At 38.7% G+C, this 72,089-nt stretch overlaps 1 protein-coding gene across 1 annotated transcript; it reads left to right on the top strand.

Moving 5' to 3' along the window:
* The first annotated feature begins 14,803 nt into the window (after positions 1-14,803).
* Positions 14,804-63,530, top strand: LOC140240634 (uncharacterized). Its single transcript, XM_072320388.1, has 46 exons — positions 14,804-14,835; positions 16,988-17,066; positions 17,744-17,911; positions 18,300-18,488; positions 20,054-20,507; positions 21,185-21,391; positions 21,990-22,109; positions 23,432-23,631; positions 24,060-24,144; positions 24,410-24,628; positions 25,361-25,474; positions 25,953-26,204; positions 26,902-27,090; positions 29,271-29,452; positions 29,603-29,783; positions 30,168-30,293; positions 30,946-31,077; positions 32,147-32,269; positions 33,402-33,650; positions 34,510-34,638; positions 39,395-39,511; positions 40,306-40,428; positions 40,812-40,943; positions 41,316-41,435; positions 41,577-41,705; positions 42,299-42,418; positions 43,079-43,195; positions 44,172-44,417; positions 45,474-45,593; positions 46,032-46,160; positions 46,695-46,817; positions 48,189-48,301; positions 49,094-49,310; positions 50,183-50,302; positions 50,481-50,597; positions 51,691-51,810; positions 52,092-52,730; positions 53,649-53,776; positions 57,693-57,903; positions 58,369-58,458; positions 59,114-59,241; positions 59,822-60,032; positions 60,466-60,613; positions 61,551-61,707; positions 61,968-62,054; positions 63,292-63,530. Exons 1-46 carry the CDS (start codon positions 14,804-14,806, stop codon positions 63,352-63,354), a joined length of 7,455 nt encoding a protein of 2,484 aa, XP_072176489.1. The 3' UTR covers positions 63,355-63,530.
* Positions 63,531-72,089: the final 8,559 nt, after the last annotated feature.

Raw genomic sequence — 72,089 nt, 5'->3', positions numbered from 1 at the left:
TTGTCGGCAGTTGATGAATAGCTCTCTGAAGTAGGATGCACTGTGAACACTCAGTTACGATGATTACTTTCGGCCTAGATTTTTTTTTTAATTTGACCTATTGTTAACTTGTCGTCATTCGTGACGTAAATCAAATGAAGAACACGTAGATTTTGATCAGTCGGACACAGGAGTTCTTCTAGACGTGTCCAATAGAGTTCACATTCACCCATTATGTGAGTATTAGACAGTAATTGATCATGTCCAGCGATGTTGGAAGATGTTTCTCCTCGAAAATCTGTTACAAGAAAGCTGTGGGTTTTTTTTTCATCATCACATGGTACGTACAGTGACACAAAAAAGGCATTATAAAAGGAATAAATAAATTATGCAAAAATACTTTCCGCTTTGTGCTCCTGGTCTATTTTTCTTCCTTGTTTTGGATTGACAGACTGACTGTAGTGAGTTGTGGTGTTCGTTTCCGAGCGCACCATTGAGTGCAAGTTTATATGGGACAACAGCAGAAGGGACATCGTGTGGAGACGAAATGGTAAGTAAATCACGTGCTGTTTTGTTTTTGTTTGATTGTCTGTTTGTTTGTTTGTGTGTTGGTTGGTTGGTTGGTTGGTTGGTTGGTTGGTTTGTTTGTTTTTCTCTCTCTCGAGTCCCCAAAATTGACTCTGGCAGATTTTGATAAGCCTCTCCGTGAACAGTATGGCGATAATTATTTGTACTAAATATTTCCACAACGTTAGAATATTTGTACACACCATAAATATAACGAGTATATTCTGACCGTCTATCGTTGATATCATCGCAACGGTCGCATGTGAAGTAATTAAAAGAAAGCATATGCAAGTACATGTAATACTATGTGCATGTGCATGTACAATGATAATGCAGGAACTAAATAAATCAAATCAAATCAAATCAAATCAAGGCCCAAGAGGGATTTCGATATGAGTTAATCCTAACATGTTCTCAACGAAAGTAATAGACTGCAAATTGAGCTTTCTGTGCATATTGCTGTTCATTGAGACACGATCACAGGAAAAGAGAGCCCTAAATGCATGTTTCGTTGTTATGATAGGCCCTATTCTTTGGGGGTTCGTGTTGTCATACTTTATGATAGGCCCTATTGGGGGTTCGTGTTGTCATACTTTAAAATAAAGGTGTATAGGGACAGGACGAGAATATCCCAATACATAAGGAACACGCGCAAAAGGACAGAGACCAGTATGATAGTCCTACTGAACGATTGCTTACTGGTGACCATTTGTCCCCTTATAGGGGAAGGCTAGTAACTGAACAGTGGGAATCAGTGGGAATGCTGGAGGATGATTGTTACAATTCTTGTGGGATTCATTTAAGAGTACATTATATATCTACTGTTGTGAGAAAATTATTTGCTTCAGAATGGTCTCATATTCAAGTAATGTGCAGTTTAATGTTTCCAGGTTAGCGTGCCTGGTCAGTGACGGGGCATTTATCTGCACATTACTTGAATATGAGACCGTTCTGAAGCAAATAATTTTCACACAACAGTAGATATATAATATACTTTTAAATGAATCCCACAAGGATTGGAACAATCATCCCTCAGCATTCCTACTGATTCCCACTGATCGGTTACTAGCCATCCCCTTTAAAGCTAATTCAAATATGACTGTATTTCCCTCATGCTCGTGCATTGTATATAAATGTATAGTGTGTCCGATGAGGAGGGAAACTCATGCATTGATTTATCCTGTCAAGGAACTGTAGTACTTTACCGGGGAGGATTTACATTGTTCAAAATATTATTCGTTTCTGGTACATATGTATGTGACGGAAGAGGAAAATAACAGGTGATCTTCATGATGGAGGGTATGTTTTTTTCTTCAGTCTTGAGAGGCAATGGAGATGTCTCATCTATAAATCGAGTTTCCTTTCTATTGGGTTGCACTGCACATTAAACCTTGCCATTTTTTTTTAGCTTTGTATGTTACCATGTTGTTGTTCATGTATGTACTTGTCGATCTCGGCTGCTGGCCCTGGGATCTGCTTATTCTAGGTACTCCACGCGGTGGTTGGATTTTTTGTTTTAATTACATGTTTACGTGTTGTGGGTCTCTTGCTGGTCAGCTGGGATCGAGATGTCCATTTATAATGGGCCACACTCACAAGCTCTGCTTCTTGGGGACTCATATCCATTTGCTTCATGTTAATTCATGACTGAGACTATGTCTGGTTTTCAATAAATTGAATTGAATTGAATTAAATTGAATTGATTCTATTGCGTTTCTCAGTGGTGTATCGGAGGGGTGTGCGTCAACTCAACGCTGGATGTAGCCCCAGCGGTGGACGGCGGATGGACCGAATTCGGCGACTTCAGCGAATGCTCACGAACCTGTGGTACAGGCGTTAGTGTACGAGTTCGTAATTGCACTAATCCTACGCCACAGTGGGGTGGGGAGCCATGCGTCGGGGGAAGCCACGAATATGAACTGTGCAATCAACAGGTACGTGCACTTACATGAAGCTACAAGACATTTTGTTGTAGCTGTAACCTTATTGTCTCATTTACCGAGGGTAATCGTATTTACCGAGTGTTCCTAGAAGACTCCGCCATTACTACTAGCCCACCTATACAACAAGTAAACGCTGATGCACCTAATTCAATTAAACATCGTCCCCTAATGTTATAATAAATATGTCAATGTGTATTCGAGGCCAAATGCATAAAATCCGCTGTCTAATAAAGTCCACGGCCTTGTTATCATATTTGACCTAGCTTTACCATTATTGATCCCTTTCGTGGGTGCAATTGAACCTCCCCGCTATCTTGGATTTTCCCGCCAGAGTGAATGAGTTGACCTGAAACTTTAAATTGGTTGAATTACACTAAACCTGGAAGAATAAAAAGCAAATGAGTGCCATTACCCATTACCGACAAAAACCCGGAAGGTCTTTGATACAGAAATAACGTGCTCCAATTTCAGTCTTTCATTCTTATGCGACTGGTATACAAAAATCGTTATGATTAACGAGGATATATCAAATAATAGAGATTTTAACTTCATTGGTGAAACAACGGCAGTTGGTGATATCAAACTATGTGATGAATGGTCACGAATGCGATGGTGCATTTGAACATGATTCTGCACGAAGTGAAAGAGTCAACTCTTCATCAGCAGCTGCGGCAAAGCTGAACATATTACTTATCCTACACTCCATAAACCTTACTCTATCGATTGTGAGCGGACGTAATGCAGTCTTGATTATAAAGACGACATCAACGATAGTCCATTACGAGTATAGGATAGCTAGCTTGTTTTATCCCAGTGATTACATGGACTGTTCCTGCCTTACACAAGGAAAACAACACGAAATAGACTCCCTTTCCGTTAAATAAACGCTTCTTTTTAATATGATGATGATGATTATCCACAACATTTGTATAGCGCCATATATCTGTTATAGAAACATTCAAAGGCGCAGACTCCTCCAAGAGAGTTAGCAATGGAATGCCTGGTGAATAATATCACATGTACAAGGAAACCAAGGGCTGTGACTCGCAATTCGTAGCTTCTAAAGCATATCTGTGCAAAATGATGAAGAGGAAGAAAATAAAAAAGAAGAAAGAAAAGCAAAAGCAAAATTTGTAATCACGTCGCTTTACGGGTTTACGTTCTTTAGCCGTGTTCGACGTCACAAGATACCTTCCGTGATGAACAATGCGCTGCTACAAATTCGGTGGCACACAATGGTGTGTTATACACTTGGGAGGATTACACAATACCGTTTACAGGTATGGATGTATGTTGTTCGCTTCTTTGATGTGTTTATGATGGCCAATTATATACTCTGCTCCCCATCCATTGATATACTTCACAAAATCTCAAATAAAGCAACCCGACTAAAACCAAAACCCAAAGAAAAATGTGGATCGATTGAAAGCAGCAACATTTGTAGAACATATCAGTAAAAGTTTGAGGAAAATCGGACAATCGATGCAAAAGTAATGTTTTTTTTTGTGTGTGTGTGTTGGAACCGCAAGATGAGGAGACTGCTAGGAATTTTGTGGAAGTCCACAATTGTTTTTTTCTTCATGAAAACTACACATTCCATCAACTTGATACTGACATATGTTAAGGGTAGCAATCATTCCCCCTGCTTTCTGAAAGCGGTTAGTCAACTGCTCTTTCATTATGCTAGAAAAGTGAATTCTTGTGTAATTCCCTTTACATTTTCTTTACACTACTGTCCACACATGACATCATAACCTCTTGTAGTCTCCTCATCCAGCGGTTCTAACACCAGAACTTCAAAAATTAATAACTTTTACAGCGATTGTCCGATTTTCCTCAAACTTTCACTGATGCGTTCTACTAATGTTGCTGACAGTAATTGTAGATGATATGGGAGCTAAAAGTATATCAAAATTTGCATACAGAAAGCCAAGTCACCATTTGTACATGGTTTTCCTGCCGGAAAGAAAACACGGTCCCACAGTGTGTTCACATAGTCGACTTTATGAACACACTGCGAACACACTGTAGGGTACAGTGTTCAACCTGTATTACACACTGTTTTCTTTCAGGCAGTGGAGGGCCAAGGACTTCAAAGTAAATTCAATTTGTGATATTAATTGATTGCAAGGAGCCTATCTAGCCAATACCACATTGGGGCAAGTGAAACGTACAGATCGTTTGTAAAATTTCCCATGACAAAGTGGTATAATACAATGTACTACTTTATTTTTTAATCAAATTTTATTTATCTATTCATCTACGTATTCTTCTTTTTATGAATGAAACCAACAGGTGATGATCTTTGTGCACTGAACTGCCTTTCCAGCGGGAATTTCTACACCGATCGACCCGGAGATTTCTGCGACGGCACACTCTGCTGGGACGATCGCTTGGCAGACGTACGAACGAATAAATTATGCGTCAGTGGCAGGTGTGAGGTAATGCTAAAATGCTCGTATTGTTATAACACTGATGATTGTTTTGCTGCTTATGATGGTTTTATGAATGACTCCGTTTTCCCTATGACGTGTTACCGTACAAATCTGATTTGATTTGTGTCGAGATTTTGGTTATTGCATATTCATAATACATATTTGTGTACATATCTTTCTTTTCGTTTATCATAATCACGACAAGGACTTCGGCTGTGATGGGAGTGGAAACGCGTCTCTCGTCTACGACGACTGTCGTGTATGCGGGGGAGATAGTTCTTCATGCAATTGTTTTAATGGTGCCATCACAACTGCTCCGAGTGGCGGTAAGTATCGTTTCATCAGACCATTAATACACAGCATTTCCAGATCATTACACATATACGTGCGAATATCCTACTTAATACCTTTATCGGTGTAGTTAGAATACAGGAAACCAAAGGCCCATCCGTGTGGATTGAGTGAAAGTAGCAACAGTAGAGACCAAATCAGTTAAAATTTGATGAAAATCGGCCAATTGATTTGAAATTCAGAAAGTTCACGTCGTCATAGCACACATTTCACGCCTATAATTATTATAACTTATATGAAAAACATAATTATGAATACCAGGAGAACTCAAAAAAATCTCATATTTTTCATGAAAAGCACACATTCCACCGATATGTTAATGACGTAAGTTGAGGATGATATTATTCCCCCGCATTCTGAAAGAGGTAATTCAAGTGTCGTTGCCGTTGTTGTTGTTGTTGCTGGGTTTTTTCCATCACGGAGACCATGGAACACGTATTTAGAGGGAAGGCCAGTGCTAACTCTTAACTCGCAATGGCTTTGGAAAAAAAAAAAGATTCTGCGAAAGGTAATTGATATAATAGGATATTTACAAAGACTAAGCAGATAAATTTACTACATAAATCAGAAAACTATTCAATTTTTTGGTCGATTTCCAGAGAGCGTCATTCTGTCGATACCCGCAGGATCGTCAAATGTTTCTGTGACGGGGTACGACAACTCCTATGTTGGTAAGTTTTTATCGTGCTCCTCTTGACCAGGGAGGTACCTCCCTGTCTTGACTAAAGATTGTTTGCCTATACAGTGAATAAGTACCAATTACATAATGAGAACGAGTCATTGGGCATCCAGCATCATTATCGGCAATCTTTTCTAAATGAAAATATGTGAATTAAAAATACTTCCACTTACATTTCTTTTCATTTCATTTGTTTTCCATCTTACATAAAGTAAATATAGATTTACAAAATATTGACAAAGTTATCAGTAGAAATATATGTATAACGCTATTTTCAGCCATAAGGGGAAATGCGGAATAAATGATAGTTTGGGGGAATTTAGATAAAAAGCATGAAAGCATTCAGAAAAAATGCAAATATTGCCGTTTTTGAAAAAATATTCATTGATATGGGATCAATGTAGAATTGAACTGACACATATGGAAAACTTGCGCGCATTTGCTCCGGAGCGAGAGCACCGGTGCTTATAACACGGGGGGTCGTGAAAAGACGCGTCATATCCCCCTCCTTTGGGACAAAAATAGCTCTGCACAAAAAACATGGCTATGAATTCAAAACCCTCGCCCTCCAAATGAAAGTAGAATGTACCCTCTTTCTACTCCGTGAATTTCCCCAAAAATAGGTTTGGGGAAATTAGGACACTTTTCCCCTGAAATTCTGCTTCAAATCACCAAATCTTGAGTTTGTCTATGGCGGAGTACCCAAAGTAAGCCATAATTTTCGGACATGCCCATATAAATCACAGGCTGTACCACGGAAGCTTAGTGGAATTATTGTTCACCCTCGCACTTCAAAATGAAGTAGAATGTTTGGGCTCTTCAGTGATGTATAACTTGCTTTGATTGGTCAGAGAGAAATTAGGGCACTTTTCTTGTCAAATCAAAGAATGTTTTACAAAACTGCTTGTGACTTTGCTAAAGCGTGCGAGCTTTTGTGCTGTCCATTGTACACAATTCCCCTAATGCTCACGGACAACGGACGAGTGTGCGTAAACAAACAATTGTGTTTGTGCTGTGAAACGAAGGCGGGAGAGTTCAAGTTATTCACAATTTTCGCTGGATATCATGCCTTTTGAATCGTCTTTCGTCCACATTATAACAGATTAGTCTTTATTAATATTCTGACAATCCTGCAGAGTGTATTACCACTTCTTTCAGAGCTAAATATTGCCAAATTCAAGGATCATCATGCGTATTTTGCTCTGCAGAGATGACTTGAGGTTGCAACAAGCCGTGCTTGAACAGACCATGGTTCAGTCCCATTAAATCAACAGGGGTGATATGAGTGAACCCATTATGTAGATACTGTACGCGTTGGTGTGTGTGCTCGTGAATGATCAACTCTTCCTTGCTCATGTATATTTATCAGCAAGAACATTCTACACGCACACGCAAGTAGTTCTTCTCAGTTACATGTTCAACTATTAAACTAGTCCGAAAAACAAATGGTAGTACAGATCTGCTATTGTCCTGAAAGACGTATTCTGTCCCTCCAGTAAGCTCACGCACGGTTCTCCCGATTCCCGTATAATGGACGAGTCCGCTCCTTCCCATATTATGCTCGAGTGCACTCGGCTGTTAGCTCTCGGCGACTACGTGCACTCTGGTCTGTCAATGAGCGAAATCGTGCGAAAGTTTTCCATATGGAGTTCAAAATGTATCTTTATACAACTAAATTCTGTATGTTAATAAGAAAATACAGCTCTTGTTTAGAAAAAGGAGAAATACCTAAATCTCCCCTATTACCAGTTTTCTATGTACATCTAATATATACACCCATTTTAAAAAATATTATATCACCGTCTTTTGTAAAGTGATAAAGGTAGAGTTAAAAAAAAAAAAATCATTATGTGGCAAATCATTGGAATCCTACAGGGTGAAACATATAAGACGCGATATTTTGTTTTTGGCAGACGAAATGGATATGTTTATCCATGGAGGGAGAAGAAAACACATCCTTGGGCAATGCAAATTGAATATCCTTTTCTTAAACATCGAGGAAATCTACAGATTTATCAGACTCTTAAAGAATATGGTTATATTTCTAAAGATAAATTTTCAATGACCTTGTGCATTCCCGCCTCTTAAATAGACACATTTTGTTTATTTCATTGACGATGAAATGGTCATATTTCATCATGATAGAATCTTCAGTAATAGTGTAATACTTTAAAAGGGTCCTCCTAATACATTGAAACCAGAATTTCCAGGCAACCGGTTTCTCAACCTTAGTGGAGAATGACATAAGAGATAAATAATTTGGCCAAGACGTAAACCCCTTTCAGGACTCAAAGCAGTGTTCTTTTCATGACGCAATGCATACATTAAACGAAAGATTACCATAGATATTAGAACCGAGGAGAGCAATATCAACTGCATACAGAACGATTTTGATGGTTATTAAAGGTAAGCTCAATATTTTTAGTATGGACAAAGAAAAGCAAATAGTGCAGTATCAAAAGCACAAATATCGAAAATTCCTCGTTTAATTGATAGATATTATATTAGGTGACAAAATAAAGATGCAATGAACAAATTCGAACGAAACGGAACATACCACCCTACGAAGACTGCCAAATTTGTTGTTGTTTTTTTTTTCCTTTCAGACTCCATACTTGCGATCTCTTAGCTGTAATTTTTGTTTTTCGTTTTGACAGGACTTCAATATAATGGCGATTTTATCTTCGGAGTCGATGTATCGGGGCCTGTGGTTACACAACGTGGTACATACGTTGTCGGCAATATGGCAGTACGCTTCAGCAGCGCCAATTCTGACTATTTTATACACGTCCTGACTGAGCCTACAACGGATGTTCTAGACATTCTGCTCTACAGGCTCTCAAATGTGGATGTAGTGTACAGTTACTGCGAAGTTGCTCCTACTACACTGGCACCACCAACAACAGGTACACTCTCGGACTAAACACGTTTCACACAGATTTACACAAATAAAGGAGAATATTTCTACATATCTTACAAATACAGTATAATACTTAAGATTATTGACGGTCTGTAGAATTATCTTCCATCCCATTATTATATAACTTGGCGAAAGTGTGTCTTCTGTCCAATTCAAAGCGGTTGGAGACCATTTTCATCGTGCTATGAACAGAAGGTTTTTTTAGAATAGCCTTGGGTTGATAACATTTAGCAAAATGCTTGACAAAACAGTTATGATATAGCCGAGCACTGTATGTAGAGAAGTCAATTTTAAGCATGATGTAATGTTCTTGTGCAATTGGATCTAGATATCAGATACGGTTACTTATATAATCGTGTGACGTTACGTGAAGAGTGTGTACATAACTCTTAGACATACCTAATCAAATTTTTCTATAAAAAAAGCGTTCTACAAAAACTGAAAAAAAATAACTCCCGTTAGTTTTATGGTCCCAAAATAAACAATTACTATGTAAAAGAAGAATTTCTTGTAAAGAAAATATGGAAAAACTCAAGATTAGCTTGGTTGATCCGTTAAACATAATTTGAGCCATTGCATAAAATCGAGGCATGTATTTTTTTTTTTTTTTTTGGAGGGGGATATATGGTCAAAGATTTGATCAATGTTATATGATGAAAACATAATTCAAATACGTCTCTGTCTTCCCCCTGGGTATATTTCTTCTATAACTTACGAAAGTATCTGCAATTCTTTTTTGAAACAGATTCTACGACAGCAATACACACAACATCTGAGACAACTGTCTCTACAACAAACCCTTCCACAACGATGGTGACAACAGAAGAGAAAACAACATTGGAGACAACTGTCTCTACAACAAACCCTTCCACAACGATGGTGACAACAGAAGAGCCAACAACATTGGAGACAACTGTCTCTACAACAAACCCTTCCACAACGATGGTGACAACAGAAGAGCCAACAACATTGGAGACAACTGTCTCTACAACAAACCCTTTAACAACGATGGTCACGACAGAAAAGGCAACAACATCTGAAACAACACCAGAGCCAAGCACTGAAGCTGCAACAACCAGCGTAACAACGATGGTGACAACAGAAGAGCCAACAACATTGCAGACAACTGTCTCTACAACAAACCCTTCCACAACGAAGGTGACAACAGAGGGGCCAACAACATTGGAGACAACTGTCTCTACAACAAACCCTTCCACAACGATGGTGACAACAGAAGAGCCAACAACATTGGAGACAACTGTCTCTACAACAAACCCTTTAACAACAATGGTCACGACAGAAAAGGCAACAACAACTGAAACAACACCAGAGCCAAGCACTGAAGCTGCAACAACCAGTGTGACAACGATGGTGACAACAGAAGAGCCAACAACATTGGAGACAACTGTCTCTACAACAGACCCTTCCACAACAATGGTCACGACAAAAAAGGCAACAACATCTGAAACAACGCCAGAGCCAGGCACTGAAGCTGCAACAACCAGTGTGACAACGATGGTGACAACAGAAGAGCCAACAACATTGCAGACAACTGTCTCTACAACAAACCCTTCCACAACGATGGTGACAACAGAAGAGAAAACAACATTGGAGACAACTGTCTCTACAACAAACCCTTCCACAATAATGGTGACAACAGAAAAGGCAACAACATCTGAAACAACACCAGAACCAAGCACTGAAGCTGCAACAACCAGTGTGACAATGATGGTGACAACAGAAGAGCCAACAACATTGCAGACAACTGTCTCTACAACAAACCCTTCCACAACGATAGTGACAACAGAAGAGCCAACAACATTGGAGACAACTATCTCTACAACAAACCCTTCCACAACAATGGTCACGACAGAAAAGGCAACAACATCTGAAACAACACCAGAGCCAGGCACTGAAGCTGCAACAACCAGTGTGACAACGATGGTGACAACAGAAGAGCCAACAACATTGCAGACAACTGTCTCTACAACAAACCCTTCCACAACGATGGTGACAACAGAAGAGCCAACAACATTGGAGACAACTATCTCTACAACAAACCCTTCCACAACAATGGTGACAACAGAAAAGGCAACAACATCTGATACAACACCAGAACAAAGCACTGAAGCTGCAACAACCAGTGTGACAATGATGGTGACAACAGAAGAGCCAACAACATTGCATACAACTGTCTCTACAACAAACCCTTCCACAACGATAGTGACAACAGAAGAGCCAACAACATTGGAGACAACTATCTCTACAACAAACCCTTCCACAACAATGATCACGACAGAAAAGGCAACAACATCTGAAACTACACCAGAGCCAAGCACGGAAGCTACAACAACCAGTGTGACAACGATGGTGACAACAGAAGAGCCAACAACATTGGAGACAACTGTCCCTACAACAAACCCTTCCACAACGATGGTGGCAACAGCAGAGCCAACAACATTGGAGACAACCGTCTCTACAACAGACCCTTCCACAACGATGGTTACGACAGAAAAGGCATCAACATCTGAAACAACACCAGAGCCAAGCACTGAAGCTGCAACAACCAGTGTGACAATGATGATGACAACAGAAGAGCCAACAACATTGCAGACAACTGTCTCTACAACAAACCCTTATACAACGATGGTGACAACAGAAAAGCCAACAACATTGCAGACAACTGTCTCTACAACAAACCCTTCCACAACGATGGTGACAACAGCAGAGCCGACAACATTGCAGACAACAGTCTCTACAGCAAACCCTTTAACAACAATGGTCACGACAGAAAAAGTATTAACATCTGAAACAACACCAGAGCCAAGCACTGAAGCTGCAACAACCAGTGTGACAACGATGGTGACAACAGAAGAGCCAACAACATTGCAGACAACTGTCTCTACAACAAACCCTTCGACAACAATGGTGACAACAGAAAAGGCAACAACATCTGAAACAACACCAGAACCAAGCACTGAAGCTGCAACAACAAGTATGACAACGATGGTAACAACAGAAAAACCTACAACATCTGAAATAACTTACTCTACAACTAACCCTTCCACAACGATGGTAACAACAGAAAAACCTACAACATCTGAAATAACTTACTCTACAACTAACCCTTCCACAACGATGGATAAAACAGCTGAAGCCACAACAGAGCCAGATATCGACGGTACAACAGACCGTGTCACGACAATTGTCACCTCAGATACATCTGACAAAACGACACGAGAGCCAGAAGTGATAAGTACGGAAACAGCTATTATTTGTTTCTTTCGATTTGCCTTTAATTGACAAGAAAAAGAACAAATGTGGCAGGAGTGCATGCAAGTAAAATTAGAGTGTTTTTGGTCTTTAAGTCAGCATAGACAAAGATACCAGGCGTGCAGAAAACATGCCATCCAGCTTTTTTTTTTTATTCAAACTGGATTCATAGTTTCTAAACATACAAATAACATCACGCACTTTCAGCTGTTTTCACCACAGATCCTCGAAGAAAATACCCATTAATTTATAACTTTTTAAACAAAGATGACTATACTGTAGGCAGGGTTCGACACTAACGGTAGCCCGGTGGCCCGGGGCCACCAAAATGGAAGTCGGGCCACCAAATTTAGTCGGGCCACCAAATTTCAAAAAAAAGGGCAAATTTGGTGGCCCGCCTCGGGCCACCAAAATTTTTTGAAAAGTATGTCAATAAATTCGTAACTTCTTGCGCCCGAAATTAGCAGTTAAATTTGTTTAAAGGATGGATGAAAAGGACTGAACGAGTGCCCAAGAGTGAGTGTTGGAAGTTTGTTGAAGTTTATTTTTTATGAGTAGATTATGTCCAACTTCTAGTTCTTACTATCATAAAACTTAAATACTTGACTCATTAAAAAAAAAGGACTTTTAATGTTTTTTATTGTTTCTTTTTTCAGGACACCACATTTTTCTCTCGGGCCACCAAAAATTTGAAATTTAGGATTTTGGCGGCCCCATCGGGCCACCAAACAAAAAAGTTAGTGTCGAGCCATGCTGTAGGCCTGAACCCCGTTTACAGTGCGAGGCGAGGCTGCGGCCGAGCCCGCCTTCATTTCAGTGTAAACGCGCAAAAGGCCAAATGCGGGGCCCAAATTGGCCTGCATTTGGCCACGCTCTGGATATTATGGTCTCGGCCGCGGCCGAGCCGCGGCCAAGCCCGGCATTTTCTCAGTGTAAACGCAAAATGGGCCAAATGCGCGGCCACTTTTAGTCTGGCTTCCAAACCCTCTGCCCGTACTATTTCGCTATTCAGTATATTAACCCCCTCAACTAGTATAGTTCAAGGTGGTTTTGTCCTGCAAAGGATTTTTCCTTCGGCAATGGCCTTTGCCCGAACGGCGACTTCGTCGCCACGGAATCTAGTTGGCAAAGGGTCTGAAAACCAGACTATACCAAATTGCGTTGAAAGGTTTGAATTAACCGAGCCTGGCAGTGTAAACGGACAAAATTGTGGGGCTCGGCCCTGCAAATGAGGCTGGGCTCGGCTGCGGCTCGGCCCAGCTCCGCACTGTAAACGGGGTCCTAGATGAACTCATGCCGCGGTCAATATACATGGAATTTGTGAACTACTATGCGTTGCTGGCATTTTCCAAATCCTTTACCATCGCGGCTCAAGATTCTTATTCAAAATTTCGCCTGTGGCATGATGAAACTACATAACAAACGTGTATTCCTCCCTCCATCACTTTCTTGCAGGTACGGCTTCGACACCACGTTCTGCATGTTTATTCATCCCACGGGACACGTCACCTGGAGCGATAAGGTGTACAACCGCCCAGTTCCGTGATGGACAGAATGCCATTCAGCTTTGCTTCTGCGCGTCAGGGTATCAGCCTGCGTCAGTTATCTGCAACGATGGTAATTTCATCAATGGTGATGATTTTGAAGGTAGCGGCTTACAAATCGACGCAGCACTTGTGTGTGAAGGTAGGCCTGTCACATGGCTATCTCTTCGCTATCGCATTTATGAGATCAAACAACAACAGTCATGTCTGCACTTATAAATTCCCTGACAAAAGACCGATTTCATATTGTTTTATTATTGTATTTTCTTTTTACAAAAATCCGAATTTTAAGGCGAAGGCAACATTCTATGAACCTTCAAAAAATCCCATTTTTCTCTTGTTATACTGTAATATTATATTTTACCATATATTTTGCTTAAATTTAGTAAATAATCGATTATATGCTCCGATTTCAGTTCCACTCGATCTGAAAATACATTAAAGACAAACTCGTGTAAATGAGAAACTCATCAAAACTACGACATACTGCCGCCAGCAGACATCATTACGAAAAATATAATCAACCAAGTAAACAATCAATTACATTGTGAAATGTCAAAGTCCACGTATCATTCACAATCATACAGTTTCCGTCGTAAGATCAATTAAAGTAATAATTTGATAAGATATTTATGCTGATCCTAGTATCCTTATGTTCCAAAATAGAAGCAAATTAAGCTGTATCCTATGAGACAACGATACGTTTATGTGTTCCACACAAGATCTATCATCATATTTTTACTTAACCGTGTTGGGTTGAACATATTCCTAAACCTGCATCAGCGAGTGAATATGTATCTTTTTAACTGTAAACAATAAACTGAAATCATACAAACAACCGCAAACGAGCATATATAATACAAAACTTAAAGACCTTTTTAAATGTCAAAATTGTGTCCTTTTCCATACAAATAAATCTCACTTACAGTGACCATACCACAGTATTGACATCAATTCAAATAATTATCAGGCATCATAATTATGGATTTATTTTTTTCCATAAACTCTGATTAAGTAAATACCAACTGGTTTCGTCAAGATGTTTGTACTTTTTTTTTTCATTGCAGATATCGATGAATGTGAAGGAAACAACACAAGTTGCGACCCCGATAATGGAATCTGCACAAATCTGCCTGGTAGCTTCGTATGTGGATGTGTCAATGGATACGAACTACACGATGATGGAAGGAACTGCACAGGTGACTTTCTGGTTTCTTTTTTATGCTTACTGTCCAGTACATCCACAATTATCGAATTGACGCATTTCAGTGTCTTAATCGGTCACAAATGAGTTAAGTTCTTTCTTCATCTGCGCTGCCGTATCTTGCTTGTTGCTCAAATTTAAACGACAAGACTTGATTGTAGTATTTCTACCAAATTTACTAACAAATGGGCTAGGTAGTATTCAAAAATATGCGCAACATAATGAGTAAAGGTCTTTTTTAAAGTATTGTTTATGGTCATCAATTCAATACGTTCACAAAATAAAACACACTAATAGGGGTTTGTAATGTTAAAAGACATTGGCTTCCTGCCATTTAAGATTTAACGAATATGTAAATGTACAATTTGTTTTATTCATACATAACTGACAAAAATCAGGCGAACAGAGCATACAAAATAATTAGTATCCTGACAATAATTGGCCTGTTCAAAACACACTCGTAATAGTTTGTACTTGTTTTCTTTCATTTCTAACGTTTGCACCGGCGATTATATGAAGACATTGATGAATGCATCAGAGGTCTGCATAATTGCGACGAAGATGCGACATGCATCAATAATCCCGGCAGCTTTCAATGTTTCTGCAATGACGGTTTTATTGGAGACGGTGTTGATTGCATAGGTACGTGCGTACGTCACTTCATCTTTTCTTCTGTGTTAGTTTTGTTGTTTTTCTTTCTTTCTTTCTTTCTTTTTTTTTTTGGGGGGGGGAGGGGTAAGGCTTTCCTCTAGTGTGCTTTATCCTTATGTAGATAGGTATTAGCAAAGTTTGGCTACATAGATAGGCCTGCAGGAATGCAAATAGATTAACATTTTTGATATGAACGTATGCCAAAGAGACTTTGTTAATGGAATGTATCATGGTGATTTTTTTCTTCTGATGAAAATCCCTCCTTCGCAGTAGCTCACCGGTCAACCCGTTGTCTTTACGATGTAATCTTAAAATTGTTGTCGCGTGATAACAATCTTCAAAAAGAGTCATCTCTTTTATTATGAATAGTTGTATTGAGTTCAACGAATGGGAAAGATTTCAAAGAACTAGTTATTATTGTTGTGTAGCACTAAATTCTTAGACATATTAAGTATACCTTTCCATCCATAAAAGCACGCGAATAGAATTATTCACATTAATCATATCATTGTGTTTCCAGTCCTCATCTGAGTAATGAACGCCGACATGTTTTTGTCGTTACTAAAACGAAATGATTTCAAGTGATGACATGAAATCCCAAAATTAGACGTGACTTTTTTCCTATAGAAAATTTAACAAAGTTCTAATATCTCACCGTCCGTTCCTATGACCCACTTTCTTTTCATGATGAGTACCAAAAATTAGCTTACCATGTATTACTGATGTGTCTAAAGTTATCCTTATCATTGGTGGTAATGTGTTTGTTTCTTCTGGAAAATTTCACGTCACTTTGTGAAAGGAATGTGATAGAGCTATAGAAACAAAACTGGAAAGATAAATGGCATCTCTCACTCGATGGAAGAAAAATATCGAGTGGGTAAAGTTTGATGAATATTACTTTCAAACATTAGATCGGATGAGAATGATATGAGAAGCAATATGAAATTTGATTTACATCAATTCCATTGTCGACATGAATTCATGTCAAACTGTGGATTATCCCCTAGAAGTCTATTTCGATCTTATGTTTTGTTGAAATATAAGAATAACGAATAAGTGCACACCAATGTCCATATGGTAACACGACATTTCCTCCTGCGACAATTGCTCCAGCCTTATTTTCTACAAGGACTCAGGGTTAGAATTGGGGTTGCGATATGGTCTCAAGTTTAGTTTGATGTGAGTATTGGGATTAGAGTTAGGATTATCTTTTTGGGTAGAATTTATGTTTGGCTTAGCGTGCAGATATTTCAGCGGAGTCATTGTCGCAGGAGCAAATGTCATGGAACCAACCTATCACAAGCTAGTGTCGATACAAGTTTGGATGACGGTTTATGATTCCATTCTTTCCAACAGAGAACATCTATCTACCATATGGACCAGAAGTCGGTGATGTCAATATTGTACCTCTCCCAGGCACATGTTTCTTCATTTTCTGCAGCTTCACTTATTATACCGTGTACTTAGACACAGGATTACCAATAGGAGATAATGGCCTCTATACCCACATAACTGTACGTGTCACTGCAGTTATCACTCTATGATTATTAATTCACAGCTCAATCTATTTTCTTTAACCCGTCATCTGCTGCAGGGGGACTCTAAAAGATAACTGTTTTACTGGAATATAAGAATGGTGATTGTGATGGGTTAGCAACTCCACTAATCATAAAGATATCGTCTGTACAGTCAACAGGGAATCTAAATCATTATATCCAGGGCAATGTTGAGGGTGTATGATATCGATTTTTTTTTTCGGGGGAGGGGAGAATAGTTGGTTGTTTTGTTTGTTTTTTTTTTGTTTCTTTTTTTGTTTCTTTTTTGTCAGAGTTAGGGGCATGATCTTGAAACTGAGCAGTATAAATTCTGCTTGTCTACAAATTTGCAAACTACATTTAACAAGCCGAAATGCCAATAGAAAGTGCTTGAGTGTGTGTGTTTGCGCGCGCGCGCTAGCGCGTTTGGTGCAGTGTGCATCTGGTATGCATTGGAAAGATCGTTGCTGCCGAGACGTTATGCATTCACACACACACACACAAAGGAAAACCAGTTTGGTTTTGGTTTTTATTTTGTCCAAAAGTCTTTTAATAACTTTTTTTCTTTTTTTGCAAATGAAGTGTTTTCATCTACTAACCTCTCTTGGTGTTGTTTTCGTCTTTATTTCTGTCGTCACGATTATCACGTTATACTTTTGCAGTTCACGTCAACCGGAGTCATTGAATTCTGGGACGTAAGCCCAAATTACGTATTCCAGTATGTCAATCCTTCACTCTACACCATATACAACGCCTATCAAAATCCGACGGTGTCGGTCTTCGGGGCGCCCGTTGATCTTACCATCGGAAGTCCAAGGATATATTTCCAGGTACTCGATTTTTTTTTTTTTTTTTTAATTTAAGAATCGTAAGATTTGCCCGCATATTACGTTCCTGTCATTGTACATTTGGTTTTGTCGACCACAGGTTAAAGATAGCATCATGTCTAAATATCATGCTGCGGTAATACACGATTTAAGATAGCTGTCGATGCATTTCTGTCTTTCAAGATTGTCACTGCACGCTTCGGATGTTCAAGTCACGCATGAAACCTTCGTTCCCAAGAACATCTCACGAACCGCATGAGTGTAGATTATATTCAAATCTCAAATCAACTACAACGCAATCGCCACATTCCATTCTCTCACTATATCTCTCACTCCATTTTGTCCGTCTCTTCCCTTTCTCCTCTTCTTTTGATCTTCTTGTTGTTGGTAGGAGTATGATGGACGAACCTCACCATCATCCAGTTTCTTCACTGTGCGAGACAATGTGGTATCGCAAATTCGCGAAGCGCGTAGTCTACCCTCTGCCGATGTCTCGTCTCAAGCATTCTTCGACGGAATCTCTTACATCCTCGTAATCACGTGGGAAAACGTGCAGCCTCCGGGTTCCGCTGGAGATGAGGTTGGTCTTCAGTTGACACCATTACACCCTGCAAGAAAATAAGCCAGATCGTAGTTAGCACTAGTCTCGTGGCCTCTCCAACCACAGACTTTGCAAAACATGGAATAGTCTTCAAGAAGAGCAGTTGAAACATGCATGCAGGTAGTGGTAATTTGCATGTCAAGGCTGCATGAATGGCTTTTGTTAATGCTGTTAAAAAGACTCATGCACGTTTACCTGTAAATACCAATCTGCACCTGATTTATTGAAAACACGGTTGTCATGAAGCCCCAACTAGGTTTCGACTACGTCATTCCAAATCCATTTCAAGAGAAGGTATGCCATGACCTTTTTCTGCGCATGCTCAGATTGAAACTATGAACTGACTTATAATTGTTCCTCCTAAATGACTGCCTCCCGAGTTTGATTTCTATTATTGCATTAGGTAAAACTTCCGGGGTCAAATCGCAATGTTGACATTTTGCAGTACACGTGCACGTGTAGTGCAATTCTAACCTAGTCGATCGCGACGAAGAAGCTATTGCTCAGAAATTCCCATCAACAAGAGTATGGAAAAGACAAATGCCGCTGGTAAAACAAAAAACAACAACAACAACAAAACAATCGTAATTATGGTCAACGTGCGCGGCGCTACCACTTCCAAAGGTTACACCGAGCCTCCACGATGATCCCCACGAAGGCCGTTGTAAATTGGTCGGGGTTTCTTCCCACGACCGTCGTGTGGACACAGGGTCGTGGTAAGAGTATGAATAGAGTATGAATTTGAATTTTAATTGCTGCGCCATAAAATTTTACTCCGACTAGAAATACGTCTGAACATGGTTAGAGATAGGATAATTGAAAGGAGAAAGGAAAGGAGAGGTCTGTCTGCTTTTATTAAAGGTTTACACATTTTGAACTTCACCTGTATCTATGATTATCGAGGCATGACAAAATATTTTCTTACTGAGGTACAGGTGAACAGTCAATACAGTTTATGGTCGGCTACATGATTAGGTAATAGATTATTATTTATGCGAAAGAATTTCGCGTATATAATCATACATACTCATACTGTATAATCGACAATGTGAAAACGCTCAAATTTAACAGTGTGTGTGAAGATTATATCACACTGTCTTCAGTGTGTGTGTGTTTGCAGAAATTTCACATTGTTGATACACATAGCGTTCACATTGTTTAAAACGCTTCAATTTATCACAGTGCCAAGAAATATTATACTGTGTTTCAAATTGTGTTGCTTTGTGTTCTTTCCAGCAGGGGTATCTCACTACTTTTTGAGTTTTCATGTATTTTATGTGTATTAGATGATGCAGAAAAAGTTGCCTTTCTCTGTCGTTGCTTCGTAAGCCACCCTCGGTAGCACAGGATTTGGAAAGTGGAATTGCGCTCACTTGTGATCGTAGGCTATAATTATTAAAGTTATCATTCCGACCATGGAGCTACTAACAGAGTTAGTAGCTCCATGTTCCGACCATCAAAGACAACCTTACAAGTGACCGCACTACAGCAATTCTGTGGTATATCGCATTATGTAGTATATAAAGTTTTTCTTTTCTTTTCAGACAAGTACGTACCAAGCCATTCTCCTGACTAATGATGTCCACACTGTAATACTACTGAATTTTCAAGAGGGAAGTATGATGTGGGAACCTAATTCGGAGGAGGACAAGCCGGCTCGGATAGGTTATAGCATCGATGGCAACTGGCGTAATGAGTTTCCAAGTACTGATGACTTGTTCAGGAGCTACCGACCTGACCAGCTTAACGGAACAACCGGTTTACTGGGAAGATACATATACCAACTGGATTCAAATCCTCCGTACTACATCAATCCGAGGGCGTACTGCTTAAATTGGTATAATTCGGAGCCAACACCTTCCCTCGATGGAGTGCAGCCGTGTCCGTGTTCATTGTTGCAAGCCATATTGGACGTCCGGTTCACGGGATGCAACTTTGCGCATGTTTCACAACAGCCGAACGTCCCGCCGGACCTTTTGCCAGGCTTCAACAGACCTTGTATGATATAAATCTCTACCCTTCTCCTTTCCAATTCCTATCTCTTTCTCTGTCTAATATTATGAATATGCCGCCAAGGCAATGAATGATATGTAATTTTGTTTCTGTCTCTTATGTCGAGGGTGACGAGTTTAATTAATGACATTGGGTCCACGTATTATAGCGTGAGTTGAGTTTAGTAAAGCTGAGTGGATCATGTTGTTTCAAATGAACTCCGTTGAGGTGAAGTGAAGTGAAGACAACTCTCCTGTCTTTATCGAAACTTCTTCTCCTATCGAAACGGGGTTTTTTGTTATGAAAACCATGTAGATTTGTCTAGCGTTATTTGCTCTGGATAATAGCCGTAAAGAACTATGTATTTCTGTATTCCTTTACCTGAAAGACACATTCCAGCTTAATGGGTTCGCAAACGCAGCCCTCCAATACGTTGTTTGTATAATATAGTCTTATTATCAAATACATTACCATCGCAACTCGTATGATCACACTACATGATAATTGTTTGAGACAATACTATATACCTTATAATGAAAATAAAATAAAAGTATCATCAATATGTTTAATTGGTAAACACATGTTTACTTCAGTAACTAGCAGGTATTGTAGCTAACTAGTTTATCACAAAGCTAAAATGATTTCTACCACTAATCTTTTTTTCCCTTTTTTGTCCATGACAGTCTCGTTCTACCTCCCCCTGTTTTTCCCTTTCGCTACGAGATGCGTGCAGCCGGTTTTCCCTCCCTTTGGAAGTGGGGCATTCCGATGCACGTATTCACACTGGGGGCTATTCCGGGGATACTTCACCTTCTGGCTGTCCAGTCACTATCAATCGGAAATGCCAAGAAATGGGGTTTGGAGACAAGATCAGAGACTTAGGTGGATTTGTAAGTCCCTCCCCCTCCTCCTCCTCCTCCTCTCTTCCTCTATTCCTCCTTCTCCATCTCTCTTCCCCTCTCTCCCTCTCTCTCTTTCTCCAGAACAACAGGGGATAGAACAAAAGCAAATTATGGAATTCGTTGTGTTATAGTATAATGTGTTTCTATGAGGTACAAGAGTCGAATTTTTTCCCTTCTTTTTTTGTTCATTTATGGCTTGCAATTTGCCGAGAAAAACGCTATTTATTGAGCAAAAGCTAAGATTATCAAGATAACTTTAGTTTCCACTTGAAACTGAGTTTTTCTTTTGACACTTTCTCTCGAAAAGTTTGTCGACTGATAAACTGAGTTTATCGGGGATAAACTTATTCATACCCGGATTATTGGGCAAATGGCGCGCCATATTCGTCTGTGATACACACACCTTTTATACTTCAATCACCCTAGAAAGTCCTATAGGAGAGCTATGCTATAAGATATTATACAGAGAGATGACCTACCTAGGACAATGCTTGATGCGTGTATTAGGTCATAATTACGGTTTATAAGGCGCCATACTTGGTTCTATTGAAGCCGTATACGTCTTTCACATTTTCCTTTTGTACAGACGCCGACGTATTCCCAAGATATTTCTGCTGCAGTCGTTCACGCAGCGCTTCATTCTGCAATCTCTATGAAAGGAAAAGGCCACCGTCTCACTGTCGAAACTACAGACTTCCATTCTTAGGTACTTATTCCCGTGCAACTTTATTCCTCTCTTCTGTGATGCATCATCAGTTTTGACGAACTTCAGCGCTTCATAAGTAGGATCATTCTATGATGTTTTGTTACATGTGTTCATATTTCCTGTACAGAACTTTACCTTTTGATAATGGCTTACCAAATAACTACAGTACATGACCGAGATTTCTGTTGTTGTTGTTGTTGTTGTTGTTGTTGTTGTTGTTGTTGTTAAGAGAACCAAAATGCAAAGACCGTTATTTTGTATGTTTGCGTTTTGTTTGTTTTGTTTGTTTTTTTTTTTTTGAAATACACGTCTGAAATAACGACAGCAATGCTAAGTTAAATTGTGATCATAATAACCTTTTGGATACTGCTTGTGTTGATTTCATGATCTTGTTGGTGGTGATTTTTATACGTAACAGAGAAGGCACGAACCTTGATACTCCTTGATCAAAATGCGGTACCCCGCAAGTTGATTGCGCAGTAGTCGGATCCCGCCTAGATGTAATTATTTTACCATTACACACACAAACACACACACACACGCACACACACACACAAGGGTTGTACCCTCCCTGCACACATGCACACACCATAACGTTAGCAAGTGAAACTTCTCGATGTCAGGGTGGATAGGGCATGGGAGGATAATAATATTATCCTCCCATGCCCAATATAAGATATGAGATGGTTGGGTTAGGTATGATCAGCATCGGAATCAATACCTCGTAAAAGACGGGAGTTTCATCATGATGGTAGTGATATCAATGCATGCGTTTATATTTTTTTTCTCATGTTCAAACTGATCACCATTTAGACGATGAATGTAAAGAAATAGGTAAAATGTTCACGGAATATCATTTGAATGACTGCTATCTGAAGATATACCTGACGGTAGGTCCTCGTATACGATAGCACAGCTACAAACGCTTTACCAGTCTAATTCAGTTCAATTTATTTATTTTCATTCTTCTTTTTCCAACAAAACACAACATTATGATGAATTAGGAATTGCATCATAAACACAACATTTGCCTTTGCAATAGATAAATGACGAACTCAGAATTATTATTCAGAATTCAGATCAATGACAGCTTGTATTCACACTCTTACACAAACACACACAGTCTTTTAAGACAGCCATAGCCATATTTTTTGTTGAACGTATTGAGTTTTTGTTCAAATTGGTGATGAAGGAGTAAAAATGGTAAGCACTGTCATTCTTAAGTATGCAATGGTGACAAATACATTGTCTCGGAAAAGGGGCGTAAGTTCTACACATTGGTATACAAGAAAACTGTCATTGTTTGAATTGATTCCCTTCAGCCTGGTTTTTCGGTGATCCTCACATAAATACACTCGACGGGAAATCATACACCTTCAACGGCCTGGGGGAATATGTTATGCTGGAGTACACCAATGGCGACCCGTTTCAGCTTCAGGCGAGGACCGGGAAAGCGGTTGGAGAAAGAGATAATTCCGGAACAGTCTTCATAGGCTTTGCTGCCACTCAAGGAATTACAACTGTAATTATGAAATCCTAACGTGTCTTTATTATTTGCACCTGTTCCAAGCGACAATGTTCTGTTTCACTTTCTATCTTTAGTCTCAAATCCTTACGAAAATGCATAGTATATCTTGCAGGAAGAAACACGCAAGTTTTGTTATCTGCAGTGACAAAGTAGGATGTTGATTCTTCTATATTTGTTAAATATCATTTGTGGCTAATAAGTACGCATCAACAACAAGAATAGGATTAACGGTATAGGGTAAATTGTTACAATTATTGTTTCTGTCAGTCGTTTTCTTTTCAGAGAGTTCAATCACAAATGATCTATACCAACGGTTGCCAAAGTTTTTAGCTGTCGTTGACTGATATTGTCATGTCTTTGCGTTCTTCGAGTCATCTTACAGTGTCTTATTCATTTTTTTTTTATGGTCGAACTTTTGACAGCTTCAAGTAACCCTCAACGCTAATCGGACGGAGATGCAGGTCAAAGTGAATGATTCAAGCGTGGATCTTGAAACTCTGCGAGAAGGTAAGGCTTCAGACAATAATATTGAAACTTGTTTATATTTGGACGACAGCATTTGACCGCATTAGACAGAAAAAAAATCAGTATGAAGTACGCATTATGTAAATAAATTATGAATGTGTAAAACAGCGTGTTAATTGCTTAGACTGCGAAAAAAAATACAATTACTATAGTAAATATCATCATCATTCCCTTCACTACCATCGCAGTTGTTATAGAGATAAAACTATTCATTACCTGAATTTCTAATTCCTTGCCTTTCTCACAGAAGGGTACGATTCGGCTGATGAACTGTTTGCCTTATCAGTCGACAATGATAACACCACCGAAAGTGGGGCGACCAATGGCACGGACATCACGGCTGTCTTCTTGAGTCCAACGCAAATCCTGTCTTCGTTTAAAGTCACATTTCAAAACGGAATACTGGATTTAACAATGTACGGGCCCTCGGAGTATGCAGGGCTTGGTGTTGGACGAGGTTTACTTGGTATGTCGGTATTGACCCTTTTCGTTTACATTTTTCAGGCAAAAACAACCGTTAGGGACGCAACAACAATTTTGACACAATTCCCAAAGGGTTCTGCACTAAATAGGTACGCCCTTATATATTTTGTCCTTATTAGACATGTCGTTCGTTTAAGTCTTAGAGACTAAGCTGTGCAAAATGAAGCTATAGATGATGATATGCGCCAAGTAAGAAAACACATTATAAGTCTGATCAAGACCAGCACTCGACTAGAGTACTTTGATACAAAAATGTATAATAGACGGTCTCCTGACTTTCAGTGATTCCCGAGAGTGACTATGACTGAGAATATTAGGAAAAGCAACATTACCTATATTCATCGTGTTCATAGTTATCTTTTGCGGACAAGTTACAAATATGTTGTAGCACCATAGATTTCTATATCTGCATATGAAATATATGATATGAAAAAAATATGAAAATCTGAAGAAAAAAAATATAATCAACGACAATCTTCGGATGTCGCAAAAAATCGGAGGGAGGTGAGAGGAGCTTACTGAAGGTAATTTTCCAGCAAAGCATGTAATTTAGCCCTATAGCTACTAAGATTTTAGCGGGAAAAATCAACTACACAAATAAGTAACACTTCATGTGATCAGGACCGGTGCTTCCCTGCATGCGATGATATGAAAATTGTCAAAGAAGCCAACAGGCATTTTACTGACAAGAACAACGTATTACTGTTTTTCATAGGTTTGTGGAACGGCGATCCATCCGACGACTTTCTACTTAGGAATGGAACCATTCTGCAACCGGAGGAAGGCAAGAACCTTTCAGAGGCGGAAATCTTTGAGTTTGGAAAATCATGTAAGTCGTCACTGCATTGTTTCTTACAACCTTACTTAGCTTAATAACTTTTACGCCGGAAAGCTACTTTTGTGGAAGTAGTAATAGGATCTGGTATCATCAGAACACCGTGGATTCGAGAATCCCCGTAACGAATATTGTGTACAGCTCTATCACTATTCTCTAAGTATTAAGCATACATGTAGCAAAAAAAAAAAAACCCAAACAAACAAAGCAAACAATCTCGACCGGAATCAACCGCTATCGATAAGCGTACGCTTTGAGGCACAGTATACAAGTGGCTGGCGGACGCCATTCATAGTTTTCGATAGTGGATACGGCCTAGGTAAAACAACACAACTTCGCAAAATCTTTCGACATTCACAGTAATCTGAAATTCATCCTTCTATGTTCACTTGCTTCCTTTAAGATTACTTCCATCTTTTTGTTCTAAATTTTGGGTGTTCCCTTTTTTGAATTTTGATTCTTGTCAATGTAGGGACAGTCAGTGCGGACGAGTCCCTGTTCGATTACGGAAACAACTCATGGGACGATTACAACGATCCTGACTTCGTGCCCCAGTTTTTGGACGAACTCCTGGCTGGCGCGTCAACAGAGGAAAGGAACGCTGCCCTAGAATTGTGTGGAGACGATAGGTCGTGTCTCTTTGATTACTTGGCGGTGGGGCCGGAGCTTGGGGCAAACTCGTTGGATATTGGTGCTAAACGGGAGGCAGACGAGCAAAGTCTTAGTAAGGGACAAAGTAGATTTGTCACTACTCCCAAAAGCAATGATTTTACGTTGACTTACAAGTCAGACTTACAAAAGACAGCTTCTTTCGATTTCTAATTGAGACGATGATACATTTTTTTTTCTTTTTTAAAGAAATGTGGTTGTGAAATAACTTTGTAAACCTATTTTGGCAAAAATGCACCTTGCATTTACATTGGATTTTCAGGCAACTGAAAAAAAGCAGCACCGCCGATTGTCTCATACCCACTTTGTATATAATGATATGACAAGTTATACTGTACAATGTACTTGATAGTGACGACATCCTGAATCAAGTTTGCTTTTCACTATAAGATTTCCCTGTTTTTCCCGACAGCTGAAATGAGATTAAAGACATTAATATAAAATTCACATGAGAAGTTTTCATTGCAGAACGAGTTATCTTTATTCTAATTTAGTTGAGATATTTATGATTGAAGCTGCTAAAAAACAGATTATGAAAGGAAGTACGGAATATTTCTAGTTATAATTTCAAAAAATGTTCCCTGTTATGGTAGAAGTGAGGTATTATGAGAAAGTTTATACATAGTGTATTTCGTTCTAAACGATAATGGACTTGATTTTAAAAATGAAGCTTAGCCCTTTTTTGCCATGAAACTCCGTACACAGTGTATACATCACTACTTTCATCTTCATTATTTTGTTCATCGAATCAGATAACTTTCCCCCGGAAATCACGGACATCCAAGAACTCAGCGCTACGGGGGCATTGATGGCCAATAATACGCTTCACGTTGTAGTAGGAGAAACCTACGTCCTTCTGATCACAGCTTTTGATCCAAACAATGACACCATCACGTTTTCACTGAACGGCACCTCTCCACAGAATTCGTCCATTGATGATGGTCAGGTTCTTATAATGAATATTTTTTTTTTTCGTCAACATAGTTTATTTTGAATTGTTGTGCATAGTTTCCTAGAATTGTTTTAACTTGATTTTACTTCCGTATAAGATGAGATGTAATTGGATCATTATTGTTGTCCACTCGCTGCTCTGTTGAGAAAATTATGATTGCATTATCTTACTGCATCATTATGGGATAACTTTTTTTTTTGCCTTGTCAAACATTCAACCAGCACAGCTGAAAAATGAGGAACAAATAAAGAGCACTACATACAGCTGAAGTTATGCGTTTTTGCTGCTTTATCCTCCATTTTTTGGAAATGTATCATCGAAGCGCAGCGTCAGAGTAGAGATGGATTATTACAATTGAAATCAAACCGTCTTGCGGACACTTTTGGAGAAATCTGTGGAAAAATTTTCAAACCAAAAAGTAAGAAGATACGTTGTTTATTCATATAAATGGCAAAAGAAAAATATTGTAACTTAATATTCTCATTTACTGAGAATCTAAGCGCTTGGTACGGTGTGGGAGGGAGTGTTCCCAACTTTACACGAGGAATTAAGCATTAAGTGATATTTTGCATTTGCAAGAATTCAAATTCTTCAATCTGGGGTACACCTTGGTTAGAATATTTCCTCTAAATCGCCAATTTTGTAAAGTAATCATTTTCTTTCCTCATATTTCCGAGGATTGAAGTTGCTGTTTATTCTGCTAATCGGCCCATTTTTATAATTGTCTCGCCCACCGGAGGTGAAGGCGAGACTAAGGGATCCAAATGGCGTCCGTCCGTCGTCCTTCCGTCGTCCGTCACAAATGTTAAAGTTTACCTACAAGACTCTCTTATGATGCATAACTTGGCAACTGTTACAGCAATGGTAGCCACACTTGGGTGATAGAAGCACTAGGGGTATCTTCATGTTATGGTCTTGTCGGAGGTCATGTGATGATGTCAAAGGTCATTTGAGGTCATATATTAAAGAGTATGTGCAAGACTCTCTTTTCTATGTTAAAGTTTACCTGCAAGACTCTCTTTTGACAAATAACTTCACATAAATTGCTTGGATTACAACCTAACTTGGGTCATAGATGCACTGGGGGTACCTTCATGTTATGGTGCCGTTGGAGGTCACAGGATAAGGTCAAAGGTCATTTGAGGTCGTACGTTAAAGTTTACTTGCAAGCCTATCTTATCCCACGTAACTCGACACATGTTGCTGCAATGGCAATCAAACTTGGGTGATGGATGCACTGGGGGTACCTTCATGTTATGGTGCCGTAAGAGGTCACCTAAAGGTCAAAGGTTATTTGAGGTCATACGTTAAAGTTTACTTGCAAGACTCTTTTATCACATGTAACTCAGCACATGTTGCTACAATGGCAATCAAACTTGGGTGATGGTAGCTGTCTCTTGGGAAGTTGAAGGTTACCTCAAGGTCAAAGGTCACAGACAGGGGTCAACGAACTTTTAGGGCCCAATGTTAAGTTTTTAGGGCGCATTTCGTTTATGGCTCATAACATTTGATCCCTTTGTCCGTTTGTGACCAAACTTGGATGGAAGATGTCCCTTGGGGAGGTGAAGGTCGTCACAAGGTCAAAGGTCACAGACAGAGGTCAACAAACTTTAAGGGCCCAATGTTATGTTTTTAGGGCGTGTTTTGATTGTGGCTCATAACTTTTGATCCCTATGTCCGTTTGTGACCAAACTTGGATGGTAGATGTCCCTTGGGGATTAAAGGTCATCACAAGGTCAAAGATCACAGAAAGGGGTCAACAAATTTTTAGGACCCAATGTTAAGTTTTTATGGCGCGTTTCGATTATGGCTCATTACTTTTTATTCCTTTGTCCCTTTGTGACCAAATTCGGATGGTAAATGTCCCTTGGGGTGTTGAAGGTCACCACAAGGTCAAAGGTCATAAGCAGGTCAATTAACTTCTGGGAGTTATAAAAATGTTAATTCCTTGTACGCGAATGGGCGAGACACAATTTGGCACTTGCCTTGTTTAATTTTCCGATTTCATACAGATTCGATGACTTTAAGCAGCTCTACCCAGTCTGTCCAATACCGGCTAAGCAATAAGCTATGCTCTTTTATACAATGTGATGAAAAGATCTTACAAAATATAATTATGTAATTTGTTGACTGATGCATTCTACGTGTCAATCCCGTATGATCACCCAGATGGTCGCCTTGTCTGGACTCCAGCAAACACGGACAGGATTACTCTGGACGTGGTGGCCAGTGACGGATTGGTCCAATCCTCAGTCTCAATCCTTGTCAAGGTCTGCCTGTGTGAAAACAATGGCATTTGTGACTTTGAAACCGAAGCCGAGGGGGAAGATCTCATCGAGAACAGATTTGCCGTGAGTAAATCTACTAAAGCAGCGAAACTGACGAAGTCGTTGCTCACAAGCCCAAGCATTGCCTATTTTGAAAGGTAGAAATTGTTTTTGTTCTCAGTCCACAAAGATAACATTAGAATTAACACGTGACATTCTGACTTCTTGTTCTAGGTGGTCACGTGCAACTGCACGGCCGGCTGGTCTGGAGACCACTGTCAGCTCGATATAGACTCGTGTGCAGGAGACCCGTGCTTCGAAGGCGTGATCTGTATCGACCAAAGCCCCCCAAGCACTGAGCCCAGTTGCGGGAACTGTCCGCCCAATCTAATCGGTGATGGATTCAACTGCTACGGTAATACCCCCGAATGGTTTACGAAATACATACAAATGATTTTATACGAAGAGAATGCAGAATACACAGACATGCGTTTTGTTTTGTTTTGTTTTGTTTTGTTTTGTTTTTGTCCATACGTTTTGGTTGGATGTCTGTACGACTGCTCTTCTGCATAAAAATGTCCCTCGGAGGCGAATCGAGTTTAAAACGCCTTCAGTATCTTTGGAGTCTCCTTTTCTTCATGTGAACCTGAAGAGGAGATAATCCGTACAATTTTGAAATGTATGATGTTGTCACTTTTATGATAGCGACGTACATAATGATAACAATTTCGGTAACTACTGAGGACATGTAATATCAAGTTCTGATGACGTATTCTCTATGTTTGGTTGTTTCCAACAGACTTGAATGAATGCTCCAATCAAACACTCAATGACTGCGAACAGATATGCGAGAATACTTTGGGTTCGTATCAGTGTCTGTGTTATGACGGGTATACATTGAATCTGGATAGACGGACGTGCAGAGGTATGTACCTTAGGAAACAATGACATACCGTCTCTCACTTTCTAAATTTCAATCACTTCTGATAATGTCACTATATTTGTTATAAATCATTCTCATTGTAAGTCCTTGACTACTTCTTTGGTTGAAATGAATTAAAGTTCCCTGTTTGTTGCTTTTTTTTTCACTCCCTCTAAAGATTTCAAAATGTTAAAACGCATTATAGTCAAATGCAGTGCCAGGTACAGGTTTAGTTGACGCAAAGTGTCACATTACTCTGAAAAGTAAACAGAAAGATAATTAACGTACATAAAACAGATATCGGATCAAAATTCATCTTGCAGTGAGTGGTTGAAAAGGTTTCACGTGACCATCTGAATTTTCAACTGCGCCCCTCGGTGAATAGTGTTATTTGGAGTCACATCTGCCCACAATTTTAACCAGGAACTTTCAAGACAAAATATATTTGTATGATATTGTAGGCCTATAATAATGAAGTATGAAAGAAAATATTTGATCTGTTTTCTTTTCCAGTCATATTCATAATAATTATAGGACGTGGGAACACAATTGTATGTGTACTGTGATGGATGCACCACATTTCTTGGACAGATTTTGAAGAATACGCTTACCGATAAGAGTATAACAATTATTTGTTGTCATTCTGTGCCAACAGATATCGATGAATGCGTATTGGATATGCATAACTGTGGAAACAACAGTGTGTGTGTTAATACAGCCGGGTCCTTCAATTGCTCTTGCATTCCTGGATACCAGGGAACCGGAGGAAACGAGGCTTCTTGTGAAGGTAACATACTATAGTATTTGCTATTTTAGAACAGGTGAACTCTGGGCTGTATTCTATGTATGCCGAAGTGCATGTGAATGCTGAAACCAAAGAATCATGGTATCGATGTAATACAGTTTCATGGTAATCTTTTTTATACAGAAAGTTCAAGAATCAATATGATCCCTGTAGAACGTCATGACTTAGATTTTTTTTATAATCTTAACTGAATAAGTTTGATACTTACGATTTTATATTTTCTCGAGATGAAAAGCAGAGTCTTAATAGTTCAAACACTGGCACAAAACTCGACAAAACTTTTGTCGAGTTGAATTGACATGCATTTCACACATGGTTTTAAGGATATTTATGCATTTTGATTACACTTAATGCTCGATTATGTTGTTGTAAATTTCATATTGTATTGCCATTCTGTCCTCAACACAAACTTGATACATATTATAATCATACCTAGGGAATATATAAAAATAGGTAGATATGTACCATGGAGAAAAGATATGAAGAGTTTGTTTGCAAAAACCGATAAGTCCATATTTGCCAAACGGAGATATTTGCGATTAAAGGTCAAGAAAAATAAAGAGAATAATAAGAACATTTTTGCTTCTTTTGACCATAACTTCAAAAATGTACCTTCATATGTAGTGACCAATATATCATTTAAAAGGTATTATTTTGTACTTTATGACAGAGACCGTACTTCAAAATCTTCAAAAATGGACTTATCGGTTTTTGCAAACAAACTCTTCATATATACCTCAGTGTGTCTATATTTGTTATCTTTGTAAGCACACACCTATACATGCTATATGTGCAATTTGTTAATGTGTTGTCGGATTTTTTTACATTTTCATTCCTCAATTTTCTCAAACCTAAATCAATTCCTTTTCTTTGTTTGAAACTTATATGTCATAGGTGTCATAAACTTAGAAATTACCAAAATATCAACAGAAAAGAGAAATCCTAAATCTGATTTAGCGCACGTTTGTTTATTTTCACCAGAATTTTAGATGATCAATATCTTCTATAATTTGTGTTTACCCTACTTGTTTTTTTCTGTTTCTTTCCTTAGACATCAATGAATGCATGAATGTCCAACATTGTAACCAGTATGCTGTATGCAACAACACTATCGGTTCTTTCACGTGCACGTGTATGGCGGGTTTCGTGGGCGATGGACTTCTGAACTGTGCAGGTGAGATCCTCGAATGTGTCGTCATGTTATTGCTGGCAGTATTCATTCTGCGTTTTAACCTATGGTATTGATGATACTGATAGCTATCCAGCAGATGAGAGTGTTGTAAAGAAGACTCAGCAAGCCTTATAATATCTATGCACTTTATAAACCGGTCTCCTTTGCTAGTGAAATGTTTTTTTTTTTTCAATTCAATTCAAAATTTATTTCATTTTTCGACGAAACATATGTTTCACTTCCTTTGATAACAGAGAATAAAGTAAATAGAACATAGTAAAAATTAAAAGACTGTACAACAGTTGAGGACCTATAGTAATCATACATTGTATAGTAAAAGAGAAACAGAAGTGATCGAAGTGAAGTACATGTATACCGTTGCTTAAAATGCGAAAAATGGAGGGACCCACTAAAGATAGAGCTTGTAGTATGTGGGCCCCTATGGAAAAGAACATCGATGGAAAGATAATGTGAAGCATCGTAAATACAAAAACTAAAGAAGAGGAAGAAGTCTGGAAGCCCACTGAAAATTAGATGAACAGATGAATACACTTTCATAAATGCGAAACTGAAAAACAGAAGACAAAAATATCAGACAAGAACGCATAGTAACGCACAACGGAGACAGCGATCTTCGGCAGTAGCATGCCAAAAGAGAAACATAAGATAGTTTTGGGGAAAAAGTAGTACTCTAACGCCTTAAAAAAGAAAAGGAAATAGAGGGACGTATAAACAGGAGTAACATACGGAGATTCAAATCCTAGAAACTTTGGGCAAAATGGCTTAGATGACAACAAATGTTGTTATCATTGACAACGACATGACACTTTTATGATAATACTTATGATAAAAGTTGATAATGATTAGATGTATCAGTGCTGAATCAATTTTTCTCAGTAGCAGTAGAACGGCCTAGTAGGGTGATAGTCGTGATACACGCAGTAATCATAATGACATGATGCCTAGCAGGAAACGCAATACTGTCAGGGAGGCTTATACTCATTTTTTTATGCCAAGGTCTATGTACGGTATGCTTGGCTGTTTTTTTTTTTTTTTTTTTTTTTTAAATCATGATTACGAATGTATCCACAGCTCCATTTGGCACAATGGTATGTAAAATACAATTCTCTTGCAGACGAAGACGAATGTCGCGACCTGGAAGTAAACGAGTGTCACGAGCAAGCCACGTGTACGAACAGGTTCGGGTTCTACACTTGCGCTTGCGACGACGGCTGGATCGGGGACGGGTTCGAATGCAGCAACATCGATGAGTGCGAGAATGCCACCGACGTGTGCAGTCCAGTCGCCACCTGCACTGATACTCCCGGGAGCTTTAGGTGTGACTGCAATCAGGGTTACACGGGAAATGGAGTTATGTGCTTCGGTAAGCTGAAATCAGAAAACTGCGTTATCATTTTGTTGATGTTGTTGTTGTTGTTGTTGTTGTTGTTGTTGTTGTTGTTGTTGTTGTTGTTGTTCATTGAATGCAATTGATGTAGCTATTGGGTGGATAAAATGGTGCGCGACACTATGGCACCAACCGTCCGCTATATAATGCAACAAGAGTATTTTCCAAGTGTTCTTAAAACCAAAAGCAATAAAATACTACGCAGAGGGGGGGGGGGGGGGGGTTAGGTGTGAATTTTCTTCATTTTGTCTCCCTCTACAAATGAAACTTGTAAGATCGCAACTACTAATCTATAATTTAACAAACATGTCGGGGGAAAAAAAAGGAACCACGAGACTCGAACCTGCCATCTACTGCTTTCCGGGCAGCGACACTACCACCAGGCTGTCTGTGGTTTGCCGTCAGTGACACGATGAGCCTTCATTAATGTCTTGTCCACCTTGGACTATTAGTCGGAATTTCGGAGCTTGGATATTTGTTCCAAGTTACAACGTGTCACTGCCAGCAACCATGGATAGCCTGGTGGCAGTGTCGCTGCCTGGAAAGCAGATGTAAATGACAGGTTGGAGTCCCTTGGTTCCTTGTTTTTTCGACATGTTTATTTGGCTTTTTTTCGACATGTTTATTTGGCTTTTTGTCAGCATACTTTTATGTTCTGTCTTTCCGTTTGAGGTCCTATACACATTAGCATCAATTACAATGTCTATGAGACTGACATAATGGAGACTAATTTTCTGGATTTTTTTGTTTGCTTTTATCAGTTGCTGTTCATTCAAATCTAATTATGTTTTGCTTGTTTTATTTTATTTTTTCCTCTTTTTTAAATGTAATCTAGACATTGACGAGTGCGAAAGTGACACCACTAACAACTGTACGTTCGGGTCAAGCTGTCGGAACACGGATGGAGCTTTCGAATGCCTGTGTCTCCCCGGGTTCAGGAGGACTCCCGACGGTCTATGCGAAGGTAATGTGCATAATGAAAGGAATTAGACTTTGAGGAAATCTTGATTCAAAGATGTAAATGATATCCGATAGAGTGGTTACAGTTCGTTATTCCGAAGGATCGTTATTCCGAAGGTTCTTTAGTCAGAAGGTTCGTTATTCCGAAGGTTCGTTATTCCGAAGATTCATTATTCCGAAGGTTCGTTAATCCGAAAATGTGATAAGGTTTGTTATTCCGATGGTTCATTAATCCGAAAGTGAAATAAGGTTCGTTATTCCGAAGGTTCGTTAATCCGAAAATGAAACAAAGCTCGTTATTCCGAAGGTTCGTTACGGACCCTATTTCATTTTCGGATAAACGAGCCTTCGAAATAGCGAACCCTATTTCATTTTCGGATTAACGAACCTTTGGAATAAAGCCACAAACGTTCGGATAACGAACCCTTTTTTTATTTTCGGATTAACGAACCTTTGTAGGTATAGGGAATTTGTGTGTTTCGGATTATCCAACCTTCGGAATAGCAAACCGCACCCGATAGAGTAACTCATGTTCGAGAATATAGCCGTGTAGACTCGAATTCGCCTCCAGTTGATCATGCAATTGTCCTCGGATGTCGTAGCCCTATTTCAGAAAGAAGAAAATTTGATAATATTGTCACGCATATTTTGATTAAGATGTTTTATGTAATATTATGTATATAACATTACATGTTTTTCATTGCTTTCATGTTTATTGTACTAGTCTATGTACAGGATGTTTTGCCAACGATATTGCAAATTTCTAGTTTAGTTCGCCCAATGTCAACTGCTTTGCATACAGCGGAGTTCTCTCTTTGCCAATCTTGCTTTGTTCTTCTGACCTTCACAAGTCTATGCTATGCTCTCACCACTTTGACCTTGTGCTCACTTGTTCTTTTGACCTTCACATGTCCTTTCTGTGCCTCCCTCGCTTTGACCTTGCTCTCACTTCAGAACTTTCGCTTTGTCCCTTCTCACTTTGACTTTGCTTTGTCTTTCAGAACTCTTGCCTTGCTCTCCTAAGTTCAACTTTGTCTTGACTTTCAGAGTCCTTGCCCTTACCCTTCGCCCTTGCCTCTCGCTGCCCTTCAGCCTTTTCAGCCTGCTCCGTACGTCCTTGACTCTCACTGTCCTTCAGCCCTTTGTGCTTGCTTCTTATCTTGACTTTCCCCTGTCCTTGCATCCTCTCCTTGCCTATGATTTTGAGCTCCTCATCTGTGTGCTCAAAGACGTCCTTCTCCTTTATACTAGCTCCGCAGCGCGATAAACGTCTTTCTCGTGACCTTCATGACTGGTCCTCTCTATCTTTCTCGAACAAGAGGAACTTGTTTGAAATGGGTATATAAGACAGACTTTTTGCTTATCGGAGAGTTCACTTGCTTGGGAGATGGTGTGAAGAGTTTGTCAGCTAAGAGTGAAACCCGTGTTTGAACAGCGAGAGAGTAACCAACGAAAGAGATAAAGAGTCAACCAGTCCAGAAGCTGTCCCCAGTCACGTTAACTTATTGTATTAGCCAGTTATAATTCCTTCACCGCATCGCACCTCTCGTGCCGGGCGAGACATCCTCAAAATCCATCATCCCTGTAAATGTGTTCGAGTGATTCACCATATTAAACTTGTTTAACCGTGATTTCTGCCTGATAACTGTAATTTCTCCGTGACCCTCGGCATCCTTCGACAATACTCTTCAACATATAGCTGGACTTTATGTTGGGCCTTTTACAGAATCGGAATTATATTCTGCCCATCTTCGACAAAATATAAGTCGTCGTTACAACATTCTTTGAGTCCGCATAAGTTAGATCAGTTTCAATCGACTTGACTGGCTGGCATTTGCAGGCTTGCATCAGCATCAAAACTTTAATCATATTGTGAAACAAGAGTGCGCGCACGGGTTATGCATTATAGACATATGTTTGTAGCATATATGTGTCTATTTGTATATTGGTATTAGGTATTTTTGTTCGGGTGACGCTGAAAAGGGCCTACCCAGTCTCGACGCTTCGGTTAGGATGTTCTTACCGTTTTCAAGAGAATGATTAATTCAAGGAAAATTCCAGTTTATATAGGTCTATACCCTCAGGAAGGATATATCATACTTGTATATAAATAGATGTATATAATATGTAAAGTATGTGTACTAGTACATGTCTATCTATTATTGTGTGTATAATATACACACACACATATATATATATATATATATATATACATAAAAATGTATATATAAGGTATAGATAAGCCGTGGATATTCCTCGTGCTTTCTTGAAGTGTGAGTTACCTCTTGCAGATACTGATTTATTGTACCATCAGTGGCGTATCTAGGGGGGGGGGGGGGCAAGGGGGGCACGTGCCCCGGGCGCCACTCCTTGGGGGCGCAAAAAAAAACGAAAAAAAAAAAAACGAAGAAGAAGAAGAAAAAAAAAAGAAAAGAAGAAGAAGAAGGAAAAAAAAAAAAAAAAAACTCACCCGGAAGGGGGGGGAGGGAGAATGGTGGGGGGGGGGGGGGGGGGGGCAGAAAACCAAATCAAACAAGATAAAAACTAAACATGATGATGACGCGGACAAAATGACAATGTTTATTGTGTTCACACAAAAATTCCATGTTCTGTGAGCTGAAATACAAAAATTTTCGGCTCGCTCGCTGCGCTCGCTCGCCAAAATTTATATAAAAAAGAAGGTAAGAACAAAACATGATGATGACAAAATGACAGTGTCTATTGTGTTCACACATGTAATTTTATATTTAGCAGGCAAAATGTTTCACGGAGCAGCGGCTGCAATTTCTTTCGTTCTGAAGCGATCGCCAACTGGATCAAAAGAAGGCGCCAACGGTTTCGAGCATACGGGGGGGGGGGAGGGGGCGCAAAAAACCCCCAATCAAACAAGATAATAACAAGACGTAATGATGACGCGGAAATATACAAATTTCGGCTCACTCGCTCGTACTAATTTAGAGTATTTTTTCAAGTCCTCGGTTTGTTGGTATAAATCGTTATCGAAGGCCGTCACTATATCTTGATTAGAATTGTAAGACTTAATAAGCAAAAAATGACAAGAGTTTCATGATTTGTAAGCTGAAATACAAAAATTTCGGCTCGCTCGCTGCGCTCGCTCGCCAAAATTTGTTTAAAAAAAGAGAAGAAGAGAAAAACAAAACGTGACGATGACGCGGACAAAATGATAATGTCTATTGTGTCATTTTATATTTAGCAGGAAAAATGTTACACGGAGCAGCGACTGCAATTTCATTCGTTCTGAAGCGATCGCCGATTTTATCAAAACAGGACGCCAACAGTTTCGAACATATGGGGGAGGGGGCGCAAAAAAAAAGATAAGAAAAAAAACGTAATGATGACGCGGAAATATACAAATTTCGGCTCACTCGCTCGTACTAATTTAGAGTATTTTTTCAAGTCCTCGGTTTGTTGGTATAAATCGTTATCTATAAGGCCGTCACTATATCTTGATTAGAATATTGTAAGACTTAATAAGCAAAAAATGACAAGAGTTTCATGATTTGTAAGCTGAAATACAAAGATTTTCGGCTCGCTCGCTGCGCTCGCTCGCCAAAATTTGTATAAAAAAAGAGAAGAAGAGAAAAACAAAACGTGACGATGACGCGGACAAAATGATAATGTCTATTGTGTCATTTTATATTTAGCAGGAAAAATGTTACACGGAGCAGCGACTGCAATTTCATTCGTTCTGAAGCGATCGCCGATTTTATCAAAACAGGACGCCAACAGTTTCGAACATATGGGGGAGGGGGGGGGGCGCAAAAAAAAAAGATAAGAAAAAAACGTAATGATGACGCAGAAATATACAAATTTCGGCTCACTCGCTCGTACTAATTTAGAGTATTTTTTCAAGTCCTCACTTTGTTGGTATAAATCGTTATCAATAAGGTCGTCACTATAATTGTGAGATTTAATAAGCAAAAAATGACAAGAATTCCATGTTTTGTAAGCTGAAATATAAAAATTTTCGGCTAATTATTTAAATAATTTTTAATAATTTAAATAATTTATATAAAAAAAGATAAGAACAATACGTGATGATGACGAGGACATATACAAATTTCAGCTCACTCGCGCGTACTAATTTAGAGTATTTTTTAAAGTCCTCACTTTTTTGGTATAAATCGTTATCTATAAGGCCGTCACTATATCTTGATTAGAATTGTAAGATTTGGTAAGCAAAAAATGACAAGAATTCCATGTTTTGTAAGCTGAAATACAAAAATTTTCGGCTCGCTCGCTGCGCTCGCTCGTCAAAATCTATCAAAATTCATTACATTTAAATCACCCTCAAAAGATCCCTTTTAAGTGCTTGAAAAAGCATCATGTGGACTTTGTTTAAAGTCCCTACCGGGATGGGGTTGGGGTTGAACACTTTTTCAGAAATTAGGGGCGCAATTTTCGTGCTTGCCCCGGGCGCCGTTTTCCCTAGATACGCCACTGTGTACCATCCTATGTATTCCATTATTAAGATCTCTCACTTCTTTCTGATCTTTATAGGGTTATGAATGTGAAAACGTGGCTTCACACGTTAAAGAGAGCACTTTCCTAATCAGTGAGACAATCCGGATTTTGCCGTCACACATCCTGATGGTTTATCCATGGAGTTACAGTTCAGTGGTTTATCGACTCGATACCCTTTCGAGCATTGTCGAACATTATACTAGATAGATGTATTGTTGTGCAGTTTGGGAGATTAAATGCATTGAACTGACAGAAAAATTCGTTTTGCTTTACAGATATTGATGAATGCAACCTCGATAACTGCTCCGTCAACGCGATTTGTACAAACCTGAACGGTTCTTTTAGCTGCGAGTGTCGGTCATCTTACCAGGGCGATGGAATACTTTGCACAGGTAAGTTTAACTGTAAAAAATCAGAGAGTTTGGGTTTTTGTTTGTTTTGTTTTTGTTTTTTGTTTTTTGGCAAGTCCTCACATACTTTCAATAACAGATATTTTGTATCTTCTTTTCTGAACATTAACTGATAAATTTTATCGTAAACATGTTGCATTTTCTTTATTTAGGTGAATATTTTATTAACGTTCCTCTAGTTCAGTTCAATTCATTTTATTTTTCTCCATCGCAACATAAGCAATAACATATATGCAGTGTCACAGTGTACGTGAAAGTAAAGAATTTCAGCATAAGTAATCAATACAAAATGAGGTACATTATAATTATATTTGAAGGGGATCACACAAACAAACATTATAGTGGCAGATTAATCAGAAGACGGAGATGGGGGACCGACTGAAGAGAGGTCAAATTTCCCATTAAAAAGTGACGACTAAATCGTAACTATATTAAGGAACAAACAAAGATTTAAATGACTGAGTGTGTAAACAAAATAAACATTTGAATGGAAATCTCGAAAGAAGGACATCAATATAGAAGCAACACCCGTAAGGTATTCTATGTGATTAATCGCAAGATTTGGAAAAACATCAGTATTGCAGAAACAAAAGTGAGTACAATCATAAACGCATCCGTGTACACTACTCATATAAATATTTTGACGTCGAAAAGCTTGTCTTATGCACATTTGAATATTGTTGCATGACATAACGCAAGAGTAATGGAAACGAATGTGGACAGGTGTAACGTTGGTAAATATGTCCTGCTCGTTTGTTTGTTTGTTCTCAATCTAGACCTTGATGAGTGTTCTTTGAAACTGCACGACTGCTCTCAGATCTGCGTCAACGAAGAAATGGGGTTCTCTTGTGACTGTGAAAAGGGTTTCATCCTGGATGACGATAATAAAACATGCAACGGTATTATAATCTTTATCACACTCATTTGAAACAAAGACAAACAAAGACAATGGATTTGTATTCATGAAATCTTTCCGTCGAGTTGTTTTTATTGCTACTGATTAACAAATTGCCCTACACCGACGATCAGTGCCTATTTACGTCGAAGCGGGGCAATTTTTTAATCAGTTGCAACAAAGACAATGTATGATGTATCAATTTTGTTTCCCGAAAATGCGATGAGCATACCGATAGTTACACGTTCCGGAATTGTCAATACATAAAGATGCAGAACTTGCAGGAACGGACGAAAGAGATACATTACGGATCAGGACAAACGTCAGAGCATTCATTTCTTATTGTTTGTTTTCTCACACTGTCTGCCTTTTCAACGAACATGTCAGTGTTACAAAATTCGACTTGCACAAACAATGGAACTTGTGGAGCGAATGCCGTCTGTGTGAGTGTCAATGGCGAAGAAAGATGCAGTTGTAATCGCCAGGGATTCCAGCCATCATCAAATACAACTTGCGAAGGTATGTTTACAATTGCCTTCTCATGTGCTCAGTTTGCATAATCAAGTCTTATAGCAGTATGAATGTACTTCTTAGATAGTAACGACTGTTTCGTTGATAACCATTTAAAGAGAAATACAAACGTTCAGCACTTCTTTTCTCGAATATACAGGACGAAACCATATCAAAGTTAGTGTGCGAGTCCATCTAAAAACACACACTCACACACTCACAAAACACGTTTTGCTGATAATATTTGGAAAACGAATTAATGATTTAACTATGATCTATATGAAACGAAAATATAAAGAAACCGTGAGGTGGGGGAGTCCGGTCATTTCTATTTCTTTTTCGTGTTTGTGGTTATCTGTCTGTCTGTTTGTGTTCGACTAGATATCAACGAATGTGAAGGAGAGAATCTGTGCGAGACGTACTGCAACAACACTGAGGGTGGCTTCACGTGCTCATGCGCGGAAGGATACTACTTGGAGACGAATGACAGAAATTGCACAGGTAAAACCATACTCTCCAAAATGTAACAAGCTTTAGGGAATAATGATTGTTGTAACAAGATATTTTCTCAGTTGATTTTCCCTTAAGTGCTATTCAATATCATAATGTAAAACTTTTCCTTTGATAATTTATATTTTTAAGACATTGACGAATGCCTTGACTCTAACGCGTGTCCACCACATGCTGACTGTGTTAACTCTGATGGAGGTTTTACGTGTCTGTGTCAACGAGGTTACGCTGCATCCGGCAATCAGAATGAATCATGTACAAGTAAGAATTGATGTCATTTTTATCCTCCTATTGTTATTTCATGCCTTCGTTTTGTCTCTTACGAAGTTCGTCCGTCCCCAGACCCTATAACAAAACACCAGATTAAAAAACAAAACAAAACAAAACAAACAAACGGTTGGTTGGATATTCCTCTAACCTGTGTTTTAACACTATACATTCGATAGCAGATACCGATCGTGCTGATGTTCCTATTAAAATTTCCTCTAGGTGAAATTAATGTTTGCGGTAAATGACCTAAGGCTTTGTTTACTACGCCGTTTCCTAGCCGAACTTTAGTCATAATGTCTACAGAGAATTTCTTTCCTTTTTTGACTTTAAGATATAAAATACCTGAGAAAGTTCAATTGTCACTGACCTTGACCCAGAATGTCAAGTTGGTTTTTACAACTTCTCCAAGCAATGTCAAGTGGCAGTAGTTAGTTGGTATAGAAATTTGAACACCATTACATACCTTGTTAAAAAAACAAAAGTCAGTTTATCAGTGTGAAGTTAACTTCAGGTCGTGTAAAATATAAAAGATGCCAGTAGATCTCTGTTCGCGCAGCTGAATCACACCCATTTTAATTTTTCAGATATCAACGAGTGTGATGAAAGTGACCGCTGTGGGGTAAACGCTCAGTGCAATGACACCGACGGGTCGTATTTCTGTACGTGCCTCGACGGCTACGTGGGCGACGGTATGACTTGCGTCGGTGAGTACAGAAACTCTGTCCTCTATATATACAGCGATCCGGGAAGTCATATTTAGAATAACAGAAATTATTGTGGTTATTCGATGCGCTTTCCTTAGTTATAAATTCATACTTGACTGGTACTACAAGGGCCATGTGGTCTTTGACACATTAATATTTTTTTTTCATCGTATAGGACTGTTTATAAAAAAGAAATGAAAGGTATATTCATGTGGACCACATAACTGCGTGATATATCAAGTTATTGTCTTGGCTGTCGTTGCAATATTACACTTGACAATCCGGCTCTGGAGTTATGATTTCCCCTCGAGAGAATCATTTTCCCCAAACAGTGAGCGCTTCGGGAAAATAAGATATCTCTTGGGGGAAAATATAACCCCATGGGGATGTCAAGTGCTATATTTCACCTCTTAAAGGCAAAAACATAGTTTTGGTACACCTGCTCCAAAATCTACACGTATGCCAAAGAAACGTGTGGAATAACGCTGTAATAACAAGATATTTGTTGGGTAACGACGAAAATGCGAAATATTAACCAAAAATGTTCGCATCTCAGGACTTACCCGATTGGGGTCAGGCTAGCTCGGACTTGGGGACAACTCGACAAACAACAGTTTGCTATTCCCCCAATACATTATAAATTTTATTTCGCTATTATAGACAGAGATGAGTGCTCAGAGGGAGTGTGCGACGCCAACGCCGACTGCGAAAACACGGAAGGCTCTTTTACGTGCACCTGTCGCAGCGGATATACTGGTAGCGGCTTTGACTGTACAGGTATATTGCCTTCGCTCGTTGCTGGTAGTAACTGGATTCATGTCCCTTTGCAATAATTGGAAACCTCTAAGCTCCTTGTAAATTCAAAAACTATATAACAAACCATCGTTTTTGATAAGTGCATGATCACTACACCTACAATAGAGGTATGTCAAAGAAAACAATGAGAACAAACCTGAACTTCTCTTTTTTAATTCCGCTGAAATATTCTTCGTGTACCACTGTGATATGACAGAACATGTATATCCCCATATAAGAATAAGAGCGGCACAAAACTTTGTAAAGTTTGACAACTTTTGAAAGCATTGTCCAATATTCCTCACACTTTCGCAGTGTGTAAAACCCGCCCTTTGCTGACGCATGGTATTAAACGCTGAAATGCAAAGAAAAAAACAGCAAATAATTGACTAGCTTTCCCGCTAGACACACAAATTCACAAATTTGCACACACACACATATACAATCTGAAAATGTATGGAATTATGCAAATTTTATAAGATAATAATTATTAGATAATTATAATTATTAGATAATTATAAGAATTCATTGCGTCACTAGTCTTCAAAAGAATTCACGTTATAAAATAAACTAAAAAAAGAAGAAATTGCGTTATATTTTTCTAATTATTTCGAGTTTGCACTGATACAGCAAGAACGTCTCTTTTTGTGGGAATCAGCTGTTAGTATTTTTTTTTTAATCAGTAGTTGAAATGGGTGAGCCTTGTGTGTGTGTGTGTTTTTTTTCATCCAGTTTTCATCGACGTGTTTGTGTTCACAAATGGCTCATTGAAATTACCCTGAACACAAAATGGAGTAGGCTTTTATTAATATAATATCGTCAAAGTGATAGTTGGGTAACATGTTTGAATATTTTTAACATAGTGTTTCTGTTTGTTTCTATTCCTCTCTCTCTCTCTCTTTCTCTCTCACTGTCTCTCCTCTCCATACCCCTCCCCCCCCCCCCCGTCTCCCTATAGATATCAATGAATGCAGTGAACGGTCATCTTGTGTCGCTAATGCAACGTGCAGAAACACTAATGGCTCGTTCGTCTGCACATGCGCATACGGATTTAGAGGAAATGCTTACGTGGAATGTGACGACATTAACGAGTGCACAGAACAGCCCGATGTCTGTCATGGACAGGCGACCTGTACGAATCTTGAGGGCAGCTACAATTGTTCCTGCAATGACGGTTTCCGGGGAAACGGGTTAACTTGTGAAGGTTAGAATTCATGCACCAGTTATACCCATAACTTGATCTCACAGCAGCTGTGGTAGTTTTTAGGTTTCAACCACATCCAGTGTCACGTATTTTACATTGTATAAACTTGCACGAGGAAAAATGGGAATTGAGGGGCACACTTCATCGAACTTTTAGCACCCGTGTCATATCATAGACAAACGTCGTCGGCGTTTTCCCCAAAATTGCCTCTGACTTTTCCCCCTTTCTCATATATATTGCCGTTTATGGTCCTTCCACACAAAAGAGATGTTTGGGATTCCCGGCTACTGTATGAAGTATTGCGGATGATATACATTTTAATCTGATATATCTGTTGAACTAAATGCCCTATTGTATTTCTACAATCAATCTAAAGTGTCATTTCGTTATTTTCCAACTGCTATAAGAAGCATTAATGTTCAAACTGCCACTGGGAGTACTGTACTTAGTACAATAAAGAAGTACGACAAAGGGCACTGCACTCAAAACCGTATACGACAAACGCCATTTAAGGCATTATGTTACGTCCCTGGTGACGCCATCATCTCAGGGTCCACATTTGCTGTGCCGTAATACACCATTTAGGGGTCATTTCGAAGGTGTTAGGAGGCTGTTTGTGGTAGCACATTGTCTAGGAGCACCCCTGTGAGTTATTGCACATATGCCATTTATAAAACAGCGAGACACGCACATAAGCACTAATAAGGAATACACATTGCACGACAAGTGCTTCAAAATCGAGGATGACGTCACCATACAGTGCATCAGTATTATGGTGTTAAGATTCTCTCTTGTGATCATGGAACATTGCCTTCCGGGAATGTCCGGTGAAGGCCCAAGACATACCTCTTTGAAAGTGCAATGATGATCATTGGCCATTGTTATTCGTACCTACTACTAGCACATGGAATGCCCGTATCAGCGCATTAGCAAACGAAAGAACAAAAAAACATAAAATCATTCAGAGGCCTTGGGAATACATTATTTATATCTATTGCAGGAAGCTATGTGTATATCAATATATCACCATTTCACTTCACACCTCCTTCCCTACAGACATAGATGAATGCAGCAACGGGTTTTGTAATGCATTCGCAAACTGCTCCAATACCATTGGCTCAGCTTTCTGCACCTGTTTCGACGGCTATGAACTATCAGACAGCAGAACCTGCACAGGTAAGATATCGTCGATGAGCCTATCGCCGAGTCCTGAACCTGTTGTATTCTGCCCTTCTATGCATGTTTCTAAGGGATTGTCCATAACACAGATGATTATTACTATAATTACTAACATGATGATGAAACAATTCTAGTTTGCTTCAAGTATTATAAACAATATTCAAAGTAGAGTTTGGTTCATTAGGTTACTTTGTTAATTTTCTGTCTTAATGCGCATGCCTTCGGCGTTAGAGATGATTTTAATGAGTCTTAGACAGAAAAGCAAACTGAGTGTAAGCATGGTAAGCATGCTAAGCAGTTCGTTTAATAAACTAGCTTGCAATAGTCATATCATAATCGATAATGCCATTAGTATGGAATGCAATTACATTAAACAGGTTGTACAGGAATGTGATGTTCTGAAAAAAAAAATAATTATTTGATCCTTTCATTTAGATTTTGATGAGTGTACCGCCGGTGTCGATTCTTGTCCAAATGACATCTCCACCTGTATGAACACACCGGGAGACTACGAGTGTAACTGCACGACCGGCTATAGGAACTCGTCTCCGAAGACCTGTGAAGGTAAGCTTCGTTTTTCCATACTATTACAAAACTTAATCATCATCACATTCCAACACGAACTCTTCGATCGTCATTGCAACGTTTGTGTCAGTTAATCCTGTAAACGCTCAAACATAGAGTAGCCGATCCTTCACATCATCAGCTCCCACTCTTTGGAATTCATTACCTCTTCCAGTTAGGGGCATATCCTCCTTGAATTCTTTCAAAAAGGCATTCATGTTTGTAAAATATGTTATGTCAAGCGCATAGAGAATTTATGAAAATCATTATACACTTTATAATTAATGGGGAATCATTATTGTAATTATTGTCAGTATCATAATTATCATCAATGATATTATCATTATTATTTCTTCTTCTTCTTCTTATTATTATTATTATTATTATTATTATTATTATTATTATTGTTGTTGTTGTTGTTATTAATAGTGTGTGTTTGTGTTTTGTGAGTGATGTTAGTATGTTAGTACAGCCTTTTATAAACGAAAAGTGCGTATATACATCAGCTTTCTTATGTTACGTGATCTTCTGCAGATGTGAACGAGTGTTCCGCAGGTGACCACAACTGTTCCGTCGATCAGGTGTGCTTCAACACGGTTGGAACCTACCGATGTGATTGTCCCGAAATGACCACAGAAGAAAATGGCGTGTGCATAGGTAAGTGAATACATGCATACAAAACCGGTTGGACGGTTACGCACACACACACACACACACACACACACACACTACCACACACAAGAAAAAAGACTATACAGCCTTTGTTTGAGACCACTAATGAACATTGCCACACAAAAAAAAACACGATAATTCGGATAAATCTGTCAATTGCTGATGAGCCGGATAATAAGAAATCAAAACGACGAATTTGAGGTTAATAAACTGTAAGAGTAAAGAATGTCAAAAGGTGATCTCAATTCTTTTTGTTAATATTTTTCATAAAATCGCACTACATCATTTCAAGAATTAGAATTGGCACTTATTCCTGTGGTTACTTAGTATCGATATTTAAGTTCCTAGATCGTGTAGAACAAACTATCAATTTCGTAGCAAGTGTTTCTCCTTTTTTGTTAATCCTGAACTTTCATTATTTGTAACCTTAAAACACCTCTGTACTACCTTCTACTGAATAATTTACAGTTCAGTAACACGTAGAAAGAAAAGTTTCATGGCCAAACAATTATTTTCACATGCTTAGCTATAACTAGTAAGCCCGTATTGAAGTATAAGAAATACAGGCCTAACTTCGCAAGTGAAAATATCGGATTACAAATTAGAACATGTTGAATGCTATTATATTCGTGTGGATCGTGAATTCAAAATGTAACCTCATTTTGTATATGCATTCTCTTTTTAAAATCTTGTTCCTAAAAAAGTTGAGGTAACCAATAAATGAAAATGAATAAAATGATTTTCATATGCACTGGATTACTCCGTTAGTTCTGTAAGGTCATGAGCGCTCATACAGAAAATGATAGACTGTCATTAAAACAACAAGATCAGTCCACAGCATGATAAGATAGGGAAAATTGATTTCAACGACCTTCGGCTTCTTTTACCAATGATATTAGTTTTATTGTGTAGAATCATAGCTTTTCACTCCCTTTTATACAAAATACCACGAGCTCAAACATCGGATAAACGATGAATCTGCCAACCTTTCACTATATGTATATGCATGGTTATGCATTATTATTATCATTGTCGTTAATATTATTATTTTCATTATCATTATTATTATCATTATTATTACTTCTTACTTATTTGGCAATTCAACATAAAATTCAAGCGGACAAAGAATACAAACAGAAAATCATAATACATGATATCAAGATTGTGGTTACTCTAATTTTAGGTGCATGCCGCTGGTTGACAGGGGAGGAAAAGACAAACTTAATCAGCGAGGCCCGAGGCCTTCCTCCCCTACCAGTGCATGCGCCCAGAATCTGCTATGTCAATGTTAAACAGTTACAACACTATCAATTATCAATACATTCTAATTGTGGAAACGATGTATCTTATTTACAGCTGCAAACACCATACCGTTGGTTGTTAAATTCGTGACAATTGCCGGACTGAGCGTGAGTTCGTACGCGGATATCCTACAGAATCCAGAGATGCTCGACAAGCTGAGCGAGGATGTAAGTATTCATATCGATACGTCAAAATGAAATGTTATTCGGCGGTATACTTCCGTGTTCTGATACCAAAACTCCGGTCAAATGGAACTAAATTCAAAAGTTCAGCATGAATTCAGTAACATTGAAACACCTTGGGAGAAAACAATTTACGTCAACAATATCAGTTTCTTTTTTACGACTACCTCTTTTCGTAATCCTTTTACTCTCGATATCTTATAGTTACAAACAATCATCACGAAATGTTTAAAAAAAGTAAAGACGGATAGTGCAGAATCCCATATCTCCAAATTTCTATTAATCATGTGATACTCGATCATTGATAGAAAAATATTGATCTGTACAATTAAATAGTACCTTACAGCAGTCATTGATGACGTAATGAAAAATGCATCCCGTGGAGACGTTGCAGAGCCTGCAAATCCTAGCAACCTATACCAATGCTTTTACTAGGGCCTATGTATAGTTGCAATTTGCTTCCAACGTTTTAGTGAGCCACGTTGGAGTTATTTGGACTTTTGATAGCATCTAAATGTTAGATTTTCGCCTGTAGCTAAGATTATACCATGACCTACTATACCACTTTATCACTGTTTACATTGAGATTAATTCGCCAAATTAAAATGACAATCATACATTGTGCCAAGTTATATTATTGAGATAATTCCTCTGTGATTTATTGACTTCACATCATGTATAATAGAGACAGAGCTATTCCTATTTTGATCGATTGTTACATCATAACTGCAATAACTTTTCCCTTTCCCACCTTTATTATTCTTTGAACTGAGATAGGTTCTGCAGCACCTGCTAAGATCTCCTGCGGCCAATGATACGTTGGCGGTGTCAGTCTTTAACTCCACGGTGATCGGAAGTCAGGTAATGGAAGTCACCTTTCGGGTTGACCTGGCGCCTGCCAACAATCTGACCGGACAACTCTTGGAAGCCATTTTCTTGGCCGGCTTGGAAACACCTTCAAATCGTTTGGAACCCGATAACATTGTTTTCGAAGGTAGGGAAGTATTGATACTTCATGCAGTGGCGGATCCAGAGGGAACCGCACCGGGCTCTTCCCCTCTTTATTTTTTTTAAACAAAGGAAATAAAGAGAAAAAATGATTTTGTAACGGCGCCCCCTCTTTACGGAATTCCTGCATCCGCCCATGTCCGCCCCTGTCATGTAATGTAACACGCTTCCCGGATGCTTTAGAATATCGATTAAGAAATAAGAGCAAAACAGAAACAAACGCAAAAGAAGTAATTTTTGATAGGAGAATACGTGTCTTATTACGCTTTCAGTGAAGTTTTTTTTTTTCTTTACTTGTTTATATACTACTTTTGTGGCGAAATAGAAAATGACATCTCCAGTGTTAGCTTTGTTTGTAGAGAATGAGTAGCTATCCAGTAGTGTCAATCTTGCATTTTCCTTCCAGTCGTCAATGTAAAGCTATCCATTCCAGAAGGTATAGAATGTGAAAAACGGTAAAAGCAGACAGTAGGCATATCTAGTGGCGTCCCAGGTGTATAGTCTCTTCATGTTTATGACATTAAAGTTTTACGTGATGAGATATAAAAATGTGAATTAAACTGCAAAAGACGGATTAAAATCATCTACGAGGATTATAATATTGTTACGTGGTATTCGATGAGTTATTACAGTATAGTGAACAATCATGATTGAAATGTGTTTTCAAGGTTGCAGTAAATAATGTTTGAACTTCCTAGGCATTGTTAACATGATAGTTAACTAAGCTAATCATTATTTTCAGCGACTAAATTTTCTCGTGAAATGGTTCACTTTCAACGGAAGTCCCGTAAGTCAAACACTCAGGATTTCTTTCTTGATTTGTTATTTCGGTGTTTATGACATCATTTGCATAAGCAGAAGTCAACGAGTGTGAGGAGTTCGCCGACGTGTGTGGAAATGGTGTCTGCACCGACACCTTCGAGGGCTACAACTGCACCTGTGACTCAGGCTTCGGTGGTGATGGTGGTGATTGTACGGGTAAGGGCACTTTTTTTTTCTCTCTGTCAACATGACCATGTGACATGAAATTGATATTGTGGGTTGTTGGGGTTTTTTTTTATTTGATGGCAAGCTCTGCGTTTCGTTATGTTCCAAGACTCTGAAAAGGTCTGTATTTATTAAGTATGTGCCATGCATTATTTGTTTTGTTTTTCAGATATCAATGAATGCTTGACTGAGGAAAATAATTGCTCTCAGATTTGCCTCAACAATGAAGGAGGGTACACTTGCGGCTGCCACGCGGGATTTACCCTGAGCGTTGAGACGTGCGAAGGTTGGAGTTCTTTATTTGACTTCACTACACAGAGCTTGATGCCTCAGACTGAAAATGAAAGATAAAGAACACCGGTGCAGACTATGAAATGTTAGATTTTGGTGCAGGCGTACTCTGAAACCTGCTATCAGGGCATTAGACTTACAGAAACATGATTTTAGATAAGTTTTAGAAATTCATGCATATGGGTTCAATTTGAGAGACTGACTTTTTTTCGTATTCTGGTTCTCGTTACTCTCTACGTTGATCACACTAGCTAAAGCCATGACTGTAATGACTGTTGTGCAAATTACCCTGTCGTATGCAATAAAAGTACAAATACTGAAAACAATTGTGAGAATAAACAAAAATACAACATTTGTATCAGGTTATTTCTCTTTAAATTACACCTTGGGCAATGGTTTGTAAAGATTATAGTCATGTTGGACAGCACCTTTGCATAAATCATTTCTTTACGTCACAGATATCAACCTTTTCAATGTTTTTGTAAGATTTCATTTTGTACTGAATATAACACGCAAGTGAACACTGGTTGCAGCAAAAATGAATGGGGAAGCTTGTGATTGTGATGTCACAAGCTCCTGCAAAAGGTCGTATATGACCCATATATCCCTATGGTCATTCCCGTCGGTACAGGAGGATATTGGCCAATGTTGCCATGTTCAAATAAGATGAAGTAACAATCATGACATTGGGAACAATGACAAAACCAAAGCCCTGAGAATCATCGTCATTTCGTCAAGGTTCAAACCAGGATACCCGCTATCTAAAAAAAAAAAAAATAATGATAATAATAATAATAAGATGCAGGATCATTCTGGGTAAGTACACTGTATCAATGCATAATAACTTCTCTGTTGTCAAGGTCAACCTTGTAAAAGCAAACAGTAACGATTGGGAAAGTAACGACAACCTTACCCGAAAACATACAGAAGGACCGGTGGTAGGCTCTAGATCAAAATGTACCGCAACGAAAACGTGGTTGTAAAGAAAAAAAAAGACAAAATTATGGGATAAGTTTTGAAATCATTATGTTTTTAGACGTCATTATTCTTCTGAAACATCGATCATACCTCTATGGTTGCTTTCCCAGATATCAATGAATGCGATGACGAGCACGGCTGTGACCACAGTTGCAACAATACAGAGGGCAGTTACGTGTGTTTCTGTGACGAAGGTTACGAGCTCCAAGCCGACGGCAGAACGTGCGAAGGTAATGAGTCCCCCCCCCCCCCTTTCCTCTGCCTCCCCCATCCCTCCCCCTCTCTATCTATCTATCTATCTATCTATCTATCTATCTATCTTTCCTATCTTTTCTGTGAAGATCACTTACACAAAACAAAGACAAAATAAAACTTGATGAAGTGACCTCGGGCGTGAAGGCCCACATCTAAAAGTGCACTGCATTATTATTGTTAGCTTAACTAACACTGAGTCAATGTGTCATTCCTGAACGCATTTCAATATAACCGATGCTTTACGTTCTTGATACAGCATCAGGAATTACTTCGACGCTGTCAGTCCCAGTTGGTCCTTCGAGCTCAGCAACACCTCCAGATCAGGAGGGATCAACCAGCCAAACGACTGCAGTTCCGGACGGATCAACGAATCCAACGACTTTGAGCCCAGATGGATCAACGAATCCAACGACTTCGAGCCCAACCACTTTAGTCCCAGAAATTTCAACGGTCTCAATGATACCAACTTCAGATTCTGATACGTCATCACCTGCACCGACCCCAGAGGTTTCGACCCCTTCCCAACAAACAGATGTTCCTGACGGGACAACCCTTCCACACACCACAGTCACGACCGCAGCACCGGAACCTTCATCTCCTGTACCTTCAACTGTGGACTCTTCCACTCTCTCAGATGTTTCGACAAGACCAGTAGACTCGTCAACGCCAGCTTCGTCAAGTCAAGAAAACACCGTTACTTCAACGACCGTCCAAACGTCAACAACAACAGCATCTGGGCATGATGAGACCACCAGTACAACAAAAGATACCACATCATCAGGATCAACCCCAGCTCCAGAGACCACTACGTTAGTACGTGCAGTCACTGATGGTTCCTCTGAACCTCCATTGGTGTGCGATGGAGGAAGAGTGGAAAGGAACGGCATGTGCGCCTGTAAGATAACAAGTTCCCTATATTTCCCAACAAATCCCTTGGGGGTTTCTCCGACCAAGTTCCTTGTTTTTGCTAATTAATCTGTTATGCTGTGCAAAATTTCCTCTCAGAATATACCTGCACTTTCTGTTGTCAAATACTTGACTGCCACTGATTTCTGTTTACATTCAGGACCGGAACTTAGTCTAGGGAGAATGAGTGTAGGCCCAATTAATAAACCAATTTTAGAATGAAAAAGAAAAAATAATCCCATGTCTCTACCTGATGGTTTAGCCCTAGCAGTCCGTCTTTCGTCCGTCTTTGTGCTTTATTTGACAAGAGTTTGCTTTACCATGTTGCAGAGATTTTGTCTCTGAAATAACAGGTCACCTTTCTTCTCTGTGACCATGATTTGCAAGGAAATACGTGTTCCATGCACCTTTAACAAGGAAAAGCCACTGAAGTATAGTAGAAATCTGTACTGTCTGTAGGCCTGTATTATGGCCATGTTATTCAGTACTGGCACTCCACGGTGACTGAGGACACCCTATAGGCTTCTAGAAGGTAAAATCCCTATTCATGTTTATTCATGTTCTCTGTGATCACCGTTTGAAAGAAAATGCGTAGGCGTTCCAAACACCTTTAACTATGTAGTAAAGGTTAATAAGCTATCGCGGAAATCCTTTCGCCTTGTGATTAGGTTATATTACGTTAATTCCGTCACCATATGCATAATTAATAGAGTAGATATTAAATGTCTGAAAGGAACCGACTATAATCGGGATGTCAAGATTTCAAATCAGCCTCGCGCATCCATATTTCATCACATTTTCCCCGGTAGGGTGCATTGTTAGAATTAGCGTTAATGAGACGAAATTATTTCTCTCATTTTGTCCTACAGTGTATGATTTGCTGTTGTTTTTGTTTCTCTTCTAAAAGTCTCTCAGCAGCTTACGGGAGTCGTCACTATCACCCAGATTGACGGAAGCGATGCAACTTTAACGAATGACTTGCAAAACTCCAGCAGCAACGCGTTCCAAGAACTCGAAAAGAATCTTGAGTCAGCCGTAAGAACACCCATCCTTATCACGATTACCAAAAAAGAAAAAAAAAAGAGAGAAAAAAAAAGATGCCACATAAATTTCCTTGATAATCGTCCGGGTATATACAAAGGAAATGAACTAATTGTTTGCAAATATCTACAGGTTTCCGTAAGATCTTGAAAGAACTATGCAATGCAAATGCATGTTGAATTGTTTTGATTCATGATATCCTCAACCTCATTTATGTGGCCAAGTTAATATCTAAATATTAACCATACACTATGTAACATTTTTTTTATGCCATTTCTTCTTCAGACTTCTAAGGTAAGCTCACAAACATGACAAAAATAAAACCTTCCAAACCAATATTGTGCCAGTGACATCAAATTCAATCATTGTTAATGTACTTTACATGATTAACAAAACAATTGCAACGCAACTTTCTCTAGACTTATCATAACTTGCATGTTTCCATGTTAGTAATATGAACAACAAAAGTCTTTACATAGAGAAACATGGAAGTTATGATCAGTCGGGTAGAAGGTGCATATTCCAATGACTGACAGTTGATGCACTGGCAGAAAGAAATATGATATGAAATGAAACTGAAATGAAAGTGAGAATGAAATAAAATATATGGCCAAGGGGTGGGGGGGGGGGGGGTTACAGCCCGTTATTCCGAAGGTTCGTTATTCCGAAGGCTCTTCAGTCCGAAGATTCGTTATTCCGAAGGTTCGTTTTTCCGAATTTCATTTTCGAATGAACAAATCTTCGGAATAACGAACCTTCGGAATAACGCCACAAATATTCGGATTAACGAACCCTTTTTCATTTTCGGATTAACGAACCTCTAGGTATAGGGAATTTGCGTGTTTCGGATTAACGAACCTTTGGAATATCGAACCTTCGGAATAACGAACAGCACCCCCGGGGGGGGGGGGGAGGCTCCTAGGCCCCTCTCCAGATCTCGGCCGTCAACCGCGCGATTGCGACGAAAATCAGCACACGCACTGTCTGTGACGTAATCTGCAAAATTGTGGAGTTGATTTGATAAGGACAACAAAAAATATATCATTAATGTTAATTCATGCTTACAATTATGTATTTTGCATAATGTACGCGTGAAACCAGACTTTTTTTTTTTTACTATAAATCTCTAAATAAAGCTAAAGAAAGGCATATGTTTGGTTTACATAATATCTAGTGTTCTTAGAAAATGTAAGTGAAAAAATTTTGCAGTGAAATAGAAGTTCGAAAGTATATAAATGATACTAGAAGATACACTAGGTTTGCGGTTCACCATGTATAGTCCTCAGAAAGACTGTTGGAATGACAGGATAAAGATACAGTGCACTCCCGTTATAACGAAATGCTCGGGACCGGCAGTTTTCTTTCGTTATAACGAAATTTCGTTATAACCGAGCAAATACAATATATAACGAAAACAAGGAACCACGTATATATATATATATATATATATATCATATTTGCTGAATACTCCTCGTACACTGGAAAGCTATGTGAAATGTGATGGGATAACTGTATTACAATAATAAACGCAAGTTCCCCTCAGAAATTGTGCGTGACACAAGGAGCGAACACACAGTGGTGTGAAGCGTTCACCCATGCAGAGACGTGTTCCGCTACGTATTTTCGAAAGCAATTCGCATGTCGTTATAACGGAGCACATTTCTTTTGTTTTTCTTTGTCTGTGGCGCTCGGAAAAGACTTCGTTATAACGGAAATTTCGCTATAACCGTGTTCGTTATAAGCGAATTTTGTACCATAGACTTTAATGGTGATGATTGTGGGACCGGAAGATTTACTTCGTTATAACGAAATTTCGTTATAACCGTGTTCGTTGTAACGGGAGTGCACTGTAAATAGAAAGAAAGAAAGGTCGGGTCGGATAAGAGGTAAGAAATTGAGTAAGAGTATTCTTTCTGGAGTGAGTGTAGTCAATTGACTGTCCGTCCTCACTCCTGAGGACTGACAGTCAACTGTCCGAAACGTCGAGTCCTTTTCTAAACTATTCTAATTTAATTGGTTCACAGTCAGGCGCGCCGGAAGCAGTTTTGGATTGGGGGGGGCAAACATTGGAGGGGGCTCAAGATTAGACCATGCATATGTTACACAATATACACATACACACACACACACACACACACGCACACACATCTATTATATATATATATATATATATATATATGTAAAGTGGCCTACGGGGGGTCGAAACATGGGGGGAACCATAAAGTAATTTTGACGGTCTGTATGCTTGTGCGTGTGTGCGTGAGCAATAATGGGACTACAATACATTACGGAATGTGATACATTCAACAACGCAGTCATTGAGGAACATTGTAAGTTTTCCTTACATGGATTATGGAATGACGGTGTGAAACGATCGACAAATTATATACTGTCAGCAACATAAGGTGAATGGCATAACAATAAAATGCGAGCGAGCGAAGCGAGCGAGCTTGAAAATTTTGATATTCTACAGTTCCAAAACTGGGGTTTGTAGCTATATCTTTCACTTTGGAAATTAATGGGGCGGCGCATCGGGCGCAACTGCTGGCAATTACTGGCAGCAACATTAGAATGGCATAACGATTCAATGCGAGCGAGCAAAGCGAGCGAGCTTGAGAATTTTGACATTTTACAGTCCCCAAACTCCCGTTTGTAGCTATATCTTTCGCTTTGGAAATTAAGGAGGGGGGCGGGGGGGGGGGCATCGGGCGCAACTGCTGGCAATTACTGGCAGCAACGTTAGGAGAGTGGCATAACGAGTCAATGCGAGCGAGCGAAGCGAGCGAGCTTGAAAATTTTGACATGCTACAGTCCCCCAACTCCCGTTTGTAACTATACCTTTCGCTTTGGAAATTAAGGGGGGGGGGGCATCGGGCGCAACTGCTGGCAATTACTGTCAGCAACATTAGGAGAATGGCATAACGATTCAATGCGAGCGAGCGAAGCGAGCGAGCTTGAAAATTTTGACATTCTAGAGTCCAACAACTGCCGTCGTAGCTATGTTTTTCGCTTTAGAAATTAAGGGGAAGGCGCACCGGGCTCAACTGCTGGATGCGAGCGAGCAAAGCGAGCGAGCTTGAAAATTTTGACATTTTACAGTCCAAAAGCTGCCGTTTGTAGCCATATTTTTCCCCTTTTATTCATATATATACATATTTATTTTATTTTCTTTGTTTATTCATTTATTTTTATTATTATCATTTTGTTGTTTTTTTTTTTTTTGGGGGGGGGCTTTTTGGGGGGGCAAAAATGCGTTTTGCCCCCCCACTTTTTGGATTGGGGGGGCGGCCGCCCCCCCTGCCCCCCCACTTCCGGCGCCTATGTTCACAGTCCTTTTCAGGACTACACTCACTCCAGAAAGAATATTCTTACTCAATTTCCTACCTCTTATCCGACCTTTCTTTCTTTCTTTCTATCCTTCTCCTGTCATTCCAACAGTTCTTCTAAGGACTATACATGGTGAACCGCAAACCTAGTGTATCTTATGTACTACACCATGCAAACACCTTCTCTCAAAAATCATATGATACTAGAATTTCTAATGTATTTCTTTGTTTTTCGATTTTTTATTGTTTTTTCGATGAAATTTGCGGGCGACACAGTTTTCAGCATGAATATTATTATGTTATTGATTGATTTTAATCAATAAAAATCAAAATAATCATGCTTTTATACAATTTGACAGAAAGCAAAAATTCCATTGAAATTGTACATGAATTTACGTTTTTTTTAGCAATTTTTGGTCCGACATGACGTATGTACATATTTATGCGTAACTTAAAAACTGGGTGTTTCAAATTTGATGTCAAAAGATGTGGGAGATTCCAAAGAAGAAAGTTGTGAAATAGCACGGCGATAGCTTATCGATTGTGTTTTGTACCCTATCGATTGTGTTTTGTAAATCCCCAAGATCATTGCCGAAGCCAACCTGAACCCAGACGACGTCGAGGTGACCATAACTAACATAGCATCTGGAAGCATCGTTGTTAGCTACGTTGTCTCCGTTTTTGGGAATACTACCAATGACGTCGACACGAGTGTAGCTAGCTTGGTGGATTTGAATCCTGACATGTTGACCGGTGGTGGCTCCACCTTCCAGATTGGGTCATTCGTTCTTAATGGTAATTCCTCGATTCCTCCCAGTTTGTACACTGTACCATAATTTTATCATGTGCACTAATGTCACATCATGGCATAGGAACTTTATAGCCCGGGGGTTTTCATGTATAACATCAACGTTGGGTGCCAAGTTATGACTAGACAAGAGTTGCAATTTCTTCAAAGGCTAGACCTAAAGTAGGCGCGTTTCTAAAGCTGACAGCGAACTGAAGAGGTAATTGAAGTCAGCTAAATAATTCTCAGTGTATTTTCATTCAACTAATTTTTTGAGATGTCATTGCGTTCTTTTCTAGTGCTATATTTGTACATTGTCACTCTTTCTTAAAAATGAAATAAACAAAACGAAACACTGGATAAGAATAATGTTTATATAATGAAATCTTAATGGTCTTTGAATTTCATCAGTGATGTTCAGTGATGCATGTTTTTTTTGTTTTTTTTTTGTTCAAAATGTCCCAATATCTCAGAAGACGCCGAGGTGACGACCACTGATGTATCCACTGAGACTGGATTGATGTGCGATGGTGGAAGAGTGGAAAGGAACGGCGCATGCGCATGTAAGATAACCAGTTTCCCATGTTTCACAGTAAGATATTCGTTGTCGATAATCAATCAGCTGTGCTGTGCAAAGATCCCGTTCAGAACATCACCTGTACTTTCTGCAGGCCTGTATTATGGCTACTACATTGTATGTTATTCAGTACTGGCACGGTGAATGAGGAACCCGTATACGCTTTTAGAAGGTAAAATCCCTATTCATGTTTATGTATTTTCCCTGTGACCATCGTTTGAAAGAAATTACATAGGCGTTCCAAACACCTTTAACTAGTAAATGCTAATAAAGTATATTGTTGAAATCCTTACGCCTTGTAATTAGGTTACATATAATTGTTACATAAATTCCGTCACGGTAATAAATAGAGTAAATCGCAAATGTCTGAAAGGAACGGACTGAAACTCCTACCACATAGCACAAAATTTGTGCTTTGTGGTAAGAGTTTCACTGTTTCACTGTTTACTTCTGTTCTTAAGCAATATACATCTTCACAAGTTCTGTATTCGGGATATCAAGATTTCAAATCAGCCTCGCGCATCCATATTTCATCACATATTTTTTCCCATAGCAGGGTACCTTATTAGAATTAGCGTTAATGAGACAAATTGATTTCTTCCATTTTCCATAATTAACTGTTTTTGTCTCTCCTCTAAAAGTTTCTCAGCAGCTTATGGCCGTCGTCACTATCACCCAGATTGACGGAAGCGATGCAACTTTAACGAATAACTTGCAAAACTCCAGCAGCAACGCGTTCAAAGAACTCCAAGAGAATCTTGAGTCAGCCGTAAGAGCATGTTTGTATTTTCCACACCCATCCTTATCACGATTACAAAAAAAGAGAGGAAAAAACAAGATGCCACCTAAATTTCCTTGATATTCACCTGGGTATATACAATGGAAATGTATTATTATAACGTGTGCAAATATCTACAGGTTTCCGTACAGATCTTGAACGAACTGGGCAATGCAAATACATGTTAAATTGTTTTGATTCATGATTATCCTCAACAACACTTATGTGGCCAAGTGAATATCTAAATGTTAACCATACACTATGTGACATTTTTTGTGCCATTTTTTCTTCAGACGTCTAAGGTAAGCTCACAAACAATGGACAAAAAAAAACCCTTCCAAACCAATATTCTGCCAGTGGCATCAGAGTCCATCATTGCTAATATACTTTTAATGATTAACAGAACTATAGCAATGCAACTTTCTCTAGACTTATCATAAGTTGCATGTTTTCATGTTTGTAATATGAACAACAAAAGGCATTTTGTCAGAGTACTTTTCGAAAGAATAAGTAAAAACGGAAGAAAAAAAAAACAACTATCCCTGTCCACTGCGTTTTGTAAATCCCTAAGATCGTCGCCGAAGCCAACCTGGAGAGCAACGATGTCGACGTGACCATAACTAACATAGCATCGGGAAGTATCGTTGTAAGCTTTCTTGTCTCCGTTTTCGGGAGTACTGCGAGTGAGGTTGACTCCAGGGTAGCTAGCCTGATGGCATTGAATCCAGACACACTGACCGGTGGTGGCTCAACCTACCAGATTGGTTCATTCGTCATTAATGGTAATTCTTCAAATTATCTCCATTTTTAACAGTAGCATACTTTCCTGCATGTCACATCATGGTTTAAATTCAATTGTGATGTAGAATAAGATACCAACTCAACTTCTGATTAATTTATTGGGGTAAGGCCTGGGTTGATATTTCTTCATAGGCAAGGCAAATAATACGCTCCATTCTCAAGCTGCTGCAAATTGAGATATGAAGTCAGTAGTGTAGGAATGTTTCTGCAACCGAATATGTGAGATGTTATAGCGCACTAGATGTGAATGATACTAAATATGATACTAAAGTTTATAATGCCATAAATTATCCATACCTATTTACAATACATAAATGAGTTGATGGTCTACGTTCGTTATTTTGTGATAACACAGTAAATACGTTTCTTTTCTGTTTGTTTGTGTTACCTATGCAAAATCAAACAAACATCCAGGTACGGGAACCACACCTATTTCCACGGGTGCTATCATTGGCATCGCTCTTGGATGTGTATCATTCCTCCTGCTTCTTGTTGCCTTCGCGTTGTGCTGTTTATATGCTTCATATATCAAGAGGATGCAAATGAGGAAAGTTTTCCAAAGGTACCTGTTAAATATTCTTCTTGATCACATCATAAAATGTTCAAGTAGAAGAACTTACTGTACACACACACAAAAAAAAAGTCCTGTAGAATACTGACGAACAGTTGGTAGTAAAACTAAGAAAGCACTCGGAGGGCGTAATAAACCTTGCCAAGCAGCTCATTTTCACCCATATTTCGTTTTGATCCAGATGGTGACCCGGATCACTTCTGAAATTTGAATATCTTTTTCTTATGTCTTAATTAGCTTTCCTTGTAAGTTTCATTTAAATCCGTTCAAAACTTTTTGAGTTATTTTGCAAATAGATAAACATACTAACCGCAATCAAACGCCAGCAAAAACATAACCTTTTTGACAATGTTTGACGGAGGTAATTATGAGTGTTTCATTTCTTCCTGTCAAAATTTACAGATTTGTTTTCGTACCTTTTACAGAACTTTGATTTCGGTATAATAGCCTACTATAGATTACGGGAAACCGAAGATGTTACTTCATAAAACATCATTCAGATGTAATGAATTGCAATAAGATATTCAGACATTTAAGCTTTAGTGTTTCTCCAAATGCAAAGACAGTTTGATGTTAAAACCATAACGCATTTTGCATCTAGTCAACATATTTTTGAATATGTCAGCCGCTTAAAATTGGCATTAGGAGTAGATAAACTAGATCTTAATTTGATAATTATGATACGCTGATAACTTCGAGAAAAACAATGACCTATTGCTGATGAGTTTCATTGTGTTAAGTGTGTCAAAGAATTAGGAGCCTTGATTAATTCAGCGTTAGACTCATGCCACCGCCGTCCAAATGCCAAATTCATTATATCAAATTGTCAAATCTGGAAGTCTGATACGATGAATCGAGTATTAGTCTACGTAATCGTAACTTACCGGATGTTCTTAAATTTACTGATTTGTTTAAAAATTGCAAATAGCACCCCATTTAGGACACATTTGAGAGACGACGGATCCTCGCTTGACAGCGAACAGGAGGCGGTCCAACGGTCCATAGCGCGGATGAATCTTCACGGAGATCGCTCTTACATTCCAGGCCCACCGGTGGCTTACGGCATAAACACGAAGCTGAAACAGGTAAAAATGATGGGTATATACCGTCGAGTGCGTGATATGAAAAGTCTCGCGTGTCAAGAACAATGAAAACCTTCCTGAAAGAAATGAACTTTTATTGTTGACATCTCCATCGTATCACTGGCGTTTAGAATGAGTGAAACAATGGGTTTATGGCTATTTCTTTATTTTACATCTATGGATTGTGTGAATGTTACATAATACTCCGCATAACTAGAAACACCGTGGTGTTTATTACACCTTTCGACCTTCTATTTTGACAGAGACATGATCCACACTACATGCAGACAAACTTCAGGGTACCCTACGTGGTTGATGGAAGCGAGGCGTCTTACAGCGGAGCAAGTCGGGTATGCCTGAAACTTCACAAATACACTTTTCTTGTCGAAGTCGAACGTAATTCCAAACGTCAATCTCTGCGGTCATGATTGTCATAAGCTATAAAATCGATGCAGAATGATCTCGTTCTTTTAGTTGGGAATGGCGCTGGACAAGAAGTGCTGTAATAAGCCAGTTCGTATTTCTACTTTGCGCATGAGCAGAAAAAGGTCATTCGCACCAAGACGCACAATGGTTTTTAAATTCACGGAGAAAATCATCTGGCATAATATAATGATTATTCATGCAATCATTGTAAATGATACTTGCCAGTACATCCACTTGACAGCAAACCTGGTATTTGGCAATACGAAAAACACATGTTTTGGTGCATTCAATACAAAACAAAGAAATGGATGCAGCTTCCCCCGACGGTTGTTTGACGGACCATTCTCACTGATTCTTGTCACCTGGTCTCACTATATGCAAGATCATTTTTTTTTTAACACGAATTCCATACATTGTTACGCCGGGTACGCTTTCATACCGGTACGCATTATTTTGCTTTGAATACGAGTGAAGTGCTTAACCAACTGAGAAAAAAGAAAGGCCATTGTACCAACGCGCACATGAGCTAATTACGAACTGGCTTATTGCTGTGGGGAGGTGCTTTTTGAGTCCATGTGGAAGACATTGAGAACTGTGAACTCGGAAGAGGATAAACGTTGGACGAATCATTTCTCCAAGATTTATTGAAATTTTACTCATAAAGCACAAAATTTGTAAGAGCTTTGCAGTATACTTAACTTAAGCAATATGAAACAAGCGGTTAAAAAATCATCCGAATCAAAGTTATTGCCTGCGTATAGATTGCAGTTAACATGATTAACATGGGCGCAAAGGTATTAGCAGAAACTTTCATCCGTCTTGAATAGACATTGTAGGACAATAAGCCATCAAAGTATGGATGACAAATACAATTTGTTGATTAACTATACGCAATATGGCTTTTCCCTCCTGCTTCTTTTAACCAAAGAAAGGAAACAGGCATGGCCAAAAGGATGATGATAATAATAGCGGCTGCAAGAGTAGTGTCGTTACTGGGTGGATACAGTTGCCTTACATTTGCAGACCCCGTCAGGGTAGACAAATCTAAATGTATCAGAAAGTTTAGGGAATTATTGTTGACTTTGTATCATAAATATTGTTTCATGCACATACAGTCTGATGCAGTGCGGTATTACCGTGTTCTGTTTTTTTATATTTCAGAACCGCGTTGAACGCAATCCGCTACACGCTAGCCAGAAGCATTACCACCATTGGATGGACTGAGACCCAAAGACGCCCGACTCCGAAATGACTTGAATAGATCTGATGACTGGCAAGAAACGAAATGGAAATCCTTCGATCTACTATGGCTTAATAATGACAGACAAAATGTATACCGGCAGAACTGGAGAATTAATAAACACTAAACCCACTACAAACACGATACATATATTTTCTCGAGTGCCGTTACGACAGGGATGCAGTAACCGTATCTCTTTATATACGGTTACTGCATTTAAGATGCGGTTACTGCACCCCTGTCGTAACGGCACTAGCGAAAATATTTCACGTCGAATTTTTACAGTTGAGTGAACGGCAAATATCTGAACAATCAGAGTTAGTATACTTGCATCAGTAGCATCAATATGTGCTAGAGCCTATCATATCGAGCATTACCGCTGAAATACGTACACATCAACTAATGAGACTATTGAAATGCACTATTCAGTTGTAAAGCTTATGGGCGTATTATGAGATATTATTACAGCTGTATTATCGTTATAATCTGCTATGAACATTAATGCATTAATACTGATTCTATCACTGTGGTAAATTGTAATAAATTGTCATTATAGTAATTGTTATCTATGCGCTCAAATGGATTTTAAAGAATAAAGCCGTCATTAAATGAATGCTTTTGATTTCTTTTGGAAATGAAAGTTTATAGTTATGGCTATGAAATCCTTGCTTATATTTGATAATTATAGTCAATCTTATCAGGAGACAGTATACATGATAAACATTTTTTTTTCTCTTTGCTCTCGCTCGGTTCAAGACTGAATACTCACAAGATATCGTCAATTACTTTCACACAGGCCTACATCTACCTGGAATCCCTGATCAAATCGTCCTTTTTGATTAGTAATCATTAAGTTAAAAGCTGTAAATATTAGATTTCTTATACGAGTTACAGTTTATCATTTGACCCTCTTCGTCGAAAATCAGTCAAATCACAATCGTTTACTTGCATGAAAAGCCACATTTAACCTGATTGTTTTGCAGGTAGAATCTAGTTTATGACGAACGCTGTACTATGTATTTCAAGCAGGAAGATTTACTATCTTCTTTATATTGAAATTAATCTTCTTCCTCTTGAAATGATTTTGCACATCTCATAATCTTAATTGCCACTTCGTAACATTGTTATCATTGTACTCAGGTGCTACAGTATTCATCAAACTAAAATTTTTGCATTTCCCTCACTTCATTAAAGCATTTTGGACACTTGTTTGTGTTAATCCAAACTCACAATGATCCTTTTTTTTATTGAAAACGACTGTCCACCAGCTCGTTTGCTGTGATTAAAAACTAAATAGAAAACAGAGCAGTCACAATGTTGTCAGCGTAGAATTCACTTTTTTTCTTTTCAGTTTCGCTTCAGTTCTGAAGTCTTTAAAATCTAAGACTTTAACTTCATGCCGACTGACGTGCGTCCGCAGGGTATTAGGCATGCATAGATCCAATAATTTTAGATCGAGTGTGTCGTTACTTCTACATGAATTATTTTCCAAGAGATCATGATGGCTTTCTTCACTGTAAAAACATCGGTGTTAAATTTAACACCACAGGTGTTAAATCTAACACCGATCAAACTTCAATAAAGGACCACACCCACAGGTGTTAAAAATGCGCTGTGATGGTGTTGAAGAGTGTTCACCTGACACTTCGTGGTGTTAATTTGACACTGTACCTGGTGTTATTTTGACACTGTACTGGTGTTAATTCGAAAATGACACCACATGGTGTTGATTCGATATTTGTAGGTGTTACTATCAATGGTTTAACACCCGTCCAGCTTCAATAAGAGACCAAACCAGCTGGTGTTACCGTGGTGTAAATTTATTTTCACATTTTTTTTCAAAAATCTAGTATATTAATGTAAAATTCTTGATCGTCTTGTTTGAATTAAAAATCAACAAGAAGTGCAGTTACTAAGAAACTCTTCAAAAAACAGTTTAAAATTTGGAAATGACACCCGGAGGTGTTAATTTAACACCATAAATGAGCACCGAAAATTTAACACCAGCTCGGTGTTCACTATTTAACACCGGACTTTTTGCAGTGTTTAAGCTGACGTTCTATTACTGTTTAATGTCCCAATGCGTTATAGAAGCTCGATTAATTCATGTATGAAATGATGCCAGTAGATCCATTGGAATAATAGCACAAACAAGCCCACACCAACCAGCACAGACAGAGAGGGTTTTATCTTTTATCATTTTACAATTACTGATTATATATCCTGCGTTTGTGATGTAATCTTTATTCACCTTATCAAAAAGTATTATATGGCACATGTTTATACATGAAAAGAACATATAAATTATAAAGACATTTTGTTATAATAAGAAATAATAACTAATAACACCAGAATTCGAAACGAAATGCGTATTCTTCGCAGATATCTGTTTATTCGTGATTCACTATATTTTATTTATTCCAAGGCATAAATAACATTTTCATCATTGAGTTTGCCAAAAGGACTACGGAAAGTGACTTGCTTTACAACTTATGCAATGCAATGCAATGCTCAAATGATTCCATCAAAAATTGACAAGATTATTACGTGCAAGAACTACGACAACGTCCATAAAAGCCACTAGGCTGTAATGACAGTATCATAATTTGCAAGTAGTAGTTGTTGTTTTTCACATGCGTTGACAAGGAGCGTACAATGTATTACCAAAAAAAGAGAAAAAAGGCGGAGATGAGTTATAATTACAAAGAAATATATATATATAAATACACATATATATAATCGAGTCATTTACCTATGCATGTATCCAAGATCAATTTGACACAAAACAAAGTTGTGTGAAGACTAAAGTTTACTATCTTATTGTTTCTTACAGGTTTTCTTTTTAATTCAAACATATACGTGTCATGAACATTTCCTAATTTCATTCAAATTATACAGAATGGTGCATGGTTGTTCACAAGGAATAAACGGGTTAAAAATGTCTTATTTACGCTTCTGAACTTACATTTTTATCAATTCATGTCATATGTTCTTTTGTCTGTGCGTGTGCGTGTATGTGTGTTTTGTTTTGTTTTGTTTTGTTTTGTTTTGTTTTACTCCAATTAAAAAGCTAGCGTTTATTTCAGGTTTTTTTGTTAATCAAATGGGAGGGGATGGGGCAAGGAACGACTCCTCTCGACTCCTTAGTTACCAGTGATAAGGTTTTATGCATATTTCAGTTTATATTTATTAACCAATCGGTTACATTGATTACGTCTTTAGTGGAGAATAAGGTGCTGAGACATCAATTAGTTAGTTTGAAGTAGACTTCATTCTTCTTTTCTTGCTTCTTTATTTCAGTAAGACATGTACAAAGTCCTCAATACAATCTTGAGTGTGTCATATTGGAGGCCTAATGCACTACATATACAGTTTCTGCAAAGTGGGATTATACACGTATCTCGCTTAGTAACAAGTTATATTGCAGGCTTAGTATGCTCTATTTTTTCTAGACCATGTATCCATGGCAGGATCTGTATGTGGAACTTTACGAAAGAGCACCTATGCAACAGAATATATTGCGTGACTGATTTTAATCTCGCAATTTTTGAGATTGTCGTTAAAGTCAGAGTTTCAGCTGTCTTTCTTTTCGTGAAAAAAAAAGAAGATGATTCAGCTTCATCTATCTTGACAATTATTATTTCTTAAGTTCAACTCGTATATTGGATGAATTGCTTGACGGATGTCTTGGTTGGTTGGTTGGTTGATCATGATTGACAATATCGATGACTTTACACGGAATAATGATTGGCTGACCAAGAGAAAGTGTGCAATATCGACAGAAATAAGACAAACGGCAAACATCAACACGATTAATATGAATGTAGTATAATGAGTATAATAAGCATGAATTTACTTGTAAGAATATGTCCAATGTACAACATGATTTGATACATATATAACACCGGTTGGCATCTAGATACGATGGAGTATAGTCTCTTTAGTCTTTCTTATTATCTTGGTGTCCATCTGTAGCAATGATAACAGAAACCAAAATTGTCTCGTAGAAATATTAGAACAATAGCTACCGACCATCCACCATCAGTATAGTTTCCTGCTTCTCAAGACGAAACCACTAGGTCGAACAAAAAAACAAAAAAAAAAAACACGTACTCAATTTATGTTGTCTGCGTGCATATGTAGTATTTCCCTATATACCTCCGCGCTGTAATCTCTTCTGACAGCTCCAACTGGGTATAGTCGAGACATGCTATAGTCACAGACAGACAGACAGACAGACAGACACACACACACACACACACACACAACTATACTGTATGGTCTGAATGTTTGTATAACTTTGCATGTATTTTTCTCATTTATCCTATTTAACCTTCATGTACCATGGTATACTCAACACTTTGCCCCTTTTCTACTTTCAAAATTACATGCAAAACGTTGCACAATCTTGTTTTTGTATTGTTTTACACACACAATTTTAATCGCTTATGCTAGACTTTTCAAATTTAGTGATTATCATAATAATAAACTGTAGTGTTGCAATATAAGCCATGCAATGAGAAAAAAAAAATGTTAATGGAGGCACAGACAGATATACTTTTGAAAATAAATGACATAGTGCACTTAATTGCACCCTATAATACCTATTGTTGGGATCATTATTTAGGACTTGCTGTTTGGCTGGAAAATAAAACATTACTCACAGTTTAATTTGTCTAAATTTCAATACTCTTCTAACTCGTTGAATAGTATTCGAATGTTGTAACTGTTAAAGGTACTGTTTACCACTGGGAGCAGTGATTTCAAAATTGTTCGAGTTATCACATTTTGATGTACATGCGTGTACCTAGGTCGTTTCTATCACATCTATACCATACCTGCCTTCGACAGCCCCAACAAGAATATAGAATCACTTGAAATTGCTACTAAAAATATGATTGATAGGCAGGGAATCTTCACTTCATCTAGCGATTTCTTTTCTGGTATTGGTATGAAACTAAAAGCATTGGAATAAACTTCTACAGCTCATTGATATCATTATTATTATAAGACTCCCACAAAGGATGCGATTTTCTTTTAACCATTATAACCTTATAGCATGAAATTATAAATGTTGTTGATGAAATTTTAAAAATACAATTTCAGGTATTGATGATATTCAAGAAAGGTAGTGATGTATATGTAATTCCTTAATATGTATTCTTTTTACAAGTGTCTTGAATGATTGTGTAGCCCATGACGTAGTTTCTGCAAAATGAAAATTGCCGGAGTTACACCCATTCCTTAAAAAAAGGGGGCAAGCAAGATGAACTTAGCAATCATATAGACCAATTTCAATTTATCGGTAGGTCTATTGTCTAAGATATAAGAAAAATTGTATTTATCAAAGATTCTTTTCTTTTCTCTTTTTTTAGCCGTCAGTTTCGATTAGACGGGTTTACTCAACAGCTAAGCAGGTATTATAAATTTAATTGACCAAATTAATCACGCTATTGATGACAAAGAATGTATTTACGTTCTGAACACACGCAGTTACCAAACTTGAAGTTTATAGCTCCACTCGTAAACTTTGGAGTGAATCCCGCTCAGTGATAACAGGGCTCACACCTGTAAATATAAAAGAATAACCCTGACCGCATCACAAAATCGAACCCAAGATACTAAAATAAGTGAAGAAAAAATAATTGAAAATCAGAAGAAGTTTATAGATTGGCTTAAACTGATACTGAGTGTAAATTCCTCTACAAACTGCATTTTGGTGGAAGATGACAGCTTTTCTCATGGAATTTGATGGGACTATATTTGATTGGGTGCATTTATGTACAGAAAATTATGTGATTTCTTGAGTGAAAAAGAACTCGTAGTCTGGCTTTGCGAACCCTTGTACAGAGTTTGAGCTAAAGAACCCCGCTTGGAAATTTGATGCATAAAAGAATATACCTCACTTTTTCCAGCGCTTACCGAAAATGAAACACCTCATTATTTTCTCCCAGCTATTTTACAGAATTTTTTGAATTTTGAATTTTAACACACGTCTCTATACGGGGAATTATTTACCCGTGTGAGCCCTATAGAGTATTCATCATTCACACAAGTCAGTGGAAAGTATCCATCCCAAACAAGCTCTGCTGGTTTATGTTGGTCTGATTCTGTCAACTCCCTTCAATTCCCCAATCCCCCTCTCCCTCTCTCTCTCTCTAACTCTGCCTAACTACATTTTGTTTCTTTTATGTTCTGACACTGCAAGATTTATTTTTGAAAACCCCCAAATTGCATCATTTTCAAAAGTGTCCCTTTAAGCAACTTTTACAACCTTTCAATGTGAAATTTCTCATATGATGTAGATCGAAATATCATAAAAAACACATTTGTGATTTCAAAAAAAATATTTTAAAAACGCGACCTTCTCGAGTTCCGACTACAACGGAGCCGGAGGTTGACCCGGAAGCGATCGAGAAGCGAGCGAGGTTCACGCTGTTCAGTCACATTACTCCACACGACACACGAAGCGAAACTATAGTGGGGGATTCCCCGTGGCTCGTGAATAGAGCGTGTTCAAGATGTCTTGTACGTGGTTCTGGGCCACACGACGCTAAACTACAAGCTAATCAAAACCCAAAGAAGAAATGTGGATTGAGTGGCCGAAAGCAGCAACATTAGTTGAAAGTGAAAGTTTGGACAATCGATGCAAAAACTATGAATTTTTAAGTTTGGTGTTGGAACCGCTTGGTGAGGATAACTTTAGTTTATGACATCATGTGTGGACAACGATATAAAGAAATAAAGAAAATTCAACATGCTTTCACTTTTCCAGCAAAAAGGGCACTTGACTATAGACTATACCGCTTTGAGAAAGCAGGGGGAATAATTACAGCTCTTAACATAACTAAAGTCAGTATCAAGTTGATGGAAAGTGTAATTTTAATGAAAAATTAGTTTTTTGTAGAATTCTCTTCATATTTTCTTTATATTGTTCCCCACACATGACGTCATCAACTCTAATAGAGTCATTATATCCAGTCATTACAACATCCAAACTTTAAAAATAAATAACTTTTGCCCGATTTCCGATTTCCCTCAAACTTTCGCTGATGTGTTCTACTAATGTTGCTGCTTTCACTGAATTCACATTTACATGTATTTGCTCTTTGGGTTTTGGTTTCCTTTAAAATTTGAAATAACAGCGTTGACTGTTGATGACAACAGGGACTCAGGGAGGCTGGTGATTTCCTCTCACCGCCCTGATGACAAACACGTCATCAGCTGTAAACCGCGCATGCACCGCGTCCGGACCTTGGGGGTAGAATCCCCAATCAATCAAAGCCTCACACACGCACCCAATACGGCAGGTTTATCACTCAGCATTGGCTATCAATACATACATGGACTCACTCGTAGTCGTAGTACTACATGTATGTATTAGCGCGTTTTCCACTTGTAGCTAGCTGTTAACTGTGAGGTCATGCATGTCAAGTGTCACGCGTGTGTATCCATTCACCGTACATACGTATTGAAGAGGATTCATTCAGCGCAGTAGTTCCCCCTGGCGAACCACTATTGTTGACTGCAGCTGATTATATCTCATCAATTATCAAGGTTGAATGTACCATCTTCTTCTTCTTTTTGGTTGTTCTTCCTCCGGTATTCGGAGATCAGCGGTTATCCGCGTCAAGCTGTGAGGTAAGGTCTAACAAGTTAGGCGTACAAGGTGAATTATAAGAGTGGGTATCGGAGGCAGTGGGTCGTAATGTCGGCAGAGAGAGACGAGAGGTATAGGTACCGGTAATGAGAGGAAGGGTAACATACAGTAATTTGATGCTAGAGTAAAGGATGGAGATGTCATTTGCAGTGAATGCCTGGCTGGGTGACCTGGTCTGGAGGGTTGAGTGCACGGCCACGGATGTGCTGGGTCAAAGCAACTCTATGGGTTTGAAGGGATGGACAGGAGGCAACAAAGTGGGTTTTGTTCTCTTCCTCCACTCCATAGAGTGTCAGAGTCTATACAGCTCGTATCGATGGGGTGGAAAACTTGCCTATATGGTCATCAGGCGGTACTGCGTTGGGTAAGTGCCAGTTGCAAGCTGGGAGCGGAGTCTCGAGATGAGGCATTACGGAGATGTGGGAGGTGGGGAAGCTTCACATTTTGATTGGATTGAAGCTTTACCATCAATAAAATCATTCACAAATCACATGTAAGTTAAAGAATCTAGGGGCTAGGGACCTACCATGAAACGTTGCAGTCACCTTTTTTTTTTATTGTACATAACACTTTTTCACCATCACCTACTCTTCTCATGGTACTGTCACCTACTGTCACACATCCACCCCAGCTGCTATCGGGATTACTGTAAAACATGATCTATTCGCGGCATGAAATTTTCGCGAATTGGAGCCGACGGCCTTTTTCGTGGCATGAATTGCCACTGGCGTTCAATGCATGTAGTGTAGACCCAAACTTCCGCGTGCATTTTAATTTCGCGAATTTTGGCGCTCGCGAAATTCGCGAAATTAAAATGCACGCGAAAATTCCTCGTTTTACAGTATATCTTTAAGTTTCAGTAACTAGTGATAGAAGTACTGCTTGTCCCAGTGTAAGAAAATATGCGACAGAGTCGCAGAGATGATTCAAGTCGAGATATTTTAAGGGTGTTTGGTGTGTGACTTCACTGTTACGTTATCTGGATTCTATAGACCCTGATTAAAAACATTTCGAAACAAAAGTTAGAATCCTCTGACAACATGCAACATATCAGTCCAG

Source organism: Diadema setosum, chromosome 17 (assembly GCF_964275005.1).
Source record: "Diadema setosum chromosome 17, eeDiaSeto1, whole genome shotgun sequence".
In the NCBI taxonomy this organism is placed as follows: domain Eukaryota; kingdom Metazoa; phylum Echinodermata; class Echinoidea; order Diadematoida; family Diadematidae; genus Diadema; species Diadema setosum.
The sequence above is the reverse complement of the archived record's forward strand: the minus strand, read 5'-3'. Positions and strand labels throughout refer to the sequence as shown.

Excerpts from the sequence above, each read along its gene's own strand:
- LOC140240634 (XM_072320388.1), top strand. The coding sequence starts at position 14,804 with ATGGAATCTGCACAAATCTGCCTGGTAGCTTC. Across the intron at positions 24,145-24,409 it reads TCTTGAAACTCTGCGAGAAG|AAGGGTACGATTCGGCTGAT; the intron begins GTAAGGCTTCAG and ends CCTTTCTCACAG. Across the intron at positions 27,091-29,270 it reads GAATTCGTCCATTGATGATG|ATGGTCGCCTTGTCTGGACT; the intron begins GTCAGGTTCTTA and ends ATGATCACCCAG.